General features: G+C 41.2%; 7 protein-coding genes across 10 annotated transcripts; 2 read left to right on the top strand and 5 right to left on the bottom strand.

Moving 5' to 3' along the window:
• Positions 1-3,677: 3,677 nt before the first annotated feature.
• fam98b (family with sequence similarity 98 member B) lies at positions 3,678-7,221 on the top strand. Its single transcript, XM_058615087.1, has 8 exons — positions 3,678-3,856; positions 4,015-4,163; positions 4,954-5,082; positions 5,180-5,355; positions 5,733-5,813; positions 5,936-6,052; positions 6,237-6,404; positions 6,495-7,221. Exons 1-8 carry the CDS (start codon positions 3,819-3,821, stop codon positions 6,708-6,710), a joined length of 1,074 nt encoding a protein of 357 aa, XP_058471070.1. The 5' UTR covers positions 3,678-3,818; the 3' UTR covers positions 6,711-7,221.
• A 97-nt stretch (positions 7,222-7,318) lies between these two features.
• ptpn21 (protein tyrosine phosphatase non-receptor type 21) lies at positions 7,319-21,913 on the bottom strand. Of its 2 annotated transcripts, XM_058615085.1 has the most exons (20): positions 21,552-21,913; positions 20,603-20,896; positions 19,265-19,434; positions 18,754-18,851; positions 17,535-17,611; positions 17,350-17,420; positions 16,972-17,059; positions 16,707-16,795; positions 16,074-16,161; positions 15,616-15,695; positions 15,388-15,495; positions 14,799-14,859; positions 14,576-14,657; positions 12,922-14,447; positions 11,656-11,796; positions 10,667-10,882; positions 10,301-10,429; positions 9,984-10,218; positions 9,074-9,234; positions 7,319-8,972 (listed from the first exon to the last, which is right to left on the bottom strand). In XM_058615085.1, the coding sequence occupies exons 2-20, from the start codon at positions 20,780-20,782 to the stop codon at positions 8,844-8,846; spliced, it is 3,729 nt and encodes a 1,242-aa protein (XP_058471068.1). In that variant the 5' UTR covers positions 20,783-20,896; positions 21,552-21,913; the 3' UTR covers positions 7,319-8,843. The 2 variants fall into 2 exon arrangements, with proteins under 2 accessions (XP_058471068.1, XP_058471069.1); XM_058615086.1 differs by lacking the exon at positions 15,388-15,495 and having other exon boundaries at positions 21,552-21,912.
• Positions 21,914-22,835: 922 nt separating this feature from the next.
• On the bottom strand, positions 22,836-27,015 carry LOC131444292 (spermatogenesis-associated protein 7-like). The gene is made up of 11 exons (XM_058614470.1): positions 26,988-27,015; positions 25,742-25,847; positions 25,558-25,605; positions 24,882-24,976; positions 24,154-24,371; positions 24,017-24,062; positions 23,759-23,853; positions 23,635-23,685; positions 23,439-23,513; positions 23,286-23,343; positions 22,836-23,204 (listed from the first exon to the last, which is right to left on the bottom strand). The coding sequence occupies exons 2-11, from the start codon at positions 25,833-25,835 to the stop codon at positions 23,064-23,066; spliced, it is 921 nt and encodes a 306-aa protein (XP_058470453.1). The 5' UTR covers positions 25,836-25,847; positions 26,988-27,015; the 3' UTR covers positions 22,836-23,063.
• Positions 27,016-27,326: 311 nt separating this feature from the next.
• LOC131444290 (spermatogenesis-associated protein 7-like) lies at positions 27,327-32,383 on the bottom strand. 2 transcript variants are annotated; one of them, XM_058614468.1, is made up of 12 exons: positions 32,149-32,383; positions 31,439-31,501; positions 31,239-31,328; positions 31,031-31,078; positions 29,811-29,914; positions 29,248-29,693; positions 29,114-29,159; positions 28,755-28,885; positions 28,609-28,659; positions 28,416-28,493; positions 28,256-28,313; positions 27,327-28,143 (listed from the first exon to the last, which is right to left on the bottom strand). In XM_058614468.1, the coding sequence occupies exons 1-12, from the start codon at positions 32,189-32,191 to the stop codon at positions 27,493-27,495; spliced, it is 1,809 nt and encodes a 602-aa protein (XP_058470451.1). In that variant the 5' UTR covers positions 32,192-32,383; the 3' UTR covers positions 27,327-27,492. The 2 variants fall into 2 exon arrangements, with proteins under 2 accessions (XP_058470451.1, XP_058470452.1); XM_058614469.1 differs by having other exon boundaries at positions 28,764-28,885.
• Positions 32,384-34,633: 2,250 nt separating this feature from the next.
• On the top strand, positions 34,634-50,622 carry kcnk10b (potassium channel, subfamily K, member 10b). 2 transcript variants are annotated; one of them, XM_058615467.1, is made up of 7 exons: positions 34,634-34,768; positions 38,044-38,459; positions 46,910-47,027; positions 47,687-47,847; positions 47,972-48,164; positions 48,257-48,399; positions 48,806-50,622. In XM_058615467.1, coding segments are annotated over exons 1-7 (1,713 nt in total). In that variant the 5' UTR covers positions 34,634-34,767; the 3' UTR covers positions 49,487-50,622. The 2 variants fall into 2 exon arrangements, with proteins under 2 accessions (XP_058471450.1, XP_058471449.1); XM_058615466.1 differs by lacking the exon at positions 34,634-34,768 and adding an exon at positions 34,910-35,405.
• Positions 50,623-54,521: 3,899 nt separating this feature from the next.
• LOC131444853 (psychosine receptor-like) lies at positions 54,522-55,493 on the bottom strand. The gene has a single exon (XM_058615535.1). The coding sequence runs from the start codon at positions 55,470-55,472 to the stop codon at positions 54,522-54,524; it is 951 nt and encodes a 316-aa protein (XP_058471518.1). The 5' UTR covers positions 55,473-55,493.
• A 3,444-nt stretch (positions 55,494-58,937) lies between these two features.
• On the bottom strand, positions 58,938-60,441 carry bdkrb1 (bradykinin receptor B1; the record flags this gene model as incomplete). The annotated part of the gene is made up of 1 exon (XM_058615815.1): positions 58,938-60,441. A coding segment is annotated over one exon (780 nt), but the record flags the coding sequence as incomplete, so codon positions are not given.
• Positions 60,442-60,447: the final 6 nt, after the last annotated feature.

Raw genomic sequence — 60,447 nt, 5'->3', positions numbered from 1 at the left:
CGTGGTCTGATGAAGTAGATCAGCTGATTAAAGTGATTCTAATGTTTGAAAGACTCTGAGAATGTTAAAAACTCAAGAACAACAAGAAACTCACCCTCTGATCATCTGCAGAAAAAGCTCAGTCCATCAGAAGATGACTTGTGTCTCTGAGATCAACTCTTACTGTCAACTGAACTTCTGCACTGCTTTCAAACTTCAGACCAAAATAAGAAGTTAAAAATACCAGCAACGTATTGCTCTGGAGCTCAGGAAGAATAGCTTCTGCTGGAAGAACAGGACTTGTATTTTCTGAAGTTGTCAGTTCAAGTCTTATGATAACCCCCAAGTGACTCCTCTCAAAGTTCCAGTTCAGAATTCTTAAAATTCTGACCTGACATGAATGGCACACACCATCAGAAGGAGTCTTGGATCTCTGAGTTTATGAGTTCAACTCTTGCAATCAACTGAACTTCCTCCAACTTTAGAACTTCAGACCAACATAAGAATTTAAAAATACCAGCAACGTATTGTTCTGCAGGTTCTGCAGAATAGCTCGTGCTGGAAGAATAAGACTTGTATGTCAAAGGTTATGAGTTCAAGTCTTATGGTGAACTGTTTGATTGCGATGTTCAAAGTAAACAGTCAAAAGCTCTAAGAGAACCTGAATAAGAGAAGTTGCAGTTAGCTCAGTGGATAAGAATGCTGCTGTGAAGTCCAGAGCTCATAGGTTCAGTTCTTGTGAGGACCAGCATATTTTAAAGGTCAACATCCAAAGTGAAGATTGAAAGGAGACCGAAAGTCCTAATTATAGTAGGAATTGGTGGTGCAGTGGTTTTGTTCACAACCATAGGAATGTATGAGTTACAAGGTGACTGGTTCAGTTCCCCAGCCTTGCAGGTTCCATTCTAGGTTGCAAGAGGTGAGGTTGGAGCAGGGGCAGGGCAGGTAGTGAGAGGTGAGGTGAGGGGAGGGTAGGGGCAGGGCAGGTAGTGAGAGTTGAGGTGAGGAGAGGAGGGGCATGGCAGGGAGCAAGAGGAGAGGAGTGGCAGGGTGGGTACCAAGAGGTGAGGAGGGGCAGGGCAGGGAGCAAGAGGAGAGGAGGGGCAGGGCAGGTAGTGAGAGGAGGAGGGGCAGCGAAGGGTCAAAGGTCAAATACTTTATATTACACTGGGCAGCAAAAGGTAACCACATTAAGACACTTGGGTGGTGGGGGCCGTTGGCCCCCACCACCCAACTGTCTTAATGTGGATTTAAGACAGTTGGATGGGGGTGGGGGCCTTCGGCCCCCACCACCTTCTGCTTGCTGGACTCTCCAGGTGTGGCTGTTAGTACAGGAAACTTGACACTCTGCCACTGGGGGGTGCGACTCACTCGCGCCCTGCTGGCCACTGGGGGGTGCGACTCACTCGCGCCCTGCTGGCCACTGGGGGGTGCGACTCACTCGCGCCCTGCTGGCCACTGGGGGGTGCGACTCACTCGCGCCCTGCTGGCCACTGGGGGGTGCGACTCACTCGCGCCCTGCTGGCCACTGGGGGGTGCGACTCACTCGCGCCCTGCTGGTTGTGTCAGTCAGCAATAGGTTAGGTTTGGTTTTGTTCCAGTGAACAACTGCAGTGTTGAGAATTGGAACTGAACCTGCCACCTCCCAGTTGAGCCACAACCTTATGGCTTGTAACAAAGCCACCACGCCACAAAGGCCGCCTTCGTCTAGGATTGATGTCTGCTTTTAATCTTGAGTTCGGATGTGGAGCTTTAAAAGCACCTGCTCCTCACAAGAACCGAACCTATGACTTCTGGACTTCAGCGCAGCATTCTTGTCCATTCAGCTACCTGCTCTTCACAGTTCTTCACAGTTCTTCAGGTTCTCTTATAGCTTTTGACTGTTTACTTTGAACACTGAACTCAAACACTTGAGTTCTTCATAAGACATGAACTGACAACCTCAGACATAGAGGATCTTTCTGTTCTCAGTCCTGTTCTTCCAGCAGGAGCTATTCTTACTGAGCTGCAGAACAATATGTTGCTGGTATTTTTAACTTCTTATTTTGGTCTAAAGTTGTGCAGAAGTTCAGTTGACACTAAGAGTTGAACTCACAACCTCTGAGACACAAGTTATCTTCTGATGGACTGAGCTATTGGTGCTGATGATCTTAAGGTGAATTTCTTGGTGTTTCTTAAGTTTCTCATCCATTATTATTTAAAATATGGCAGTTGTTAGAACCTGCAAGATGGCAAGGTAGGTCGCACAAGGATAAAGTCATGGCTTGGTTTTTTTTTTCTCTTATTGCCCTAAATTCTGATGATAATGACCTCGTTCAACCATGCTTGAAAACACACAAACTGTGCCTTTAACTGCAGCTGTTTGCAGATGTTCAGTCAGAGAACATGATGAGAAAAAGCAGTGTCCATTTGAAAGTGTTCAAATGTGCTCACTGCAGTAAATGAGTGAAGAAACGTGATGAAAATACATGAAAACCTTTTCATGGTTTTGATGACATACTATAGTAGGAAAGTTCATATTTGATCGTGTGTTTGCTGTGGAGCAGTGACGTCACGTTAGCATTAGGAGGTGTTATCTGAACACCTGTGGTCGGGTGACAACAGAGAATCTAAGAAATGTGTGGGTCATTTTTAAGCAGTAGTTACCACATGTTTCTTCTCCAGACAAAACAAGGTAATATATACAAGGCAGTATTAACATGACATATGCACAGTAAACTGAAGCTTATCCAGAAAGAAAGGAAAAGAAAACCCCAACAATAACCCCCATACCCTCCCAATGCCCACCCTCCAACTTCCCAATTATTTTTTTTAATGAATTGCTCTTGGGGCCCCCTGGTGGCCACGGGACCCCAATCAGCCGCTTAGTTCGCTTATGCCTTGGGCCGGCTCTGGCCTCATCTCTTGTCGTATTTGGCTGTGATCACTTTTTTGTATGACCTTACAGCTCTCCATTAAAACAACCTGAAATAAGTCTACTCTTCATGTAATAACTGCGCCACCCTGTGGCTAAACATCAGCGCTGAAGTCATAACTTCACAAGTTCTCATTTTCAATGATTATTAACACTATTATTGTGATTTGAAGCCGTGTCCGTCTTGACTGTGTGTGATGGGGACCTCTGCTGGGGACTTTATAGATGCTCTTTATTTAGACAGGGAATGTAATTCGGGTAAAAGTTTTCCACAATGTGCATTCACACGCTCAGCTAAAATAATAATAATAATTATGTATCACGTTCTCCCAAAACAACCAGCTGTTATAGTTTCACTATAAATAAATGTGAACCATACATGGCTGTAAAAAGAAAACGGTAGCCCATAATAGTGTATGTTAAGTTTTTATTATTATGCATGATAATAAGATAGCACGCTACTTTTATTTTGAGGTTGTTATATGCCACTTCCGCTTCCGAAAAAAAGGAAAAGGGGGCGCTGTTTCCGTATTTTGGTTTTGTCAGAAATACGGATTAAAAAGTGAGACAATAAACATGTACTTCTCCAGTGCAGAATATACTGCAGTCAAAGAAGGACTCCTGTTCAGGAAACTTGAATATGAGCATACTTCTAAATCTGAATTATTGGTTTAAAACAACAAAATTGGTGGACTATCTTCACAAAACAGGATTGTACAAATGGATTTGATGTAGGTCTTAATAACAAACAGTAGGGGCAGCAACACGCCATAGCTGCGTCTCGCCTGCCTAACTAAAGAAGAAGAAGAAGAAGACACTTCCCAATGAATGGATGGATGCGAAATGTGTGTGTGTTTTGACCCATTTTCAAACCTTTCCGTGGTGACGTTTGATGTAGACGCGTAAAAACACCGCGGACTCATCGATGGAGTGCGACATTTTGGACTCGTTAGAGCAGCTGGGGTAAGCCGCTTCGCCGTTAGCATGCTAACGTTAGCTGTTTGACGTTAGCCTCACGCTTTCTGTCGCGTGTTTGCAAATACGAGAGAGTGACTGAAGGAACGTGTGGACAGAGCTGCAGTGTGACCCCTGTCTTTCTGTTTATTCACATGACTCCTCAGGTATGACGGGCCTCTGCTGGAGGAGAAGGCGCTGCTCGGAGCCGCAGAGGAAGGCCTGTCCTCGCAGGAGTATCTGGACCTGTGTGTGTGGCTGGTGTCCAGATTGAAGCCGCTGTGTGACCTGGAGGAAAGCATCACATCCGGCCAAGGTGAGCCATACTTCTCAATCAATGTCTTTTCTATGAAGAGGAGTAGAGCAGCTAACCTTCCTCATTACATACGAAATCATCCTCCTCAGTGCCCTGCACCCTCATCCACCCATGGTGCACAGATACAGGTGACAAGCGGTTTTAACATTTAATCTGGGTAGACAGGATATTCCCTATTAGGGCTGCACTTAACCATAATGTCTGTCAATTATTAGGGCTGATCAAGTAATAGATACTTTATCTAAATCGCAATCTCAGGAGGCGCGATTTTGTTAAAACCTAAATATCACACATTTTGCATTATGTTTTGCAAATAAGAATACTGATGTCAAAAACTGCACCCTGAACCACAGGGAATCCTCTCTAGAGCTGCAGCTCACGATTATTTTCACGATTAATCGAGCAATCGTTTGGATGGAGGTGATAACCTGCTTAAATTCTTTTAAGAAAAAAACACTCAAACCAATGAATCGATTATCAAAATAGTATAATTATTTCAGTATTCACTACCGACATCTGCAACGTCATTCTTACTAATCAAAACTGTACTTCCAGATATCTGTAATTCAGCTTTTGTGCACATTTTTATTTTTCCTTTGTTTAATAAATCTGTTACACTTTTAAAAAGATTTTTTTTTACGTGGTGTAATGACAACTATACTTTGTTTTCTGTCCCTAGTTTGTTCTGTCTTTTTGTCCCCACCTCTGTAAAGCGACTGCAGTATCTTGAAAGGCATTACATTATTATTGTGGATGCTCGACTCACTTGAAACCCGTCCCTTGTTTCCAGATGACATGGACGGGCTCCAGGTTGAGATGAGCGGTCTGCTGAAGGAGTTGCACTGTCCTTATGACAAAGTAGTGTCAGGGATCCTCAAGGGTGACGTGAAGAACACTACAGAACATCTCAAGCTTGTGTGTATGTTATCTTTCCTTTCTCGCTTTGTTTTTTTTTTGTAATTCCCTGTGCTGCATATTTCACTTCCGCAATACTTAAAGATTGTGTTTTTTTAAAGTGTTTCTCAGCTCAGAGCTCCAGGCAGCTCAGGTTGTGAAGAGCAAACAACTCTCCGATCAACGTCACAAAGAGAATCCAGCGTTAGGCGAGCTTCGAACAATCTGTGAGACGCTGAACGTGCCAGACCCGGCGGGATCGGACGCAGCGGAACTCCTCCCCCAAATAAAAAACAAGGTGAGACCGTGTGATTCTGCGGCACTACAGGCTTTCAGTTCATCAACACCATCATAAACCGCCAGGGTTGAGCTTCCATTTCGTCTGCTAGGTTTGACCAGTGGAGAAAAACATCTTCACTTTTCTTACTGCTGGAGGGTTAACGTATAACTTAACTAACTTTACACTAGTAAGAATGTGTCCCTGTCACGCCACATATTTTAACTCTGTCCGCCTCCATGTTGACCTCAGTTCTTAGGTTCCTTATATGGAATCCATGGTTACTAACCAACAGATTAGCTTTGTTCTAAGAAACAAATAGCCATGGTCATATAAATTGGATAATCTGCCTTTTGTGTTTGTCCTGAAGACTATGTACATTGTGGATGTCGTCATAGGTTGATAACCTACTCAAAGATCTTCCAGGTGCCTCCATCGGAAGCCCAGTGCTGACAAAATCTCTCAGCACAGAGCAGTGGGTAAGCAGATTAACGTCTGAAACGAGCTCCTTTTAATATTCGCTCTTAAAATCTGAGGTGTGTCGTATTAGTGTCACGCTGCAGTGCTGGTTTATTGTAAGGCACTTTCTTTATCTCTGCAGGCAAGGTTGCAGGACATCAACAGTGTCCTGTCCTCGGAGTACGAGTGTCGGCGCAGGATGCTGATCAAGCGGCTGGATGTCACAGTCCAGTCATTCGGATGGTCGGACAGAGCCAAGGTGTGTTCATGTGACGCTCCCGCTGTCAAATCTGTGACCTCACTAAACCTCATTAACACAGCAAAATAGACAATGAGGTTTCAACGCCTGTATCTGTCCAACGAGAAGACTGCGTCCAGGGCTTGGCACTTGAAAAGTTTTCTTCCAAATGTTGTGCTAAAGCTGCGTTTGTGTGGTTTGTTAGGTAAAGGTGGACAGCATGGCGAGGGCGTACCAGCCTAAGAGACACTCCCTGAGGCCACAGTCCAAAGTGGACATGGCCATGCTTCTAGCTGCCAGAGAAGACCTCTGCAACGTGATGAAGACCAGCAGCGGCTCCAGCAGAGAGAAAACCACTTGTGCCGTCAACAAGGTTCAGCAAAACTTCCCCCTCTTTCTGAACGTTTGTTTGAAGCCGTCGTCAGATTGAAGCAAGCGTTTTTGTTTCCCCTCTCATGTACAGGTGCGGATGGGGAGAGTGCCAGACCGAGGAGGACGTCCCTCGGAGATACATGCCCCGCCTCCTGAAATGCCACCATGGCAGAAGAGACAAGATGGTGGAGGAGGCTGGAGAGGAGGAGGAAGAGGAGGCGGCGGCAGGGGATATGGAGGCAGAGGTGGTGGAGGTGATTGGAGAGGAAATCGATGGAACCATGGAGGGAAGAGAGGACGGTACTAGTATTATTTCCTACATTGTAGCGCGTGAAGTGATTCAATCACATGGACTCTCAGTTATCTGTGATTCTACGGAGGAAAACCGCATTTGAACAATTTTTCAATTCTCTCTTTTCTACTGTATTAGTTTACTTTTTTTTGAATACTGTTTTTGTTTGAAAATACCGGTCATAACATTTACAAGTACTTTTCTTTGTTCATAGGAAGCTAACAAACAATTTACAGATGCTTGTGTTTGGGGTGAACATTTGTAGAACAGTTGTCAGTTCTAGAAAGACCACATTTTTTTTAGACAACTGGCAACACTGCTGTCAGTGAGATAATCTGAAGTCAATGTAAAAGGATTAGAGAAAAATAACAGAAAAGTTAATCTGTCCTCTGAATCTTTTATTTTTCCTGTCAAGTTAGAAAGTATTCATTCTTGCCTTACTTTCTCACATATCATGTATGTAAAGATGATAATTTTTAAAGTCTGAATTTATTTAATTAAAACCCATAAATAAACCGTAAACTCTGTTTTTTTTTATTGTCAGCTATGGTAGACTGGGTGCAGTGGCTAATTCCTACCACACGGTGGCATCATCGACTAATAACAGTTGAGAAAATCAGAGGTTTATGGTTGTTGACAAATATTTATTCTTGGTTGTAAAGATTTTCTACACTTAAAGTTTTCCTATTTAATACAGGGTTGTTTTTTTTTCTTCAGTAGATACAGTTTTTACAGTTTTGTACAATAACCAATATTCATTAAAGCTGAATTTTACATTGTTTACATTATGAACAACAGACCTGTACATGGACAGAAGTTACACCTCATTCCTTTCAGTCTCCACACTAAGACTCAATCATTATCTTAAAACCACAAACACTAAATATATATATAAAAAAAGGCGTGTGTCAGAAAAATACTCATTTAAAATGTATAATTTTTCTCCAGTTTCAGTAAAGAAAATTCACCAGGTCAGCAAAAATATCAGGGAAAACAAAAAAAAAAAAATCACTTTGGCCACATTTTGAGTTTCCTGGTGCCTTGAACTGCATTTTACTGTTTTAAATAATTGTTCTTGCAGAGGTTCACTTTGTTGTGATCTTTAATATAATTTACAGCTGCAGCAGGACGTAAACACGCCGCGTGTCCGTGTTAATAGTGCAGAGGCGGTTTGTAACAGAGGGTTTCTCACTGGAGTGAAAATGAGCATGTTAGTGTGACAGAAGACACGGATAAACGAGAGGCGATCTTAAAACCCGATGTAGACGCGTGACCTCCTTCATGCTCTTTAAAATGGGGGCTAATTATCATTGAAGAGACAGACGAACATCTAAATATCCTTCACATGACACAAAACAAAGCATTTCCAACATGAAATGCAGATATTTAGGCACCGTCTAAAAAAAAAAAAAAAAAACCCAGACTGATTTTAAAATTGCTCAAAATGGGCACTCTGAGGTGATGTAAGATTTCACCATAAAAACAGTAACAAAAGTATAAAATTAATTTCCCAGTCCCCCCCTCCAAAAAAATCCTGACTTTTCTCTTCCATCACTTCGACGACAGATTTATTGTCAAACCTGCGTTTGTACTTCCATTAAAAACCTTGGGTCAAATTTCAGCAGGCAGTTTGTAACACAGGAACAGACGTTTGGCTCTTTTCGGCACCCAACACTTCTTTTAAACGTAATCAAACCTTCATGTCAAACCAACTCAGTGTTTCTCTTTAAATCACTACAGAAAATTCCTTCATTAAATCAACTTCAACTCAAAACATGCGCCCGTATAAATGCAGCTTAATATTGGTTCAATATATACAGCAGAGTACTACAAAAGTGCGGAGCTTTATTAAGCAGTAATGTAGGTAAAAATAATATAATACTGTCAAAAGGCAGGATTTAAGTCTTCATGCTCCTTCATGTGGCATTGCGTCTTTTTTTTTTTTTTTTATATATATTTATATATAAATCCACTCATTGTTCCTTCTGCCCTGCTTGATTTTAATACTTGGCCTGAACAGGGTCCACTGTGCACCGACTGCTACATTAAAAGAGGATCCTGCAGAAACACCATCACAGTGCAGTTTGGCTTTGACCTGGAACAAGTTCCACCCTGAAATCACCTGCGATCGAGTCGCGCCCCTGAGGCTCAGATCAGCCTGGAGTTGCGGAGGTACTGGATGAGGACTTTGTAGACAAAGTTGTACTGAGACAACGTCTGAACCATCATCATCCTCTGAGTGCGCAACTTCCACAGCACTTCTGGCACATTCAGAGGCTGAAACAGACGAGACGCCGAGTATGAGCGGGACAAAAGGGAGACGCAGCGTTTTATCTTGAAACACAGATGAGAAATGTGTGTGTGTGTGTGTGTGTTACCTCATTGTGCTCTAGACAGGCTATCATGATCTCTGATAAGACGACCACTCCAGTGCGTCCCACTCCAGCACTGCAGTGGACCAGTACAGGTGGAGTTGTGTTCTTTGGGTCGCTGATGCTGTTTGTGTGTCTCCTCACAGACTGGACCTCCTCAAGGTATGCTGGGAACAGATGAGCATTGCTCTCGTGAGATTTATTCAGGTCTGGGTGTCTCGCTTCTGGACCTGGGGAGCCACTGTCCTGCACGTTTTCGAGGTGTCCGTGCTCAAACACACCTGATTCAAATGCTCATCAGTAAGCTCTGCGGAAGCCTGATAATGTGCCATTTATTTAAATCAGGTGTGTTGGAGCAGGGAAACACCTAAAACATGGAGGACAGTGGCTCCCCAGGACCAGGAGTGAGAAACCCTGATATAGGTATATACATACACTGTATATACTGCATTTTAAACATGGTACTTATAGACAATAAGTTCCCTAAACTAAATCTGGACATAATTAATCTTGCATAAAAAGGTCATTTTCATTGTCACAATGATCATTTTTATATGGAAATGTAACCAAGTGGAAAAATGAAAAGAAAAATTGCCTTTCTTTCCACAACTAAAGTCAAATAACATAATAGGAGATGAATGCATATGGCTGTCGGTCACAGGTGTGTTTCAAACCCAGGACTCTGGTTTTAAACTCCTTACCATTTGGACAAGATACTATAGTATGACATTTTTCAGTCATATTGGACGACATACTATATAGTATGACGTTTTGGTGTGCTTTTAGACGACATACTATACTAAACCAGGGGTGTGCAAACTTTTTTATAACAAGGGCCATATTTGATAATGTGCCAAAGACCTGATTTAAAAAAAAAAAAGCACAACTATTCTAAAAGGTCACTGATTGCACTCACTGAGGAAGCCTTTAAAGTCTTCTGGACAACCGTGATCAGGCCAGTCTGTGTACTGCAGGTGCCAGACAGTCCTCTCCTGACCCGTCATGAGGTGTTTGATCTTCAGTCCCGTGGTGGCGTAGCAGCCGGACTCTGTGCGGAATCGGGTGGTGATTTTGAAGCGTCCGTACGTCACCGTGTTGTGTCGCGAGCCAAGTCGTGGCCAGTACCGGAAGCTCTTTTCTCTGCCGTTCTCCTGCAGGAGGGCAGTAGAAAGGTCAGTGATAACAGAAATTCAAAGGGCAGCGATGAAAGTGTAAATATGAAAGTTAACGCACCTCTTCAGCAGTAACCATTGCGATGATGGAAACCCCCTGCTCCCACACCATCTGCCAGAAGTCCTGACACGTGTTTGACATGGGACCTTGTGACGCGATGTAGTTCCACTCCAGTCCTGCTACTGTAATCTAACGAGGAAGACAAGTATCTGTTAAAACCTCCATCATGTCTCATTATTTAGAGTTTGTGGAGAATTCCAGCCTTCTACACTGTAATTGTGTGTAGAACAGCTGACCAGCCCAGTGAATTGACCAAACAGTAAATACTAAAAGAACAATCACAAATACAGGATGTGTACGTAATCCTGTACATGAGTGTTTTTTTCCAAAGGCATGAGCACTCTACTTCATCTCTACACAACTCACTCTGATGTGTGACGCATTGATGTATCCCGTGTTGTTCTCCTTCGTGGGAACCAGCTCCACTCGGGTGCTGTCATAAGGCAGCACGTCTTGGAAGCGGTTTTTGTCTCCGCTCTCCTGCAGCTGGGCGATGGTGTATTCCCCTCCAGGACGCTTTGGGATTGTCTCGTACTCTTTCAACAGCTCACCTCTGTCCATGTGCTGCTCCAGCGATTTACACTGTACACAAGAAAGGTGGCAGTCAGTACATCACTGTCATGCACAATGCAGCACTGATTTACTTGACTTCCATTTGACTTTAGTTCTTTGAGTTCCTCGGTTTATTTTACACAAATAATGTGTTACAAAAAAGTATGATTCCATATTGTATGAGTTAACAGCGGCACAGAAACTAAGACATCATACTTTACTTTCTATTACTGCAGTTTTACTTTCTATTACTGGAAATAATGCAGTTTACAGTACACTAGTGCAAGTTTCGGTTGAAAGGTGAAATGAAATTTGAATAAAAATTGATCTGTCCCTTTAAAAAAACAATGTGCCTGTTTCTTAGAAATCTACAATTTGTTAAAACTACTCAAGTTTGAGATTTACAGTGAGCATATTTAACAACTGAATTAGCTCAAAGGGTCATTTATATTTAAATTTAACACACAACACTGTGAAAGCAAAACACATCAGGATTCTGAACACTGAAAAGTAATGACAAAGTGTTATGTTTCATGCATCGTTCAAAACAAGTAATCATCCAGCAGCAGGTCCCTCATACCAACAAACAAAACAAGTAGCTCCTACTTGTAAGATCTGTTGAGGCTACTACACGACAAACAAGCAAAATAAGCAAACAAAAACCACTGTTCTTGCCCAAAAGATTGGTAATACAGTATATGAAATGAGTCACATTATATTATAGGCTACAAATGCCTAAACATAACATTTGTTACTGTTTTAAAAACCTGTGGTTGACAAGCAAATTAAACGCGGTGCCCTACCCTCTCGTCATTAGAGGCTTGTTCAGGATCATCCTTGAGCTCGTCGTATATTGGCTGCCTGGACACCGACAGCCCGTTGAGCTTTGCCACCTTCAGTGGGCCCATCTTCTTCACCTCTGACCTCGATCCTTTCTTCATGCCCTGGTTTGACAACCGAGTGGAGTCGAGAGAAAAAGTGAGGATGAATGTGTGAACCTGACTGAGTAGGATTAGTATGAAGAGGGGAGGGAAGGCACGGCCTCGCCGAGGTGTTTTCAACCAGAATGTCACTGATCTGGTTTACCGAGTTAGGCCAACTTCATTCTTTCAATCCGTGTCAGAATGAGCCTGTTTGCATCATTCAGTGCCTGAAATGCATTGCGTATGCAGTCTATTGTTATCATGACATGAGTCACAAACATCATGTTACTATAAAAAAATAATAACGCATGCAACAGTGTTGCATGTAAAATTAAACAACAAATCTGAGCAGTTGTTTTGTCTTCTGGGGTTCGTCGGACTATTACTACCCTGTGTTCACGGACCAAAAATAAAGATGGAGTGTGACCGTGTTGATGTTTTAATGTGTCTGCAATAAGTTACAGTAATACTTTCCAGACATGTTTAAAACAAACTGATTAGCTGCTATCTTATTAATCTCACAGATGTCTGGAAATCTTTAGTAGACAGAAACACATTTTCAAACAAGACAAGCTTGTTTAGGTTTTGCATTTTGATACTTTTGAGTGCATTCACACGACATTGGTTACTCCCTGAATCTCCCAAAATTCAGCAATGGATAAATATAGTAAATGATATTTATGATTTGGAGGGGATATAACATTTTGTAATGACCAGTTTTCCTTCTATTTTCTTCCCTTAGTATTATTTCTTTTGTTTGTTTATTTTATGGGTATTTTATTATTATTCGTATACTTTGTCTCCCAAACTAAAAATGTGACTGTTTTATATGGTTTGAAAAGAAATGTCTGTGTGTTGCAATTGATGCAGTCCGAAAATAAAGAATTAAAAAAAAAAAAAGACAACCTTCACAGATCTGTATGACTGATTAATTATCTGCAAGTCTGCAAATATTTTTATGATTTTCTACATGACGTGAAGTAAAAATAAATTAAATATCTTTATAGATCGTGGACTGGTGCATTTTTGAATGATGAATAGTGTGCGCTTAAAACTACCACTGCATCATGCTAATTACATAATTAACTTACGTTATTAACATAAATAACACTCAATTAATGGGAGGAGAATGAGAACAAGACTCACCGGAGGAGGCAAACCTTCCACGGTTTTCTTCCCAGGAGGCACATCAGACACTGGTCTCTTCTTGAAGTCTAGTTTAGGCTTCAGCCTGGCCTGACCACTCAGGTCTCCCTCTGAGACTGAGGGCATAATCCTTGGTTGTCTTAAGTCTGACAGCAGGTACAGAGGTTCAGTCTCCTGGATCAGAGGGTGAATCTTGTATGTCAGGGAGCTGGCTAGAGAGGGGCTAAGGGAGGAGCCTATAGGATATGCAGGAGGTGGCTCAATGTGAGTCTGCTGCTGAGGTGGCAGAGAGGAAAGAGAGGTCAAGCTGTGATGCTGCTGGGGTGCCTGCTCAGGAAGAGTGGCCGCAACTGCATCTTGAGAAAGTGGAGTGTGCCGTCCACTGTCATCCTCAAACTCCTCTTCTTCACCACTGCTGTGAACCAGCATGGTGGCATCTGAGAGAGACTTTTTGTGTCCGTAATGTACATCCTCTTTTATGTCAGCCCTTTCTTCTGTCTTTGTGTGTTCTAAGAACACACTGAGCTCTGAGCCTTGACCACCAAGCATCACTGGAGGAGGAGGAGGAGTTGCAATTTCAGCTGCGGAACAAGACACAGTCCGCTCTTTGACTCTCATTCCCTCCAGACTTTGAGTCAGTCCAGCAATTTCAATGGAATTACGCTTCTGAGTGTGGTATGGTTGTCTGGGTGGGGGTCCGCAGTAAAGAGGCTCTGACACTTCTTGCAAAGAGTGAGCAACAGGGAGACTGTCCTCTTGGAAAGTCTGGACAGAGTGGTGCACACGCCTCGTGATCAGGTCCGGGTTGCTACTGCTGACATACAGGTGACGGGACAGGTCAGGTGTGCTGTTTGCAGGCCGAGGATGGGCATATGGGTAGGGGGGAGGTGGTCGGTACACTTGTGTTCTCATGATATTGGGGGCGGGATACTCCTGAGCTTGTTGCAACTGGACGTTAGTGAGCTCAGGGACACTGACTGCTCCGAAAACAGGCCGCCTCTCTGTGGGGTAAGGATATGGAGAGGGGCTGTTAAAACTGGAGCCCAGATGGAAAGGATAGTGGTGGTGGTGGGCTGCTCCACCATGTTCCCCTCTTATCTCTGGTTGGCTGTAAACTAGAGGGTCTGGTCTACTGTAGGCGTATGAATTTCCAATGTTTAGGTTCCTCAATGAGTGACTCTGCCGGTGCTCTTGAGACAACATCATCCCCCCTCCTACTCCTCTGTTCTTCTGACGCATTACTGACTCATAATCAGGCGTATTACGGTAGGAAGGTGGGATGACAGCACTGTGGCGATGTGAGGGGATGTAGTCCGGCCTGGTGATGTCACTAGTGATGGAGGGATTGGACGACATGGGTGAGGGCTGAAGGTAATGTTGAGGATTGGTTAGCGAGCTGGTGCTGTGGGCACTGTAGACACTGCCGTTACGTAAACGTCCTCCACTACTGTATTCAAGAGGAGGGCAATCCAAGCTGGTCTGAGAGTGGTAGTAATAACCATTCTGACTGTTCATGTACAGGTTGTCTGTAAGAGTAGAGAAAAGAGCAGAGAATTACATAGTTGTATTTAGGTGATTATGGAGCAAGCATCGCAGTCTAAAAAACAAAATAGCACTATGTGATGATCGAAGTCTCTTTATACACAGCAGTTACCTTGTGATGATGTGTAAGGCTCTGTGTAATGGCCGTTGTAGTGCATTTGTGGAGGGGGCATCATGTAGGCTTGAGGCTTTGGCTGTAATTCAACAAGAGAAGAATTCAGTTACTGCTCATATAATCCACATACTGTTGACACATTTAACATCTATACGTCTTTTAAATATGCACCATTCACCACAGATGTTGAAAAGTGTGTAGGAACAAGTATGAACATTACCAGAGATATTCTAGTCGATGATCTCCGTCTGACCGGGTTTACAACTGTGGGCTGGGTTTGTCTGGTTGGAAAAGAAATATGGGTCAAAAAAAGGTGACATAACCAAATCGTAGTACTGTTGATTATACTTTTCCTTTTATAAGGAATATATGATAACATAAGGGGTTTCTACACAACATTTTTGGTGTCTAACTTTGGAGCACACACCAAAGTTTCAAATTTAAAACTCAACACTCATCTAGTTCACCATTTACTTACTGCACGTTACCTTAGTGCATCAGAGGAGTTCAGCAAATGCTTTTAATTTGCTTTTCTTTCAACACAACTTGTAAAAATGTTGGTGTAACACAGTTCTAACTTGGCGTTCAACAGCTCATGAGGTTTGAATAATGTGCCCTGTTAAAGGACGATACCCAATGAACTTTATTTATCGCATAAAAAGTAACTACTTGCTTCTGAGCCCGCAACCATATTAGATACAGAGAGTGTATTCGCTACAGTTTCTGTTAGCTAGAGCAATCGTATAAGGGAAAGGTGTTGGCACCTGCTTGATAGGCTACTGTAGGCGGTGGCTGATTGTGTTGCTCACCCCTTATCAGAAGGCAGAAAGGGACGAGAGAGCATTGGAAAGCGAGGAAAGGATAGAGTGAGAAGGGACTTCTGGGAGCCCTCAGAAGGCAGGGGGTCACACTCCTCTCTGAAGAGAGGAGGACAGTAGTGAGGCAACACCAGAGAGAAGACACAAGACGACAAGGAACAAAGAGACAGGAACTAGGCGAGACGTCTTAAAAAGGGGGGAAAAAACAAAAACACTTACAGACTACTCTTGTTAATCTTATAAAACTTGAGTCTGGCCAGACACATCCGGCACACATATTTGGAGGTTTCCATGTCTTCCTAAGAAAAAAAGTAAAAGAAAAAGAAAGTAATTAGATGGTGAGAAAACTTGTGCAGATGTGGTGTTTGTATGGTTGCCTATAGTGGCGTCCAAAAGTCTGAAAAGAGTTTTCCATTCAAGTGGTGTAATTGTTTATTCCCTGTAAACCTGCCAGTACATCTATACTGAATTTCTGTTCATCATTATCATTATTTATCATTCATACCTAAATGATCCAAGTTACTTAGGCACACAAATATACAGGTGCATTGTTGGAAACAGCTGATGGTAGTCTCCACCACAAAGGCCATTTCCAACGTTGCTAAATCTAATAAGAGATCACAATGTCCCTTGGGATGGGGTGAGCAGAGAAGATTGTAATGGAAGCATAGACTTACGGTCTGGAACTGAACACTCTCCTCTCTGTTGGCAAGCTCCAGGGCAAAGAAGGACCTGTTGTGACTCATGTTGTTAATTTCATTCCACCTACACAGCCAATTAAAGCACAGTGGCAAAGAGACAGAAGGGGGGGGGGGAGAAAAACCAAACACATGATGTCATTGCAGTCTCAAAACCTCACAGCATTTTAACAGAGACTGACTGCTCTTAACAATGCATAATAAAAACCCATAAACATGTGGGAGTCAACTTAATGTTATATGGCATTCATTATGGTATGTACATACAATTTAGCTTGGGTCACGACTGTTTGCTCACTCACAAGACTGACATTATGTTCCCACCATCCTTACTAGCTATTACTGTCTACCTGACTCATCTCTCAGGCCAGGTTCTGGTCTGGAATGCATTAAGAAATGCATTACACAAGACAACCTCACCCATGAATGACCATGAGCTAAACCACAAAAAGACCATACAGACGGAATCACCTGATTCAGTGCTATTACTGCTGAGAGTCACAAGTTAGCAGACAAAGCCTGTATTCAATGCTTCATATTGAGAGGTTAGCCATATTTCCTGACCGACACAGAAGTCAAACAAAGCATTCTCAAATTTGTTTCCAGGGTTACCTAAATAAAAGGAGTGGCCTTCCGTTTTTGTGCTTGACAAAGATGCCTTCGAGGCAAGATCCAATGGTGACATCTGCGCCTGTACTGTCCTGTTAAGATAAGAGGGCATTTGTTAATGTAAGAATAAACAATTTAGATTGATTTTCAACCCAATAGTTCTTCAATAAAGCTGTGCAGAAGTCACTATAACACACAGTTTTACACTTCCTTGAGGTCTGGGCTGTGGGAGATTACAGGATGGATCTGGCTCTAAATCTAGACCAACCTTGGCTTGATAACTTTCCTGACCATAGCCCTCCATTTTCTCCACCTCCTGCATGTACAACATCTCTGCCTCTGGTGCAGACAAACCCCTGAAAATGTATCAGAGGAAACAAGCAATGAAGGTACTTAACAGATCAAGACCAATAACACAGTTCTTTACAGAAGTTAGATTTAATGTGTTGAATAAAACAAACACTGTAAAATTGGGTTAAAAGGAAACAAGACTAGCCTCATCTGTGCTTTACAAGCCATTGTAAATCATTCAATTTAAATAACAGGGATTGTGTATACTGTATTACATACTGTATATCCTATCCCAACATTGACAGACAATCTACTTGGAAAGATGCAAAAGAACGATGTTTGAAATCCTGCTCACCTGAAAGACTGATATAGCAGAGCCACTTTCTGAGTGGCCTCCTCCAGTACTCGCTCATCCTGAATCCAGTCCTTCAAAAACAAAGTCAGGATTGCCTTATTGTTGGTATAAAACACAAATGAAGTCTACAATATCTAAGACTTTCCTTCATTTAACATGTTAAGCAAGCAAAAAAAACCGCTTACAATAGGGAACAGCACAAACTTCTGGAGGAACTCCTGTGAATCGTATCGATTGTCATATCGATAGTCTCCAAAAGCAGCTGTGAATTTAAAGATATAACATAGCAAGTGAATAAACACAATTGGACATGATACATGACACAGATACCCACTTAAATTAAATGACATGTCTATATCTACGTCAAGTACAGAGCAAATTAGACATTGAAGAATTACAGAAAGCTGTAGCCGGAGTGTATGATCATGATGACTAATTTTAAGAGCGATTGCTTCAGTGTCTGACAACGTAGAGGTCCAAAACTGTCACAGCTTCAGGCTGCCTGCTGGCTGCATTCACAACTATCTGGAGCATCCCAGGCATCGCCCATGTTCAAAAGCTACAACTGCCCTTCACTCCAAAATACCACACTCGGTGAACTAGACCAGTTTATTTACAGCACAACCAATTCCAAGTGCAAGACAGCTTCATCTATAATAAAAAAAAAAATTGGGAGTACTTGCAAGACATTTCATGAGGCTTTTCTATGAGACACATATAGCAGGTCGGTCAGTTATTTGAACACGGCTGTAACAGTAAGTGATCTCAGCAGCTCTGCTATGCTAACAGCCAGGTCAGTAAGCTGCAGTGCCTTTTATAACTTTGTCAGTGGGGTTTGAGATTCTTCTGCATGGGCAAAAGAGGAAGGATGTGTGTCGCTCTCTCTCACACACGCAACACACTGATAGATATAGTGCATCCCCTAGCGCCTTACCATTTCACCTAAATGCCAACCCTAAGCATTAATCTAAACCTAATCTAACATTAACCAAAAAGACAAAATATTTACACTCAAAAAAACTTTAAAAGTTGGAGATAGTGGTGGTTTTTAGCCAAATTGTATCCCTATAACCATAGAAATACACACTCACTACAATGATTAAAAGGGTAACTGCAAAGGAAACAATTGGGTTTGCCAACACCCAATACGTAACAAACCTGTGATTTAATTTAGGAGAACACTTAATAATCTGGCACCAACCACCTTATTTCTGAAAATAAGTAAATAAGCAAGTCATTCTGGATGTAGATCATTTAAACATGCGACTCCTAATTATATATCGAGATGCAATTTATTGAAGTGCTTAGCCCTAGCAATTACCTTGTCTGAGAATTAAAGTGAATTTAACACTTTTTCCCATTGAACATTTATGTTATTTGGCTCGTATTAAATATTGATATTACCTTGCACTGCCAGGCTAGCTAAACGTATAGCTTGTTCTCGTGAGCATGAGATCCTGCCCTCCAGAACATCCTTTTTCAGCTGCAGATAATACTGATATCTGTGGGGAGTAGAGGTAATAGACAAGCAGCCAACAACCAAACATGATTACTTCATTTAGGTATGCAGAAACAGCTGTAACAAATGCAGTAGTAACAAAACACCTATGAGATACAATATTTACACCATCATACTGGTTTCCACTATGTCTGCTTGGCAGTTGGCACTATAGATGGCATCACTAATGCAGACACGCTGGTAATTGGTTCTACGTAGCTTTGTCTATTTCGAGCCTTGAATGCCACCTTTGCCTGAGCAGAGCTTATTTAGACAAACAAAAACATATCTGATGTGGTTGCCTACAATTTGCTTGGCATCCAGTTCACAACTAAAATGTATGGCTTTGGATTGAGGTCAAGAGTACTGTTAGTAGCTTAGAGAAGCGAACTCATCATACCTCTAATGGAGCATTACCTTGTAATCTCCTGTTGCAGCTGGGCAACACTGGGTATATAAAACACAACTCCAAAGTACACAGTGGGCTCCAGCCCATACTTGTCCAATTGCTTTTTCAGTGGCTTCTCCAAGTCAATCCACCTCCGCTGGTTTTGCTTATTGAAGTACCACAGACTGAAGTACGTTATCTAACAAGCAAAGGACGCAAGCAGACATGTTACACTTCACCAAAAAGGACAACAATTAACATTGATAAATTGTAATTACACTAGAGACAAAGTAGACTCACTAAACGTACAGTATATATTTAAGAAGGGGTTCAATTAATCACTTAATAGCTATTAAAATATTAAATTATTAACCAACTGCTTTGATTATATTTTAACAAGTTTGAGTGAGTTTTTAAAGTATAAATAAAGTAACATATATGCTCTGATTTCCTTGCTCCTCTATGACAGTAAACTGAAAATCTCTGGTTTAAGGACAGAAACTATTTAAGGATGCTGTCATTTGATCCACATTTTTACACATATTTTGCTGATCATTTAGGAACAGAACAGCAAATAACTTTATCAAGAAAATAATCAAATTATTAACCACTGATGAAAATAACTGAGTTGCAGCACTGTATTAAAGACAAGAACAATATTATTACACTGCGTGAGATCTACATCACACATGCCATTTTTTTTATTTAGTCACATATACAATAAATATCATTATGTTGACCAAGAAATTTAACCACAGAAATAGCTTTCTAGATTTACTCAATGGCGAGTCTTGTGACTGTCGCACATCCCACTGGCAAGAGAAGTTACCCCTGTGAACTTTTTCTTACATTATTGTGAAATAATGACTTAGGTTTGAGGTTGCAAGTAAATTAAAATCTGGTCCACGTAACAAGTTAAAGGACTGAAGCTGAATTAACACGCTGCATAAGCTACTGATCAAGGAGAGGATACAGTAAGCCTTACGGCATTGTTAATCTGTGTCATAAATGGCATGTTTATTGTTTCCACATCACATTGGCTGTATTACCATTTTCTTCTATTGATTTCTACTATTGATTTTGCAAGGGATATGATGGTCAACACTTAAGGTTACAACTGTTTACACCCAACTGACATACTGTAGTTCTTTGTGATGAGTTGGTTAATGGCATAAATATATATAGTGAATGTGATTTAACATCCTATATTAAAAGATTTAATTATATGACCATAATGCTTTTCAGTATTACGTTAGCACGAGTCAAGAAGCACACCACAAAAACAACTTATCTTTTTTTGCCGAGTTGGTGACTCTAAAACAAGAGACAACAATCAGCACTTGTATTTGCAGAAAGAACACACATACCTCTCTTAACTCCAGTCTCTGGGCAACTGCCTCCAAACATTCCTGTCCAGTGCTCTCCACTGAAAGTGTAAACTCAACAAACTCTCCATTGAGCTGCTGAATCCGAGTGACAAGACAGCTCTTGCTTGAAACAGTATACCTTCTAGTCCTTTTGAGTTTAAAGCCAAATGGCAAGGGCATGTTTCACGCTTCCTCTGAGGGGGAAGGTCTTCACTTGGCCCTGAGAGATTATCCTCCTCGCTGTCCTCTTAAAGGTTTTGTGAATGTTGCAAGGTTCATCATCAGCCAACAGCTCTGGAAAGCAAGATGGAAAAGTGTATGGCATACCAAAACCAAAGCACTAAACGACAGACCGCATGCATGGAATAAAAGTCATAACTGACATTAACCTATTACTCAAGAGCGTGTATGATTGGTTTTATTGTAAACATATGAAATGAGGGATTCTTTCCAACCCGTTTAATCATTGTATACCAACGACATGCCTACGAGACTGAATGTAGTACTCACAGCTGGGCAACCAAAACAATATCTGTCGTAAAGTAATCCCAAAGTTACCAAATTGGTTGTATTAACATTTACCTTAAGATGTCATAATTAAACGTTTCTATTATTTCTAGTGGACTGCCCTGCTTGACAAATAAACGCAAGTCTGACATTTGTTTGCCTTTTTCCGAAAGGTTGTGGTTACATTAATCCCCTTCCGCTGATTAGTCAGACCCAAACACTCAAGAATTACCTGAATCAATACGCAGCAAAATACATGCAAAATCCCTGTTTTTCGACACCACATTACAAACTATCGAGGTCGCTTACCTCAGTAATGCTCAGCCTTCAAATATATGTGTACGAAATGCGTGGCACTTTACCAATTACACCAGTATTATAAGTAAAGTAATGACCAATGTGTACAAATCCTTGTAGCTTTGACGCTAGCATGCTAACTTACATCCCAGCAAATAGACGACACCCTTGGGAAGCTGACGTCGCCGGTAAATATTTGGGGCAGAAACCTTCACCGTTTCCAACAGGTGCAACCTCGTAGCCCACTCAGGATTCAGTCTTTGGAGGTTTCACTATCCTGGTCAACAGATAGGCTACTTTCGAGACACTTCTCGGAGCTATAGGTGGCTAATTTGTCTGAAGTTAGTTTCTGGATTGCACCCCATGCCTCTTGGTCCGACAGTTCACTCAAGTTCCAAGCGTGTTTCGCTTCCTGGGATTGGAAGAGCAACAAGTGTATTCCGTATACATCCGCGGCGGCTCTATAGTTTGGGCACTTCCGCTTCACGAGTTAATAAACTCCACAAATACAAACGGGCGTATTTGAAAACCCCTATATATTCGTAAGGGAAGTAGACTTAGCCGCATTTGCTTGACCTGCCGCTTTAAAGTGCACTATAGTTCCTCCGCGGCGGAGGAATACATGGAGGTTTTGCGAGCCATGACATCAGACAGCTGGAATGCCGGGTGGTGAAAATGCCACAAATGGGACGCAGCTGCCTGGAGCTGCTCTCCACCGCTGACCTGTCACTTTACCTTTAACGTCCTCTGACAGCTGTAATCTGCACACACAGAACATCATTAGAGTTTTCTCTGCAAATGTTTGCAAAATAGCCCAAGTTTAAGGTCCGGTCCCAAAATAATGGCTGTGCATATTTCCTTGCTGGATAAGCCCTGACCATTTTAAATAATGTTTTAAAAATACAAGATGCAAGCATTTAAGAATGTTCCTTTGACTGAATTTACATTTCTGCTTAGAAAACACCCGAATAATGTTCAATATACTATTAATCTATAAGTATGCATCTGCATTTTACAATACCAAGAGATACATTTCCAGTATGCTTATTAAAGGGAAGGCTTTAAAAAAAGTCACTTTTTATAATACTAAGTAAAAGTCTTAAAGTAAATGACATTTACTGTAATTAAGTATCAAAATTAATTTTCTGATATAAAATGTACTTGAGTTTTATTAGTAAAAGTATTTAAAAAAGTGATGAGTTAGAATTGAGCCATGGTGGTTATAAAAAATTAAAGTACTGATACATGAATTTTGTACTTGAGTACGGTACTTTGTCACATTACAGCATTGTTTACGAAGCTTTACTTATAGAAAAATATTTAATTTCTTTCATCTGAACCTACACTTCGAGAAGAAAACAGGGGAATGGACTTAAATCTTTTCAATTTGAGGTGGAGAACAAAAATCCAACGTGATCAAATTATGACAACTTGAATTTTTATTTCGTAAACAATGAACTCAAATGAATTGAGACAGAGAATGTTACGTTGATGGAATTACCAACCTTTGTAAATATCCCACAATCTCATGAAATCAATAGATTGAGAGTCTTTATCTTGTGACCTTGCACTTAATTAAGTAACGGTATGAAGTCCCTAGAATTACTTTGCTTCACTGAGGGAAACCACATTTGTTTTCGATGGTCTTCACTGGTCTTCACTGGTTTCCCCCAGATTCCAGACATGATATGAGTGAGTTAAGCAGATCATTTGTAAGCTCTGGTGTACTGGAGGTGGATATGTTGGTTGGCTCTTTAAGAAATCCACGCAGCTTTTCCACTAGATGGCGCATTTTACCCTAAAACAAGCAATGCAATTAGATGCATGAGAAGTTACTGGCTACGTATCCTGAATTCTGACTTAAAAATGACATACTCACCTCATCGAGTTGAAGCCGATTCATGTCAATGTGGTTCTTTATCATCCGATCTAGGACCCTTCCAGAGAACATGGACAGGGATGATTTTAGGAGACTGTAAAAGGCAACTGTCTTACTTACTCCGATAGCTGGTACCCAAACATGTCAACACACCTGTCAGACATATGCTTCCTGGATAAAATATCCTCTGTTACAGCAAAAATAAAATTGAGGTACTCAAATTCTTCCCTGTAGAGGAAAAAAAACGAGAACAACTGTATCAAGATTAACCGAAACATCACACGGTCAAATCTTTGCACGTATAGAAGTGCTTTTTATCTCAATAAAAGACCTACACAGACAAACTTACTCTGCAAAAACTGTCATCACAATGGGAGATTTTGCGCCTTCGAGTGATGCCCTGGAAAACAACATTCGTAGAGATTTACAACTTTACATTAAAGTTCAACATACTATTTTAACTACAAATTTACCTGGATGAGGAGTCACAGAAAGGATGACTCTTTTGTCTGGATGCTGATAAATATGTGCCATTCAACTCCTCCTCAGAACACTCTGTAATGATCCCCTATAAAACAAAACAATAATAAAAATACTTCAATAGTTTTGAGTCTTTCCCATGTTGAAATGTTTATTTTGGCTTGTGTGAAACATGGCTGTAAACTGAAAATCCTTTTTAGAGTCAGAAGTAGGAAACTTACTGACAATCAATACATGCAAAATGAAATTACCTGAGATGGCTCATCAGCATCCTGTGCACCTTCTGTGTTTTTTTTGCTGCACAGAAAATATAGAAGACAACATATTTCAAGACATGGGACACACGTGCTGCATATGCTGAATAAACTGGTGCTAAATGTTTAAATACCTCCTGTCACTGGTCTCCTGTTTGGAGTTGGTGCAGTCCTGAGTGGGCTTCCTTTGTGGCGCTCTGTAGCAGCGATATTTTTCCATGATTGAACTCGTGTCTGACTTCAGGATCTTTGGGGTGAACGGCCTGTCCTGGGTAAAGAGCTCAGAGTGTTTCTGGACCAGGTCTACGCCGGACGGCTTCTGGACAGTGCGCTGGGAGGTCCTGTGGCAACTCTGACAACATTTTACTCAATAAAATATTGTACATTTGACTTTGTGATTCCAGAGAATATACAATCCTTGCTCAGTTATTGTTGTCTTGAGGCTAAAAAAAAAATATCTACCGCCTGCTCATGGAGGAAGCAAGATGTTGATGGAATTTGGGTAAAAGTGGGTAAAAGCATGAAATTGAAATTAGTTTATTCACAAATTACAATGTTTTTTTTCCCCATGACTTACTGGAACATAAGAATATTCAAAATGATGGATGTGGATGTGTGTCATTTTTTATTTTCATTCATTTATTGTATGTGTTATTCCCCCTACGTATGTTTTATGTTTGATAATTGTAACAAATGTCCTCTGAAAACAAAAGACGTACATACTGAAAAAGTTTGAAGGACAATTTGCGTTGAGCTTTTGAATAAACCTCTGTTTAATCGAATGTTTCACACGTACAACACATTTTCTACTGGTGCATTAAATGATGAGCGTAAACATCAGTGACTGTGGATGATGTCTCACCTGGGCTGACGAGGCTCTGCTGCTGTATGAGACATACTGAGCTGACTGAGGACGACTCCCTTCCCTGAAGTGATCCTTCTTGTTCTGGTCATTGTCTGTAAGCAGGTATGTAAAACGACATGAATACCAAACCTAATATCTTCTGCACTTTCTAACTACAAAGCAGTATATTTCCATATTTGATGTGTTTTTTGTTTTTTGTTTTTTTTAAGGTTGCAGCATCCTTTGATCACGGGCCAAGAGAGTAACCAACAGAACAGGTCGTCGCTGACAGTAAAAGCAGCCAGAGAAAATCTTGCATACCATGATATTTGTCCTGCTTCAAAAACCTCACTGTGCTCAAAACAATAGAATCAATATAACTTAAAACAATGGCTTAAACCAAAGCACAACTGCAACCACAGATACACAAAAGCAGGCTCTTTACATCGTTTACATCTGTACGGCCACTTGCCAAGTAACCAAAAGCAGATTGTGCTTGCCAATACTTCATATTCAACATTGGCGCAAAAGAAATGATTCTAGAAAGAAAGAATGTGCTGATGTTGAAGCTTCATTGCATAGATATACAGTCGCCTAACAGTCAAGGTTGTATCTGCTTACTCGTCATGTGAACAGACAGGGGAAAATGATTTAACTTACTTAGTTTTTTAATATTTCATACTTGGGTACTTACATTTTACACTTTGTATCAGGCATTTGGGTGCTGATGTATCAATGACAGCTGTAGGAGGCAGAAATGTGAGACTATCACAACAGATGTTGATCTAGATGGTAATGGAAACAGCTACATACTCATCATATTAAGCATTCATCAATAAATGATCATGATGTATTCCATCCATGTCGGATTCTGATACCTTTGGCTGAGTAAACTCTTCTGTGGTGATACAGCATGTCTTTGATTGTGGACTGTGTCAACTTGCTGGACAGGGGAGGTTTGTTAAACTGCATGGCTGATCCAGTCTGAAAACCAAACATTGAACTGAACCACAAAATGTCGGATTTACAGCTGAAAATGTAGAATAAATGCTGACTTTGAGCTTCTTCTTCTTCCAGTTACTTCTGGGAGGCTGAACACCAAAATGTGCAATGATGCCCTCCACAGGTCAAAGTTCCCAATCACATTTTGAAGTAGTTACGTCACCACTATGGCGATAATATAACACATTTGTCTGACGCTGACAAGTGATCTGTACAGATCAAAGGCACCAAGAACAAGAGAACTATCAGCATTCACACTGGCTTCCATGATTCCATACCTTTGATCAGATGGCAGCATTTTCCCATTACTTTTAAACGAGGGGCATTCTACCAGAAACAGTTTAATAATTCAAAAAATGCTTTATGATTACAATACACTGTAATGTAACATAAATGTACTCACCGTTTCCAATCAGCCAAATTGTGCTAATGAATTTTATCTATGAGTTTATAATTCAAATGGAAACTTTAATGTCTCAGATTATCTGCTTGTGTTACATTGTTCAGGAATTACTGTGTCTGCGTATGTTACATTTCTCACACAGACAAAGTGGTATCTGGTTCTTAGGGAGCATCTTTGTCCTCTTCTAACCTAGAAGATGTTCTAGCCTTCGCGTCCCTCATGTGGAGGATTAAGCGGTAGAAGATGGACGGATGGACGGATGGACTTGGACAGGACATTGTATGGTGATGACGCAACAGGTGAGATCATCCTGCAGGTCAAACCACCTCTCTTGGTTTTGCTTGTTGAAGTAACACATGTTGAAGAAACGTATCAAATGAGCAAATAAGCCAAGCAGCGGTGGCACTTTACTAGATTTGATGACACTCAAAGTGCTTCACACTACAGTTTTGCCATTTATACAGCACAGAATATTATTATTAAAAAGTAAAGGGGGCTAGATGGTGGTGTAGTGGCTAGCAGTGTTGCCTTGCAGCAAAAAGACCCAGGTTTGTGACCTTTCTGCATGTGTGTGTGGATTTTCTCCAGGTTCTCTAGTTTCCACAGTCTAAAAACATGTAGAGGTTAATTGGACACTCATTGACCATAGGTATGAACGTTGTATGTCTCTGTATGTAGGCCCAGCAATGGATTGGCAACCTGTCCAGAGTGTACCCCACCTTTAGCCCTGCGTCAGCTGGGATTGGCTCCAGTTGCCCCCCCGTGGATAAAGCAGCAGACGTGTTGTAATAATGGCTGCATATCAGAATCAGAAGAATAGAAAATTTATTGCAATTGTAAAAGACACTTTCTGGTGACATCTGGAGTCATCTTATAGTAGCTACATGTGAGAGATATCGGTCCAAACAAATTGCTTTTCTAGAAACCGGAAAACAAAGCTAGTTCATAACTGGGGACACGGCAAACCACTCAAACTAAGGATGCCACTAATTTAACACACAGTGCTAAGTCCTAATGTTAAAAATGGAATAACACTTTTTTTTTAACAATTGTAGCTCACCTACTATTACTCATGGATTCATCTGCATGTCGATAAATCTAAAGCTTTTGGTAAAGATTTGAATAAAACGTGAACAAGGCTTTTAAAAACACAACCAGTGTTGAGTCACATTTACGTGAAAATTCAAAATATTACATTTCTTCCCTCTCACCTGGTCACAAAACTCAGAACTCATCATCACTGACAGAAGCAACTGTGTTTACATGTTGCTCATTAGTGGTCTCCACATTAACCGAGTTATTGCTGGACACATGAAGAGACTCTGACAGATGTCTTCCCAGATCTTCGAGCTCTTGAGATTGTCCATCATGACTGACCTCGGCTTGGTCTTGATTCAATATTTCATCGCTGGTTACAGACGTGTGTTCACGGTTTTCATGGCTGACTTCTTCATCTGTTGCAGTGTTACTGTTACCGATTTCATTTTGATGGACGTCCTCTTCACTGACGCCTGTATTCTCAGGGAGATGCTCACCGAGCCGAGGAGAGCTTGTTAACTTCTCCTGATTGTCGCTCTCCTGGTCCTTTCCGTTTGTTGTTATTGGTGACGCAGTCCTGTCAGGAGAACATACGGGTGTAGACACTAATAAGGCATCCGTGAAATTAGGCGAATCGCACTGTTTAATCAGTGACACGTAGGAGAAAACGTCGTTGTCTTCTTTGGTCTTTACTTGCTCTCCCCCTGATTCCAGAAAAGGCTGGAGAGAGTCAAGCAGATCACTCTCCCTTTTTTCAAGCTCTGTATTGGAGGTGGTCGTGTTGGTTGGCTCTTCAAAGTCTTTACGCAGCACTGCCAGAAGGTGGAGCATTTTACCCTAAAACAGACGATGAAATCAGATGCATGGGGAGTTCCAGGTGCCATTGATTGCTTTGTGAAATCCCAACAACCTGCTAAATGTATTGTACTCCTGTTTTAAACTTACATACCTCATCGAGTCGATGCCGATTCATGTCAATATGGTGCTTTATCACCCGACCCAGGACCCTTTCAGAGGACGTGGACAGTTAAACCACAGTCATGACTCAGGAGATACTCAGATATGTGTACACATGTGTTCACATATCGCATCCAAACGTGTCAACAAACCTGTCAGAGATGTGCCTCCTGGATAAAATATCCTCCGTTACAGCAGAAATAAATTCGAGGTACTTTAATTCTTCTTCCCTGTTGAGGAATAAACGAGAAAAACATATTTCAATTTCAAGAATGCATTATTTTAAACTGTTCATACTGTTAAATCCTTCTACGCACATGCGACACATGATAAAAGGGAACTTACTCTGCAGATGCTTTCTTCCTATTGAGAGATTTCTTATCTTCTGGTGAGGTCCTAAAAGATGAGACATCATATATTGCAGAACTTCACACTTGTAGAAATAACATATGGCACAATATGACATTGAAAAAACAAAAAATTCCATTTACAATTTTAACCTGGATGAGGAGTCAAAGAAAGAGTAGTCTCTGCTCTTGTTTATTCGACTCTTTTGTCTGGACGCTAACAAATATGTGCCATTCGACTCGTCCTCCGACCACTCGTGCTCCGTCACGAATCCCTGTGATACAACAAAGGGGAATTCAATATTAAATCGTACATTTCTCATGATCAAATGCTTATTTTAACTTGTGTGAAACGTGCCAATAAACGTTTCACTTTCACTTTATAATTTACGATAATATCAGCATTACTGAACTTGAGCCAACAGTTAGACATTGACATAGACAAACATTACATTGGGAAAAAAATTTATGAATAATTACGTATTTAAATTTCTCAAATTTACCTGAGACGGTTGATCAAATTCCTGTGTACATTCTGTGGTTTTCGTGCTGCATAGAAAACACAGAAGACAACATATTTGAAGACACTGGCACACATACACGCACATGCTGAATCTACTGCTAAATGGCTAAATACCCTCTGTCACTGGTCTCCTGTTGCATCAGTGTGTGATCGTTGCAGTCCTGAGTGGGCTTCCTTAGTGGTGCTCTGTAGTAGCGATATTTTTCCAGATATGAACTCTTATCTGTCTTTAGGGTCTTGGGGGTAAAAGGTTTGCCGTGTGTAAAGTGCTGTGAGTGTTTCTGGAGCAAGTCTCCACTATAAGTCTTCTGGACAGGGTCCTGGAAGGTCTTACAGAAACTCTGAGCTCCTGAAGCCGACAGTGAACACACTGACTGCTTTCGGCGCAAAGCTGACTCTGGGCTCCGGGACTTCGATTGTGATGCTGGGCGAGAGTGATGGGAATGCTCCACTTTAACAACGTCCTTAGCGTGGAATGAAGTTCTGAACTTTGAGCTGGAGGCCATGGAGGCCCTCGAGCAGAGATATGAGTTGTCTTCATACTGCAAGGATAATCTACTCTAAAAAAAAAAACAAAAACATTTTATTAAATTAGACATTGCACATCCTGAAAAAGTTTAACTCCATGTGATATGGATACAACAAAACACATCAGTGACTTTGCCTTGATGTCTCACCTGGGCTAAGAAGCAGGAGGCTCTGCTATTGTTCTGTGAAAGAGAATGAGCTGACTGAGGACGACCTCCTTTCCTGAAGCGATCCTGCCTGATGTGGTCATTGTCTGTAAGCAGATATGAAATACTGAATGAGTTTACTTTCATGGTGTTTTCAAAAAGTTCAGACACCTTTTAATCCACTGCATCCTGAGGGTTATTATTTAAGAAATATGCCACAGTTTACATTGTTGTCCTACTGTCTTAAAACTCCAGTTGTCTATATCTACACTCTTGAAGATTCATACCCTGAAATTACTTTGCGTTATCCCAGGAGAACAAGACTTTACTGCACGGAGGTATGCGAGGGTCAGGAAAGCAAGAACGATAGCGTGGTAATAGGAAGAGAGCCTTACTGTAACCATTAGAGAGGAGCTGCTTCCTGTACTCAAATGTGATGACTGGCTGCATTACGGTATATGATTTCTTATCAAAGCTGTTTTCAGTGCCGCAGCTGCTCTATGCCTTTCCCAGGAGTGTCTTCGTGAACTAATGAACACTTCCGCAAACTGGCAAAGTGAGGACTTTTGACTTGATAAGCATTTAAACTAAATACTGGGCAATTTCCCACGGCTGTTGTGCTAAATCCAATTTGATTTACAAAGCACGGACGCATTAAAATCCATAAGAGATAATGAACACAAAGATGTAAAAGAGACAATACAACATTTCAAAGTATGAAGCAACACATTGCGTTAAAAACCAAGAAAAAGAGGTGTGTTTTAAGAGGAGATTTAGAAACAGGCAGTGAAAAGCCCTCCCTCACTTATACCATGTATGAATGAGAATCTACACAGAAAACTTAGTTCCATAGTTTGGGAACCGCATCTGCAAAGGCCCCTGGGACAAGGAGCAGCAGATCAGCAGACCTGAGCGACCACGGAGGAACATACGGTTGAAGGGGGTCAAAGAGGTAGAGTGAGATCAGCACAGGATTTAAAACCGAATAAAATTATTTCTAAATTGACTCTGTAATTCACAGGGCATCAATGGAGGGGGGACAGAAAGGGGGAAATGTGCTCACAGTTATAGAATAAAGAGCATTGCAGTGTTCCAGAAACGAGCTGTGAACCTTTTCGAAGTGATGCCTCGACCGAACAGACTCAAACTTTACCAAGCCTCTTCATTTGAAAATAAATAAACATATATCCAAACAACTTAGTCATTTCATATTTCATACTTACATTTTACACTGTGTATCATGCTTTTAGGAACTGAAGTATCGATGGCAGCTACGGAAGAAGGCACACAATTTGTGATTATTACGACATGAATTACATTTGCTGTGCAATTGAAATACATCATTTTACCAAGTTTTCTGCCTGTAAAAGCTGAATTGACTTTCAAAATCTTATTGTAAGGGTCATAATGAATCTCAGCGACATGGCTCACCCTTAGCCGAGTAAACCTTTTTGTAATGAGACACCATGTGATCTCTAACGATGGACTGTGTCAGTTTGCTGGATGAGCGAGGACAGAAAGCTGAAAACACAGGACATGAGACAACATTTAATACACAGTGAAACAAGGGTCTTGCTTTGTATTTTTGCCCAACACTCCAGTTACTAATATTAGCACATGTGAATACTTACGGCTACTTTTCACTGTCTGTCCTCTCCTGCCAGTACTGGACCCCAGTCCTGATGACACACTCCCTACAAACAACATTGTGGATTAGGATTTGCAGATTGACGGTTAATGAATGGTTAGAGCATTAAGGATTTATCAGACGTGCCAGAATAAGAAATACCAAATGCATACACATTCTCAAAAGTGTGAATTTTCTATTTTATAGATAGATAGATAGATAAATAGATAATACTTCATGGTCAGATATTCTCTTGAGTCATGTTGATACAGATACAGTTTTTCATTAGGTTTTGATTTGCTTTACCGAGATGGATTGATGCTTAAATTATTATATTAGTGTGATTATAATAATTTCCAATTCCTTTCGTACAATATTTGGTGTTTGTACATTCCTGCTTCGTACATATTTTTTATTTTAATAGAAGTTCAATGAGGTAATGGTCAGTATTAACTTGACTTGATTCTTTTTTATTTGGTTATTGGTGTAGACCAGGATTACAGTCATAAATAATCATAATAAGGTACTGTAAAACCTAATAGTGACATTAACGAAATCCTTTATTACCTGAAACTGTTAGCAGCATATAGATTTATGAACAGCTGTTTGAGTAGAGACAGTATTTGGACACATGAGCAGCATGAGTTCATCCTCAGTTCGCGGCGATTACTAGCAACACAGCGAGCTAATAATGCTAATAGCGTAATTCCATACCCGTTCTCGATTCCATGATACAGTCACACTCAGCGTATCCCATTTTCCTCGTAAATATCCCGGGGCAGAGACTGTGGGGCTCGGAGACATCCCAAAACGACAGTGCACACGACTGTAAACATTTTTGACGCTGTAATGTGGTGAATTAACGCGATGTCAACAACCTAATGCGAGGTCATAAGCAGATGAGCCGCTCGGCAAAGCTTCCCGTCGCCATGACGGTTGCTACGGCTGCTTTCGTCATCACGCACACGCGTACGTCCAGCACGCCACGCCCCCCTAGTCACAACAAAGATGACAAGGAACCAGTGGTGTGCACAGGGGGTGCCCTAATGGACACCCTGGTGCCCTAATGGACAAAAACGCAGCTAGCTAAAGTTCCCTCTGGAGTGGTAAAAGCACGAGGAAACTTGCCCAACAGCATCAGTATCATCAGATGATTTAAAAAATGTAATTATTTGCCAAATTTCATATCGGGTTGGGAGCTTTTATTCTAAAAAAAATAAATAAATTACTTATTCAAATAGATTCTGTTGCTAGACTTGACAGTTAACCTAAACTAAATGTTTGGTTTGGAAAAATAATAATAATAAATGAAAACACTGCTGTTGTCGTAGAGACAGCCATGTTTGGGGAGTGAATGTCCATAAAATAACTACTTGGCTCAAGGAAGAAGCAGTAATTCTTAAAATTGAAATGATGCACAGTAAATATGAACTCGTCTCACACACATTTGTCTTCACAACAAGCTGGTGATTAAAGACAACATCCACATTATTGTTAATTTAAGGCAGCAAACATGACGTTTTAAGGCACTGTGTCTGATGAAAATACGATGTTTTGGCCTAAATATTCAATTGCTTACCAAAGAAAAGTGGCCCTCGACCACATTTACTTGCTGATCCTTGTCTTGGAAGATGCCCTTACAATAAAAAAGGCTGCTGTTATGAAGTTCCCTATACTGCCCCGACATGATAGTATGCTTAGAGGTAATGATATTCAGTGCTTGGTGATAGAAATGAATGCTGCCTTTGATAGTAAATATGAGTTTTCACTTTGGGAAGCATGGGGATACAGTACAAACATCCAAAAAAAGTGAACAAAGAGACTAAAAATGCTACATGAATAAACTGTGTCTAAACATTGTAAGATCTCTGGGTGTGGTTGTGGCATTTTTGTTCATTATACAAGTGGGTGGAGCCAGTGTGAAACCCATAATGTGCAGGAGAAACCAGATTATATTGTCCTGCACGGTTTTAAACTGTGCACCGGAGCTCCTGCATGTCCCTGACAATTAAGAGCAGGGTTTTATAGCATTGCTTCCACACTCTGTGCTCTGAATTATATTAAAATGTCTTTCAATATTCAAAGCATGAGGGTACATGAGTTACAATTCAATACAGCTCCTCTAGGTCCGTGCAGTAATAACTATCAGTCATGCATGACAGCAACATCTGATTTGTCTGATGAGAGATATTAGAATAACTAGGACTGTGACTTCAGTTTGTGCACTTAATACTCACAAAGGAAAAGATCCATTTCACAGTTTAAACTTGTCATTGTAGGGAATAAAAAAATCAAGTTTCATATAAGTGGGGCAGCAAAGAAATATGGGCACCGCTAATCTGCATTATGCTGCTGGTAGTCGAGGTTCAGATCTTATGACTTCATTGCCTGACCCGTTCTTTCCGTGTGTTCCATTTGTAGTTGAAAATAGTCAAACGTAGGAGCACCAACTTCCTAAATAACCATGAGATCTTATTTACTTCTGTATGAATTGACCATAGTATGTCATTTGGCACAAATCCGATTTCAAGACCTCATTTACCGTAACGCTGCAGTGTGAAAATAAACCAGAACACAGAGTGATAAAAAGAACAAAATAGAAAATCTGATTAATCTTGAGTATATGTTACTCATGAGACCATTCTGTCAGCAGCATATTGTTCATTGTAGCTGCTCTGCCATGTTTTGTTTGATAGACCTTTTAACCCCTTGCGTCATTTTTTCAACAAAAGAATGGCTTAATAGTAGTGTGAGCATGCTCCTGTAGTTTCTTTTTTTAATTTCACAAGACACTTGTCAGTTCAAGGATAAAACAGGTTTTGATAAGACACGTCTCAGTAACTGAGTCTTGGTTTGTAATTTCAGATCAGAGCTCTTTACTTTTTAACGCAGATATTAGGCTAATTTGTAATGACCTCTGTCGATTATTGCAACATGTACGCTTGATATATGTCTGTTATTATTATTGCTGCTGCTGTGTTTTGTTTACAATAATTATTACACAGTAAATCTAGTAGCCTGTTACATAACGTTTTGCACTGCACATAATTGCAAAAAAAAAAAAAAGTGTTATATTGCCTTTAACCTGCATCCAGTCTCATCCTCTAAAGGCATCCTCTTAAAGCTTTAGTAGCTGCTGGGGGTAACTATTGCATTTATTTCTCGAAATTCATAAATAATGCACGGATTCCCATATGTGAATGATGTAATGGTTGAGGTCTGCCACTGATTTGGGGAGCTACCCACGACTGAATTCCCTCCCCGCACCATGTGCTCGAGACGCCGGTCGGCAAACGACGTGAGGATCACCCTGCTGTGAAGGAGAAGAATAAGAGTGAGTATACACGAATTAGAAGGATATGCAGAAAATGGAAAGCCCTCGATGCAACATTCTATGAACGCTTATTAGAGGAAAAGCAGGTGGAGTAGAATCTCGTTGGGAGTGAAAGGGAGGAGAGCGAGAGCGAGAGCATCCGCTCCTGTTGTTCTGGCGACAGAGGCGTAAACGTGTGCGTAAAGTTGCCGGTTTGGACACACACCGCCTGTGTGACTGGACCGAACCACTGGTTATTGAGTGTGTGGCCGTGAGATGGGAGGTGGTTTGGTCCTCAGAGCCTCGCGACCGCTCAAAGGTCTCGCAAGTCCCTCAGTCTGTCAGACCATCACCGCGCGTCCAAACGAGGTGCAGAGAGGGAGAGAGGAAGAAAAAGGAGGGGGGCAGTAGAAGCAGACAATGCGGGTGTGCGGTGCCTTTTTTCCCCCTCTGTGCATTTTACAGCCACATCAACGATGATAGATGATATGATGTATGATACGATTTTCTCCTAATTTGCTGGATTCCCCAACCTTCAAAAAAAAATCCCATCGCACTGATCATCGTCATTTCTTTGCGCTTTGATTGAAACCAAATTGCAAGATGAAATTTCCAATAGAAAACCCAAGAAAACAAGTTAACTGGGAACCGGAACAAGGTTGGTAAATACTGCTTTCTTTCTGTCTGTATATTTTTAAATGAATAGCTCTTAATGCTCAACGACAGAGATGTATATTTACAGTAAATCACACCAGGCTACATCTGACACATTTGAAGCAGATTTTTTATTTTTATTTTTTTTAAATTGAACATCGCTTTGATTGAGACTTTAATTTATTTGTAATATTTCCTCCAAATGCACGAGACAAAGCAAATGGGAGTGTTTTCTTTATTCTCTGTAATTCATGGGCTCAGCTGTGGCGGGAGCGGCGCATCGGCGACTGTCAAAGCTGCACAAGTTAGACCGGAAATATAATCAAAAATATGTTCACTCCAATTAATGCTATGGAACCACGTGTAGTCTGAGGACGAGGCGCAACAAACTATCAAAAAGCTGACATTTCCATAACAATATCGGTAAAAAAACAAAAAAAAAAAAAAACATTATTGCAGAGACACCTTTATATATATATGTGATAGGAAATAGTATGTGACACCTCCTCGAGAAAACGTTAAAGAATACTTTCACTGCTTTCCAGAAAGAATATGTGGGTTTTAAAAACTGCAATCTTATGAGTGTGGTTTTGAAATATAACCTTCAGGGCATGACATTTCCTCGCGTGAGCTTTTATTTTGAAGGCTGTTTGTTTTTACCGGAAGTTCTTTGCCTCCCTGTGTTACTCAGTCGTACTTGATCATGAGGCTCTGCTGGTGAAACACCTGCAACCTGTCCAATAACTGGACTATAGAGCCATGCAGAGTTTAGCTCATCAGTAAATAAACACTTCTTTTGTGGTATAACCCACACACACCCCTGTGTTATGGAGCTGACAGGCTGGATATTTAGTGTCCCACCACCCACAAATCAGCACTACTGATGGTAGATTCATCGCTACTGCTGTTTAAAAGCTTGTCATCGTCTATAAATGTTCTCATTTATCGACCCCGACTTCAGAGTTTTTGGTTGATGTCGCGTGTGCTTTAAATTGGCCAGACATGCTGGGAGTAGTAGAGAGTTACGGAAAGAAGAAGAGCATCAGATAAAAATCACTGCTTCCCACTCAGGCCCTTATTTAATTTGCCAAAAAAATCAATATGATGCAGCTGCAGTGGTTTGAGAAAGGATTTTAGATTAATGCCACACAGACGCAGATATTCTAAATGCAAACCAAGTCATGCTCATCACCATTTTTTACCTGGGTAGTTTAAATGATATGTTTTAGACTCATATTATTTTCTTATCATTGTATTTCATCATTTGCGTAAGATCACTTATTGCCCTCTTGGCTAATTATATCAGATTTTTCAATTTGAGTGACTTGTTAGAGATGATTTAATCATCTAATTTAGTAAGACTAGTTGTGGATTAGTTAGATATTCTGCTGCTACCAAGTACCAGTTTGGGGTCTTCGCCTTTTTTGCCATTTCATCGCTTAGTCTTAATTTTCTAAGTCACATCGTGTTCTAAAAATAGCCTGGGCCACCGCCCTTAAAGGACATGATACTGTAAATTGAAAGTGGCACATTTGCACCCTCCGAAGCTTGTGACATCACTTTGCTGTTATTGATTCTCTCATCGAGATGCAGGGATTAACTAACAAGATTCATAGCTCCTGGACCCAGAGAGTGAGACACTTCCAGGACGTCCTTGACTCATTACAGGGGGGGTGTGACTGCTTCTGGACCTGTGTGTGTGTGTGTGTGTGTGTGTTCCTCTTGGAATACCTCATGAATGACACTATCCCATTAAACAAAAAAATGCCTATACTGAATAAATCTCTTTCATATTCCTGCTTTGAGTCATACAGTGTCATGGTATAGACAACAGGCTGTGAAGCACATCCTCATTTGATCTGAGAGGGGTGGGGTCGTTGGAGGTGAAGGTCCACAGCTCTGAATAGATTATAAAATGCCTTCTATACATTAAGCCGATCTAATTTTGGCTGCTGCTTGCTTCGTGGTTGACCTGCCCCAACACCCATGCATTTATTTGAGCACCCACCCAGAAGCCAATGATGTAAAGAGACGCGGATCCTCCTCTTAGGGCTTATTGGAAACATGGAATCTTGCTTCAGTTTTCACCTAATAACACTGTGAGGGTTTAGAGCAAGTGGTTTATCTCATGTGTGAGGCTTCAATAGACTGGAAAAAATTATTTTAATGCGTCAAAATCTAAAATCAAAATGTTGAGGCAACAGAGGGAGAGAGTGAGAGAGAGAGTGAGAGAGTCACACACAATATGGCCTAGCTTTGGCACAGCTGCAGGCCAGATAGCCATCATTATTGCTGATGGCTTTTAGCATCAGAGCCTTAATTAGCCCATAGTAAGACAAGAAGATTAGATTTTAATGCATCTTGCTTTTGGGCTTGTGGTTATAGGATTTTATGTTTTTTTATCGAAGTTATCCCCCTTGTTACTTGACACAATCGAGCGTTGAGACAGTGCTATCAATTCTATAGTTCCCTGTATTATTTAGAATTTTCATATAGTTATAGATCGGTGATCCCAGGTGAGAATGAAGGACTAACTTCAAACAATTTCCTCTAAATAGATTCATTTATCTAGATCATCATATCCTTCATATCTTTACACTCTATATTAAACCAGTCTTGTCTCTCCCCTCCCTGTGCCTTAGTGGTGGTCCAGACCAACTTGGTCCCCCCCAAAAAGGCCCAGCCTGGCATGGCGAAGTCGAGTATAGTCCAGGCCAGCGTTGCCACCATGCAGAACCCGATGGGCTGCGACCCAAAGGCCAACGGTCACTGCCTACTGCCGCGTCTGTCCATCTCCTCTCGCTCTGCCAGCGTGGTCGCCAGCATGGATGCCAGCTGCGAGGGCCCGGCCGGTGCCCTCCACTCGGTGATGAAGTGGAAGACGGTGATGGCTGTGTTCGTCGTGGTCATTCTCTACCTGTTTTGCGGAGCTCTGGCCTTCAGGGCGCTGGAGATGCCGTTCGAGAGACACCAGAAGACGAGCATCACCCTCGAGAAGGCTTCGTTCCTGGAGAGACACCGCTGCGTTACGCCTAATGAGCTCGAGGCGATCATCAAGGTAAGCCACACTACAGTTTTGCCGTTCGCCCATTCACTCACACGTTCATACTCATTTCCATGCCGTGTCAGGAGCAACGTGGGTTAAGTGTCTTGCCCAAGGACACGTCAACATCTAGACTCACTCTACCACTGAGCGACCCAACAACCACAAATTAGCGCGTCATCCTTGCACACGCTGATCTCCTCCGTATCGTTCCAATTTTAGCACATGTGTTACCGTAGTAACACAACTGTACGTGGTGATGAATTTGAAGGTTTTTATTTTTTTTGTATTCTTGTTTTCACCACCTGTCTGCCCAGACAGCCTTAGAATAGTCCGTTGCATAACGTTGCATCTGTTCATCACCAATGAACAGCGAAGCGACATGGAGATAAATGAAACCTGTCAGATAAATACTTTGTGTCGTTTCATTCGATCTGCAGATAAGAAAAAGAACAGCTTTACTGTCGATTGCTGTCAAGGGTAATTTAGGGATGTCAGGGTAATTAATTCTGGTTTTGTTAACTAATGATCTTGAAACGATTGGACGAGACTGTCTGTCATTTTCAGACTGCCCTTCAGTAAATGAAGCTTTTTTATCTCATCCTTTAAATTCACTGCTGTTTCCCCCCCCCCCCCCAACATTTTATGATGTGCAAATTGAACGTGTTGCTCTAACATCACACGTGGGTATTTCCACAAGTGAAAGCAGTCTATTTTGATGCTGAGGTGCACATTTTCTTGTGCAGCTGTTTTCTCATGTAACGAGAGAGTTTTGACCTTCAACAGCCCCCAGTCGTCTCCGTTTGTTAAAGAGGAGAATCAGGTGCAAGTGAAAAGCTCAGAAAATGCCCGTGAAAACTTGCTCCTCACACATTTGTGTTAATTGTCTTCCGGCACCATAGTTACAGGTTGTGTGGATGCTTTCGCTGCAGCAGATGCTGCAGAGGCACATGCACATGGGATATAGGAGATATTGAGATCAAGGACATATCCTGAAGTCCAGACACTGGGGTTTGGTGACCTGGTGAAAACCGGTAAAGGATGAAGAATGTTAGATTGTATGTAAAAAGACAGCAATGAGATAATTGGCCAATGACGCAGGCAAGTTGTCGGGACAGATACGACAAACCATCCGATGAAAAGCCGAGTGAACCCCCGAAAACGACAGTGAGGAATTCAGGATGAACATGCTTAAGAGATAAGAGAGAATGAAATGAAATTTCCAATTTCTCGGCTAAATAAAATGTGTGGTCAACATTAATTTAACTCATTTTGAAGCAAAACCATCAGTAAAGTTGGCATTTTCACACAAAACTTAACTAGTTAATCCACAAAGGACTGAGGAACGGAGAACCTAAAGAGCAACATTGTTTTTGTTCAAATTTCTTTTTATATTTTTGAACAAATAAGTTTTATGTTGATTCAATGTGATGTTAGGCAACTGGCAAACGTGCAATTAATGCAGACAGGAACAGTTATTTAAGTGGAATCTAATATAAAACCAGAATTTAACAAGTCAACTTGACTTAAAATGACGTAACTAGTGCTTGAGGTAAGATATAGAACGTTTAAACAGCATATTAACAACCTAAACTTCTGTGCTGAAACTATGTATCTTCAAGTTGCGCTAACTTACTTTTTAAAAGCTGGCAGATTAACTCAAGTTTCAACCACCTTGACATTTGTTAAAGTGATAATCCTCTTCACTGAACTTATCCTAGGGCAGTGGTCAGCAATTGGTGGCCCGTGTGCCCAAACTGGCCCGCCAGCATCAGTATCTAGTCCGGCAGATGATTTAACAAATCGGATCTTAAATTATTTGCTTATCGTCCTGGAAGAGCTCAGAGTTCAGAGCTTTTATTCTGAAAAAAATATGAACTGACTCAAATAGATTCTGTTGCTAGGATTGACAGTTAACCTAAACTAAACACTGTTGTTGTCATGGAGACAGCCAGGTTTGGGGAGTAAATGTCCATAAAATGACTACTTGGCTCAAAGAAGAAGCAGCAATTGTTAAAAATGTTCCCTTATAATTCTCATTCATATGCATTTTCAATAACACTTTTTTTTTTTTTACGAGGTTTCTTCACGCATTGTCGAGCCAACAAATGGATCACATTATGCTCTAAAGCACCGACAGAGGTTCCACCCCCTGCTCTCTGCCCCCTGGTTGGCTGATAGATGATGAATAAATGTCATCAGCAGAAAACAGAGGGCAGCTCCATCTTTCAGCAGGAAGTGCAGCTAAATCTTCAGGGGGTTACCGCAGAGATGCTCATAATTCTCAGGGACATAATGGTGGAAATGCCGGTGTGTGCAGGTTTATGTCAAATAACAGGACAGGAAAATAATGACAGAAAAAAGGCGTTGTACACAGTTGCCTTGAAAGGAAATCTGTGAATTCTTTTTTTGTTTTTTAACTTCAATGTGGGCAAATAGTTGTAAACAAGACCCATATTTTTGTTAAAAATGGAATATTGCCCTGCATGTTCAACATTAAGTGTATAAAATACCAGAGTGAGGCTTTAGCGACACCCACACACGTCGGATGAGGAATCTGGCTCGCGGCTGCAACAGCACAGTTATTTTTACTCCGGGAAACAGAATTCTCATATAGTTGAAACTGAACTGTGACTTTCAGCTCCTCAATCCTATATATCATATACATTAATGCCATGATGAATGATGACATAAGAGTTTAAGTTTGAGATAAATGAAAAATGAAAAATGGAATCACATCGCGACTCAACTGTGCATTTTACAGTGTCCTTTTTTGTTTTTATGGTGTCGACTGCTCCGCACTGCTGTATCTCTGGTATCTCGCCCTGAATTATGGATCAGGATTTAAGGTCACCGCGTTCAGCTCACATGAGCAAGTGGGAGTGAGATTGGGAAAATGATTTGAGATGTTTCAGAGTGCATGTTGGCCGAGGGGTGAGGTGGATTTGTGAAGGGGTGAAGTGGATAGAAAAACGGGGAACCAAGATCGACCAAGATAGACTGATTTGGATATAAGCTATGGCTTATATCCAAAAATGTGCATCACAAGATCCAAATAAACAAACCTAAGATCAATTTTTAACAGAGCATTTAACACTGCAAACAGTTTCTTTTATTTTACAGCATATGCCTGAGAATAAAAGTAAGATTTTTTACTCCAAACAGAGAACCAACAACATGTTGTGAGTTGGTTTGCTCCATTTTCCGCAAGAATGGCTCCAGTTGATGTTAACCACTTAAACACTCCTCCGGTGAATACAGGGCTGCCTTTCTGTCTGTGCTCACTCCTCCACACCCACCTCTGTTCATTTATTCTGATCTCAAGAAGAATCTTTTTTGTTTTTTTTCTCTTCTGTTGCTCTCTGCCGATGCAAAACCTCCGAGGCACAAAAGCACTATCATGAGTTTGTAAAAGAAAAAAAAAAAGAAAAGAAAAGAGGAGAAAATCAATGACAGCAATTCCTAAGGAGATGTGTGGAAATAAAAACCTTTAGAATTGTGGGTCCTGAGGGGATTAATTATTCATTGCACAGACCAACAGTGGCAGGACTCCTCCTGCCCAAAGCAGCAGCAGCAGCAGCACCATAGAAACACAAGTGGAATCACTGACAACGCTGTTGATTGGACAAATACTTAGATGCAGCTACATGACATCATATCTGACAGTAAAAAAATGTATTAGAATTAATTCTTAATATGTTTGGTTTCCATCTGTGAAAGGACAGATGTATTTCTATGGTGTGGCCTAGCACCGTGCTCAGAGATGCACATCCACCATCAACTCACAGACACACACTGACTGACCTTTATATGCTAGTAAAGTGCACTTACATCCATTCAATTCTTAACCTAATCCTCCACAAATGCAGTAAATTCAAACTAAAGCCATGGCCAGTAGATCATTTACAGCTGGCTCTATCTTTCTGCTTCCAGATTCTTATTGACTACACAAAGAAAGCTTCTCACCTCACCGCTAACAATAGGGTGAGTTAGTTTATTCACAAAATATCAAACAAGTTTTCTTCATCAGAAGTGATATTAACAGAGAGTTTATGACAAGTCATGTGTGAAGCTCACACTGACAATTTCTTCTGCTGGCGCCAAAGAAAGGCCTTTGGGACAGTGCTTCATCAGAGTCTGTCTGCTCCTCTAACAAGGTCAGTTATCGGTCTGTCGTGCTGTGTCATGTCTGTCACCACGGCCTGCCCAAACCTTTATGGGGCACCGGCTCCTCTGAGGTGGCTATTACTGATACAAGTATAACACTATAAATTGATTATTTATTAATTATAGTGGTATTTACACCATACAAGTGTCACAAGTGTTTTTTTAACATTACAATGAAGCACTAATGCCACTTTTTCCATTAGTGATAGTACTTGGTACCTGGTACTTTTTATACTATGTCGTCAGACTGCCGGCCACTGATTGGTCAGAGAGTGCCGTCACCGGAAGAGGCATGAGCATGACGTCCGACACAAGAATCAAACCTAACAATGCCAAACTGTAGATCAGTTAAAAAAGACTTAACAATCCTGAAAACTTGCGCCAGTCTCCGACATTTAGCACGTAAATGTCTAAAATCTCAATATTTTACAGAGGGAGTCTGGTGTATTTAGTGACAGCGGTCCCGTGCCGCTGTATTTCAGTTAAGTGACTGTATCTTTTTAATGAACTGATTCTAATGATTCAGTTACACTGAAAACAACTGTTTTACAAGTCACTAGTTTGTGTGCGTTAAACAAAGTCACGGCAGTTTCATGCAGCCGCGCAGTGATGACTCCGCCCACGTTGAGGAGGTACTAAAGTAATGGAAAGCGAGCTAAACTGTGTAGAGTCGAGCTGAGGCTAGGCGAGGCGGGACTATGTAGTGTGGTGATACTGCACTGTAATTAAACAAGTAAACCTGTTTAATGATTTCACACTTCATGTGTGCAAATGTCCAAGCAGCTGCTTCGTTTGCTTATGCTCTGGGCCGACTCTGCCTGCCACTCAGATGACCGTCCTCTGTGGGGACACGGAAGCGGTGACTCACTGCTTTCAAAGTGTTTTGAAAAAAATAAAATAAATGGTAACCTTGAAAAACATGTGTGTGTGCGTGTGCGAGAGAGAGAGAGAGTGATGAAAGGAGGTGACGACAGAAAACACAGGCGTTTGTTAAGTCGACTTGATGTGTGCGCGCGGACGTCTGTGCACGTTTCTGTCGACCTCCCCGCGTTTGCCTCGGTGTCTGCGCTGTCCACCCACAGTGCACCCACGAACACAGCGGAGCTAATTGGTGTGTCGGGGATGACTCACACTGTGACACAATGTGAAGCCTCTCTATTATTGACACCAGTCAAGCCTCATTTATTCATGAGTCACTTATCTGGGAATAAAGTTGTCTTCGCACTGAGCTACCTGCAGTAAAAACCACATCAGGCAACACGCAACCAACGTCAATAGGACTCTTTTAGCACACGTTACATCATGTTTTTTTAAAGATGTATTTATGGTTGCGCTGCTTTATTATAATTCCCAGGTGTATTATAATAATTCCCAGGTGTAAAAAAAAAAAAAAAAAAAAAAAATAAAATAAAAAAAAATAATAATAATTCCCAGGTGTATAATGCACCTACGAAAATGTCCTGCTCACTGCTGGCTGAATTTCTTTTGCACTTAATGCTTGATTTATACATTAGGATATTCTATACTTATCCCATAGACCATATATAAAAATGTGAACGTCACCTTCCAGTTCTCCTAGATGGCAACTTTTCTGGTTGCAAAAATAACTCTGTTTGAGTGGAAGTCTATGGGAAAATTGGTCCACTCCCTATTTGATTTACAACATTAATAGTAAACATTTATCTGAGGAAGTAATGGTCTTCTTCACTAGCTTCAGGTCCTCTCCAGTCACACATGTTGTCAATTATGTTCCCATGTAAAAGGAAATAGACGGCTGACAGCCAGTATCACCCAATAGCAGGTGGTGGTGTGTGTGTGTGTGTGTATTTCCAGTTGCAAAAGCTCAACTATCAACCTCAACAACGCCAGCCAACTGTGACTCTGGAGGCTTCACAACGGGAATTCAGATTCTTATGGGTGACGTCATGACCAATGACATTTCTACCGTAAAACACAAAGAATAAAAAACAAAAACACCTAAAAAAAACAATGGTAATAGGCCAATGAGAGAAGACTATAATCTGCCACTGATTGTTCAGAGAGTGCCGCCATGTTTGCTGGTACTTGGCAAGGGAGATCCTAAAATCACGACAAGGAGAGAGGCAAGTTTGTAGAGGAAAAAGTTTACTAAGTTCAACAGGCAGATTCAAAACCAGGAGCTCAGTGATATATAGGCAAACAAAGCCAACAAGGGGCAGACAATCTGGCAGCGACTGAATGAAAATAGGCTGGTATATATACACTGAGGGACTAATGAGCAAATGGACTGCAGGTGAGGAGATGGGCGGGGAAAACCAGGTGAGGGAAATGAGTTGATTGCATGGCATGGAGGAAAGGCGGGATGTGAAATGACAGGAGAATTAGTGACAAGACATGTAAACAAATTAAAAAGAAAAACAAATGTAAGAGTTAGTGGTGAAGTGCTGCTGTAGCGGGGAGCGTGCGGCACTGTAACGCAGCCGGAGTGAAGGGAAAGACTGAGGCACCACTCGGACTGGATCACCGCCGTCAACCTGCTGTGGTGTAGAAAGACATGCTGAGAGGATAAAGAGCTGCAGTTGGGCTCATACTTGCTCCCTAATGATCCTGCAGTGGAGAATATGAAAACACATTAGCTAAGAGTCCGTCATAAGTGTATGTGTGTGGGGGGATTTTTCAGCACAACTCAAGTACAAGAGAGCATAATGCACACACACACACACACACACACAAACACACACACACAAAACCCTCACACCATTTGTCAATATCCTTCTCTATCCGTCGCAGAAGTGCACGTGCCAAGATTTTCCCTCATCTCTAATTCACCGCGAACTTGGCTGTGAAAACGACAAGACCAAAATAGACCTCCCCATAAAGTATTCAGATACATTGTGAGGCTATTTATAGCACCAGAATTAGGTTATTTGTGGTTTATTGTACAATGAATGACTAGCAAGTACAATGGCTTTTATTTAGCTTTTTTAAAATGAGTTATTTTTAATTAGCTTGAGTGTTTTGTTATAGGGAGTAGAAGTATTGTGTCACAAAACTGACATTTTAAAGGTTTATTAGGTTAGCTGAAGTGCAACGTGTGTTTTCTTTAGTCTTATAAACACACAATTCAGTTTCAGTGAGTTGTGGGTTCTTTTTAAACTCTAGTTTTTAATTTTGACTTTATAATAACCTTGCACTTTCGGTACGGCAGTCAGGCTTAGTAGGAGTAATGTGTCCATGCAGCTGTGGTCATCACAACATGATATGTGTGTGTGTGAAAGTGGTGCTATACACTGTCTGCTTTGAAATGTATGTCAGGAGAGCTTATACATATTTTATTTCATGGGCGTGCACCTTGCTAAGAACATCCATGGAAGGTCTGGGGGAGGCTGAAGATGCTGTCCCAAAAGGAAAACCGATGGAAAAAGGAATGATTTTTATGATATGAGGCCAGGAGCAAAATTCAAACTCGGAAATTTCCACAGAGACATGAGAGCAAAATGCTTTCCTCATAAAGTGACTGCACAACAGGAAGCCTGATAGCAGATTAGCATTTCCAACAGCAGTACAGAGTGAGATGAATTAGAATAATTGTGACGTTGTTTTTCCCAATATGAGACAAGTTGAGGAGCTGGAAACTCACTCAAAAATCATTTTCTGGGTAGGTTTACATTTTTAGGACTCGTATGAAGCACTCAATATTACATGATGTACGTTATTTAATTGAATTATATAAGGTTTGGGATCACTGCAATGTGGCTATAGAGTTAGGTAACATCAATATGAAACGACAGTGTTTGTGTATCATCATAAATGCATTAAATGCTGTATTTCAATAAGATGATATTGACATTCCTGTACAAAGCAGTGCACATTATGTCCAAATCAATTTACAGGCTCTTTGATAATGAATCTGGACATGTGATATTATAATGAGTTTCCACTCTGTGGTACAATAGTATTGGATCGATTGATTTAATTGTAACTCCATCCACTTTGTTCTGTTTCCTGTGTTATCAGTGTTATGACATGGGTATGGGGATTATTCAGTTTGCCGGCCGTCCTTCATTCCCCTTCACCCCCCGCGCGTCTCAGGAGCTTCTCATTTTTTCATATGTCAGGTTGTGTGACCTTGTCCTGGCATAGGTCACATCTGAGATGTGTGTGTGTGTGTGTGTACGTGGAAAAATCCAAACAATGACAGGAGGAGGATTCATGTGCTCACTCTCTTCACATTCGTCATAAATCGTTTTCATATATAGGCTCAAATATCAGACTTCTATCAGCCTCATAATAATGCAATTGCTGCCGTGTTTTTCCAGCACGCCATAGATGCGGTGAGCGCCGGAGTGAGTCCTATTGGAGACACGTCCTACAACTCCAGTTACTGGGATATGGGCAGCGCCTTCTTCTTCGCTGGAACTGTCATCACAACCATAGGTAAGTGAAAAATAATGTAACAGCAGTTACCAGTTCACTGTGTGACATTTAAATCCCTCCACCGCACCTGTGTTGGAGATAGCCTTCCATTAACATCAGCTAAATGACATTTTTTTAACACACTGTACCTTTAAATCTGCTGTTGTATCTTCACACTTTAGCCTCACTACCCTCGGTTTCTTTTGTTGATCACAAAATGGTCAAATATAACCTAAAATATGAAAGACACTATGAAAAACCTAACCTAAGCTAACCTAGGTAGGTAATATTCGTTGTTGTCCTGTTGAAATGGGCGGGATTGGGTAAAACAGTATATGCGTTGCTTCCTGTCTCCTGGGCGTCTTCATTGTATCTCTGTCACTGTAAGGCCATAATTAACGCAATTATACGGGGAACCTAATTATTGCCTCTCTGGGAGCTTATTTACCTCAGTCTCATTCTCCAAGAACTTAAAGGTATAACATAAGTGCCTCAGTCGATTGTGACGCGTCTTCTTCTGCTTCTCTTTTTACTCTAAATGAACAGCACCACCTCCTTTTTTTGTGTCCTCTCAGGTTTTTTTTTTTGTTGGTTGTATTTCCTCAATGTCACAATTTCTCCATTAATTTCTCTCTTTACTTCTTTCTTTCTTTCTCCCTCTGCTTTCATTAATTCAACAGGTTATGGAAACATAGCTCCAAGCACGCAAGGCGGGAAGATCTTCTGCATTCTTTATGCCATATTTGGCATTCCTCTCTTTGGGTTCTTGTTAGCGGGGATCGGAGACCAGCTCGGGACCATCTTTGTGAAAAGTATCTTGAAAGTTGAGAAGATATTCAAGGTGAGTTTAAAGTAACTTCTTTCTACTTGATTATTGAAGTATTTGAGCTTTCATTCCAATAGTTTATGTCATTGCTATATGAAAATAGAAAAGATCTAGCGTGTTCCTGTTTTTTATTTTTCAGCAAAAGCACAAGCAGATTAGTCAGACTAAGATCAGGGTGACGTCCACCATCCTGTTCATCCTGGCCGGCTGCATTGTCTTCGTCACCATCCCAGCTGTCATCTTCAAACATATCGAGGGCTGGACCACGCTGGAGGCCATCTACTTTGTAGTGATCACTCTCACCACAGTGGGAATAGGAGACTATGTCGCAGGTAGCGGTCGTCTTACATATACATAATATACATAATATTAACTGTTATAAGAAAAGAAACTTGACATTTATGACTCATTATTTCATCTCCAGGTGGGGACCGTAGGATTGACTACATGCAGTGGTACAAGCCGTTGGTGTGGTTCTGGATCTTGGTGGGTCTGGCGTACTTCGCGGCCGTCCTCAGCATGATCGGAGACTGGCTCCGAGTGCTGTCTAAAAAGACCAAAGAGGAGGTGGGCCTCATTCAATTACACTTCCCCGCGATTACATTAGAGAGGCAGAACATAAAAGGTCACTCCGCTACTGCCTCCATAATGCTCCCTCTTGTTTTCCACATTAATTGCTGCAATTAATGGACAGCCATTGTTTCGAGGGGCTGAAGTCGTTGCAGTTTTACTTTGTCCACAGAGGTCAGACGGTGACCTATTGATCCTTTAGTGTAGAGAAGGATGTAAGGATGACCCTAATGCTGGTTATATACTGTACTCTTTTCTTTATTTCAACTATTGTGAAAGTACCAAAATATGCTCCCCCATAGATTCTTTTAAATCCCAAATCTGCCACATCCGCCAATCTGTCTCCGCCATTATCCTTTACTAATCCTGTCCTCATCCTTTCCTCGTGTCATTGTTCTCACAGGTTGGGGAGTTTAAAGCTCATGCAGCTGAATGGAAGGCAAACGTGCGAGCAGAGTTCCGCGAAACGCGGCGGCGCGTGAGCGTCGAGATCCACGACAAGCTCCAGCGGGCCGCCACCATCCGCAGCATGGAGCGCCGTCAGCTCGGCCTGGAGCAGCGAGCTCACTCCCTCGACATGCTGTCTCCAGAGAAGCGGGCCATGTTCGCCAGCCTGGACGCCGGCCGCTTCAAGACTTCATCCCAGGAGAGCATTGACACCAAGCTGAACAACCTGAGGCTGAAGGGCGCCTGCGAGCACTACGACCACCAGGGGAGCGTTCAAACCCAACAGACAGCGTCTTCCTCAGAGGAGAACCTCTTCAACCTTCGCTTCGGCTCACTCACCAAACTGGGCAGGCGCAACAAGAACCGCGAGGTTCGGAGGAACATCCCCGAAGATGTCCGACGGGCGAGTGTAGGCATAAACATTGGCAGTGCCATGCTGGGGGAGGAGAGAACAGAGGAGGAGGAAGACGATGAGGAGCCACACGAGGCCAACGGGGAAAGGAAAGAGGGAAACGTCAGCCTGACAAACCTGTCACAGTACGTCACGGAGCGCTCCAAGCTCAACGGATTCGTCCCAGACCAGGACCAGGATGGAGAGAACGATGTGGTGTTGAACGGAAAACAACATCAGCCATAGTCAGGGTCGCATGAGAGCCAGAGAAAGAGACTGAAACTCAGAATCAGGCTAAGAATGCACTGTCATTTCAGGATGTCAGGAAATGTGCCTTTTCTGTTTCCCCCGTGCTTCGATTGGAACGGCTCCCAGGAAATTCAGCCAGCGTGCCATAGCCATGTGAAGAATAAACGTGTTGCCAAAAAAACGAATCACGCTGAGTGACAGACGAGGCCGCAGTTAATATACCTCATTGCATATTTGCTGTGCAACAGGCTGATGAAGACCTTGAATATTTCTACAGGATCAGCTCACTTGTCTCTCGGCTGTCGCAGCTCTTTTACGAGACACTCAGGCAATGGCTGCTCCTGGACCTTGTTGAATCTTGTATTTTTTTTCGAAAGAGTGTGGGCAGGACACGCAGAGAGCTATGGTCACGTCAAACATCTTCAGGAACATTATCGATCTCCGCTTTTTCATCTCATACCGTGGGAGCTATTTATAGCCCGGGCAGTGTGCTTTTAAAAGGGACTCGAGTGTGGGAGGTTGTGTTTTTGCTGCTCAATCAATAGACAATATGAGCATTTAGCTATAGCTGACATGCTGTCATATACAGAAAAAGTAGCCTTTGCAAAACGACGACACACGAGAGCTCATAAAAAAAAAAAAAGACTTTGTCTCGATAGTGCATGGCATTTAATCGACAACTGTAATAATGTTGTAATAAGAAAAATCACCTTTGGCCGCAAGATTGTCAGCGACGTTATGTTGTTTTCTTTTTCAATCATGTACACGACATTTACATATTTGTTTTCTCTTTTTTCTTATATCAGCCAGAACGTTTCCTTCCTTGTGTTTTCCATCGATCAGCGCAAAGTAGGAACTCAGTATAATCTTTTTCCTTTTTTATATTCTGAAGCACATCCTGTAGTAATCCAATCACTGACTGGCAAGATATGACCCTTTTTTGTATTTCACAAACAGGTACTGACACTACACAATTACGCACACACACGCACACACACACACACACCTGATTGATCATTAACCTTTTTCATGACCATGACCTGTGACAAGCTTAGCGATCATTTGTTGTGTCCTGTGTATTTTATGACCAGATCACCTATAATGTAGTGAGTGCCTTTTTTCAGATAATAAAAAAAAATCAAACAAAATGAAACAGTAAAAATGTGTTTATTACTATACTAATGCCATTTCAAGGGAAAATTACTGATGATGATGATGATAGCACAAATTGTGCCTATGAGGATCCTAAAACTGAAGCAGAAATTCAGCTTTTTACGATCATTTAAATAGTTTTCTTTGCTATGTTGTTGTGTAGTTTAACAAAGAAGAAAACATAACAGAATTAAAGAGAGTCGTGTGCAAACTCTGACAGCACATGAGACAGACAGAATGAATCATTTGTACTGGATTCAGCCCAGACTCAGTGTTCCATTGTTTAAAGTGGAACACTGACATGGACGGCCTTACTTCTGGTAAAGAGACGAAGAGAAATGATGGCTCCTGTAAAAAAATATGACCTCCAGTTCAGTGAAATCACTTTCTGCCTCAAGTGGAAAAGCACTGAAAACATTATGTATGAAATTGAATGCGGTCGCTAACAGCGAGTCGAGCTGAACGGCATATTAAAGAAACCTTTTAAGTATATTATTCAGAAATGTGTGCAAAATAGAGGGACACAGTCTCAATTTACTGAACACATGCACCTCTGCAAGTCTCTTTTTTTCTTTGCATTCTCACTTTGACTTTGCCTGGACTCCGCTTTTGGCTAATTAAGTGACAGAATACATTATTATGTAAGTAACTCATCGCGTGCTGTAAGAAGACAGAGCCTCGGGTCTCCATCTGTGAGAGTGCAGCAGTCAGGTGTGTTTTTATGTGGCTGCAGCCACAAAAACAAAGCCGGCTGACAACAGCACCACAGCAGAAGTTCATCACGGAGACAGGCCAATAAATGGGCAAGCTATAAATTGTCCATAATTGGAAGTGTGTTTGTGGAGCTTTTCTTTCAAGGTGGAAGTGACCTCAACGTTGTTCTGCTCTCCTCCTTTTGTCTCTCCCTTTCTCGCCTCCCACTGCCTTGCTCGCATTTCATGAATCACCGCTTCTCTCTGGTTTTTTTAAAATCACCTTTTTGAATTCTATACGTGTGAGTGTGTTGCACATTTGTCTGCGCATGCATGGCAGATGGATTTATATGAAAGCAGCGGCTGTGGAGGAGGTCGTTCTGAGCAGCTCAGGGACCAAAGGTGAAAAATAATTACAATTACTTATAGTATATTATATATATATATATATATATATATATTATTTATAGGTGCAAACCTCACAGTCTACCAGTTTTCCAGAAAAATAAAAATGATCCCAATGACATCCAGTGTGTAGACGAACACAGACACAGAACACAGTGACAGACAGTGGCAGTAAATGAACTCTCTTCTTGGAGGTTTCACTAATGAAATCGATGTGCGCGCGTACACTTTGCAGGCCGCTGCCACATCTGCTTCTCTTGGCCTTGCTTGACAATCTGCACGACATGTTCCTCTTCCTGCTTCCTCCCTTTGCTTTTTATAGTTGCGTGGGTCTTCAATGTTGTGTCGTGCGTCAACAGCCAGCAGAGCAAAGGGAATCTGCTCAATGCAACTGTGAATTTGTTTTTCCGACTGCAGTTTAAAGAAATAAAATCTCATCCACCATCAAACTAACTTGATTTGTGCGTTGAATTCAATTCAAATGTGTTGTTCAGTGTTCAGTTTTTGACAACACTGATGAACTTCAGCACAAGCAGTTGTTTTCCCCGACTCTCTGCGTGTTGTCGCCAGAACGAGAAGCGGCTGAGAGGAATGAGGGAAGTGTGAGAGTGCTGACAGTGACAGGAGCGATGCTGAAGATGATGATGAAGAAGAAGAAGAAGAGGAAAGGAAGAAAGCAGGGAGTGTCAGACAGTTTGCCTGGAGGAGCTCAGCGGGCTTGACATCAGACACAACAGGACTGAGGTGTTAAATTTGCTTGACAACGTGTCAGTAGCTTAGATACTGAAGTAAAGAGAGTTTTGATATTAAATATGGAAACTTAATAATATTTAATATGGATAAACTAAACTGTAAACAAGATTTTGGACTTAAATAGTTGCAATGTGCCAACAAACCTTTGCCTCAATATTTGACATGTCATCTAAATTCAGAGTTCATGATACATTTGTTATATGCTGAAGAATGAACACTTCATGACGTCACACGGATTGAAATATACAGTATAAATATTTACGGCAGCGTGAAACTTGACAAAAACCAGATAACAGAGAGTGAGAATGAATGTTGAGCCACAATAATAACAGTTCTACCGCTGCTCTGCTCCTCCTCAGTTACTAAAGATGTGATCACAGATAGCGGGCACAGACTTATTGAGGGTTTCTTTTATAAGAACAATGAATATCTTAAAGTGGCGTGAAAAGGAGTGCAAGCGAGAAAAAGAAACATCACTTTATGTTTTTGTTATTTTTTTTAATTCAAATCCAGTTTATACTTTGAGCAAATGACTGAATCGCTATAGAAAAGTATACTGACTACATAAATACAGTATAATAACACTATAATTCTGGTCTCTTATTGGTTTAAATGACAACTGCCTTATGTCATGTTGTTGCGGCTACATTTTTTACACACACGTGTGTGTATTTGTTTCCGATTTTTCTCCGCGGCACGTGTCTGTGTACAGTACGGTGAGTCCCGGCTCGACTCTATTCCAACAGGGACCATCGTGGTCCTCCTTTACAAGTGTGTGCTCACCGGTGCAGATACTGTATATGGTCCCTGACACGTGCCAACATAAAGACAGACTCCGTGACTCTCTGACCAAATCTATTGATCCTCACTCATCCACATCTGCGTATACATCTGTACTTCACATATGAATAAAGACGACTGTCTGTGAATACACTCAAGGACAGTGGAAGGTGACTGAATGGGTGTTTTACAGCCCCATGATTCTGCCGACGCAGGTTATTCACTGTCAGGTGATGCATATTATCTGACATGGATGGAAGAGGTAGAGTCACATGGAGGAGCACATGTCCTTTGTCATGATCGCAAAATGAACCGTGTCATGCAATTTAAGAGCCGGAAGGCAAACACCGATGGTGAAGAGTACACCTTTAATGGCGCGTGCTGTCGTAGAGTCACATGTGGACTATCACCTCCGGTCACGTGGTGACATGACGCCAATCCGCCCAAGGTTAAATTTCCCTGCATTTTAAAGTGTGCGTGTCATTCTTAACAGAAGAGAGCAGCGTGTCTATTGCACACATGTAATAACTGCATACAGTATATCACTGTTAAAAAACTATAGCGTACATTTGTACCTTAAATTATTGTACGGCGTGTTCCACTTCCTCCAGAGTGCGCAAGGTTTGCCTTCAACGAAGCACTCAGTGTTTGTCTTTGTGGAGTATATGACAAGACAAAGACATATAGACACATATATACACTGTTTTTATTCAAAGGATTCAATCTATTAACTCCCTTTGATTAATAATGACGTTTCCATCACGTGTCAGTGTTATTAAAGCATCTTGATAGAGATGTACGTAAATGGTCAGTTTAAATATGAATGCGGTATAGGAACGACCATGGTGTAAACTCTGTATTAAAACTTCTAATGTAACAAAGGACAAATACTTAACTGCACTTGTTAAGTACAAAAGTCACATATCTGTACTTTACTTTATTGATATTTCTAGGAACTTTTACCTTTACTACCTCTAACTATCTTTGTTAATCGTGACTACCAAATAATCAAAAAGAAGAGTTGGTATTATGGTCTGTATTTATATATAGAGATTTACACTACAGTTTTTACCCATTCACACACTGCAACATGGTGGATAAGTGCCTTGTTCAAGGTCACATCTATTTTACTTTTTTAAAGTACTTTAACTAAGTAATATTATGAAAAATGACTAAAACTTCTACCAAAGTCATTTTCTGGTAAGATACTTGTACTTTTACTCCCTTTAAGGTACTTTATACAAGATTGTCTACACCATAGCATTGCTTGTGCTTCCTTTCTTCCCCTGGAAAAAGAGAACAACCTTATTGACGTTTGCCTGTCCTGTTCTAGTGATGAAGCAGTAAAGGAGCGGGTCTGCGAGGCAGTTGAGGCTCGAGATGGCGGTGCCGATTTTGTACGGATAAAGGAACCATGTGACATCCTTACAGTGATCCACCTGTATGCGCAGAAGCATCATGATGTGGACAGGTCCAAAGCAGAGCACAACGCAGAGCAGAACAACGGTCAGCATCTTGGAGATCCGTTTACGTTCCTTCTCCTCTGTGGCCTGGTTGGACTTCACCGCGACGCAGATCCTCCAGGTGGAAACCACCACCAGGAGAATGGGAACAATGTACCCCAGGAAGAAGCGCAGGATGTTAGCACGAGCCAGACTCTCTGACAGAGGGATAAAGGTGTCAAAGCACACAGGAAACCCGTTGTATTCCTGGTACGAGTCCTCCCATCGGATGGTGCCGGCGTTGAAAAGGAGCACCAGCAGCCACACAGCAACAGTCACCGCCACTGCAGTGTTCACTTTCCTCAGGGAGGTGAACTTCAGTGGGTGAACCACTGCCAGGTAACGGTCAACGGCAATGCAGCAGAGGAGAGCTTCGCTGGTGTAGAAGTTAGTGAAGAGGAAGTAGACAGAGAGCACGCATACGTTACCACCGTGCGTCCAAACCCCTCGCCACAGGAAGTCCAGCCACAGAGACAGACCCACAGTGAAGGTCAGGTCACTCAGGGCCAAGTTGAGCAGATACACACCGAGCTCGTTCTTCTGTCTGATGTGCTGCCAGGACACATAGAGTGAGAAGCCGTTGGCTGGGATGGAAACGATTATGATCGCCAGGTAGAAAAATAGAAACGACCTCCTCCTGGCTACGCTGTCAAAAAAGTAACAGCTTGTGTAGTTGACGACCAGGGTTAAGTTTTCCATGGCAGATGTAAAGCTCACACACTCTCACCTTGTAGACAAACAAATAAACACATAAGAAAGTGTCACTGTGATGAAAACACTGATATAATCTGTAAAAAAATATTTATTTTCTCAACATAGAAGTCAAACACTTGCTATAAAAATACATATCTAACAATTCATTGTTCAATTCTATGTTGTGATGCTGTTTTCCCAATGATCTCAGACAGAGTTTGGCAGCTCGTATCACCTGACACCGACAACTGTGCCAGAATAAGAGCAATAAACTATTATTGGGAGACATGTTGACACAGCCAATTAATTAGTTAAGCTTTTTCTCGTCAGCCTGTTTTAACAATGTGCGTCTGAAATCTGGCAACGCAACCCTGAAAAGATATATTCTTGAACATCCTGATCAGTTTGTGTTGCATTTCCATCCAGGCAATACTGAGCTGTAAATATTTCAGGACATTTCTGAAATCAACCGGCTCACATATACACATATAACACATATAACACGACTACATAATTATGCATATAGATATGTATATATAAATCGTGAAATTCTACTTACTTTTGTCAGATTTCACAAAAACGTTCACTTGTCCTGACTCCTTCTGCCTCATCAGCCACTTTAAAGAAACAGGAAGAGTTTGGGCTGCCTCCTTGTCGTCCCTGACTACTGCGTGTCATTTACTGGGTGACAGGCCGTAACTGAACAAACAGATAAAGGAGCACATGGTAGATTTAATTTGGGTACTGAATCTATATTAGGCCGCTTGTCTGTATGTATGCATGTTGTATCAATACTGTATATATAGACAAAGGTGATGCTTATTGCTTATTGTCTTATTAAAGGTTGTTGCAGGTGGTGAAGTTTGTTATGGCTCAGCTCTGCACACACACACAAACACACACACGCACACACACGTATTCGTTGTGTAAACGGAATTATTAAATCCATACACAGTCAATATGAGACCACACCACTGTTAATCCTCTTAATAACCTATTACACAAAACCTTTCCTTTATTCGTGGTTATTCCTGCTTCCTAAAATCTGCAGAATTATTGAAAGAAAATCCTGAAAAATATGCTGTAGATTTTTCCTGGCCAGACTCAAAGATGCATGTTCATGCATTAAAATGCATTCAAAGTCTCTGGTCCTATAGATAATTCAGCTGATGGGGCTCCATTGCAGTTCATTTCCTCCCCCCAGTCTTTCATAGCTTTTCTAATCTCTCTTTAACCACTAAGTGCTTAAACTATAATAAGATCCAGTGTATTGTTTATAGTTGTGACCATACATGGATGAAGATGCTTTCCTGAATTAAAAAGCATGAGCAAGAAGCCACGACGAAGACATGGGGACAGGAACAGCTGCAGGCCAACTCTTCTGTCATGAAACTACAAGAAGAAAGCCTGCAGCTCCCCCGTGTGGTCAAGTACGGTAATGACAAACCAGGGAGCCGTCAGAGAGTTCACCTTGATGACAAGCCACTGTGAAAGGCCATAAGGTTTGTGCTGTAAATACATCACAACTTAATTACCACCCACTTAATGTATCTAACTCAGGGGTGTCAAACATACGGCCCGTGGTGACAGAACTGGCCAACCAGAGGGTCCTATCCGGCCCACAGGATGAAACACGATGTGAAATCCTATATTTTTCAGCTCCTGATACCTGCACACACATGTAAATGGTAAACTTATGCATAATATTGTTGAAATTACACTTGTAGTCCTTGTTGTTTATAGGTTATTATGTTATATTATTTACTTGTTTGTAACGTGTGTAAATAGAGAAACTACAACAGTTGATGTTGTTTGATCAGTATTCGTCTGTCAGTGTGGTGTAATAAAATAAAGTTGTGTTTCATTGCATGATTCTAATGAAACAGTTCCTTAAACTAGGGATAATTAGTTGTTAGGCATCACATACTCACCATACAACATTCTGGAACACCACACGGCCTCCAAACTAGCACTATAAGTGATATAGATCTTGTTTTGATATTTTTGTTAAAATGAAAATTCATTCATCAGCAAGAATGGTGTGGTATTAATTCGGTTTTATGCTCCTTTCTCATATTGAAGGATCTCCACTAACCAAATGAAGTCTTGTTGTGCAACATATAACACATCTGCTCTCAGAGACTGAAGCATGTGGGTGCTTTTTCTATTTTAAAAAGAAATGTTTAGTTTAAACGTGGGTAAACAAGGTTGTACCCGACTAAACACAGTTGTGAAAAATTGACATCAAATAATTCCCCCCCCCCCCATCTACTCTAATTTTAGCTTTGTCCTCTGTGTCTTACGCAGAGTTTCTTACACCACATTGTCTATAAACTCCTCCAAAGATTCATTTGAACTCGAGAGTTATTGCTGTAAGTCGGTGACGTTGTTGTCTGAGCAACTGGGCTCACATTAGCAGTACCAGGCTTTAATAAGTGAGGGTTTGGTGGCGACAGGCGTTCCACTTTTATTACACACAAGAGTGATGAGACAGGGCTTCAGCACGGTTCACCTCATTAAATTGCTGACTTTTAAAGACCCTTTTCAATGCCCTTTTAGTAACAGTTAGAGTGTGATTTAACATCAGTTCCATAGCCACTCTGTGGAAAGTGTTACGGGAAAGCTGTGCGATATGATATGATAATGATGATAACAATTATTTATCTGTTTTATATATTCCAGAGACTTCATGTGGCGAGTAATAGTGACATTTGACGTTAAAAAAAATCTATTTTTACAAATATAACAGCCTGGAAAACACGTTATAACATTTTAAGACATGGATTAAGACAGATTAATGTGGGTGTCTTAATCCATGTCTTAAAATGTTATAAGACATGGATTGCACCATATTTATATGATGCCATTGTGCACCAGATATATAAATGTACATTAAACATGTTTTTTTAACTTTAAATTCCTAGCTAATATATATATTTCTATCAGTTCTGACTTGACTGAAAGTCAGGTGAACAGGTTCACAAACATCCCAGCGAGGATTATTTATCCCGCATGAGTCACGTCCTGTAATCTCGTATCATATCGTATCGTAAACATCTGCACCTGGTCTTATTTATTCAAGTATTTATATTTTCCTGTAGTTCTGAAACCAGTGACCAAAAATGGCTCCATCAGCTGTGTTTTACACAAACATGTGACCACATGTTATTTAACTGAAGAATGTAGCTTGTTTCCTGTCTAGAATAGTGCTTGTTCTGAGAGCACAGGCCCATATGCTTTGAAAAAAGCAATTAATAGGTGGAAGCAGCATATGGAACTAATGTAAACAATATCTCCCTTGTAGTCGTGGTACCCAAGAATCAGACTAACTCATTAAAACCTAGTTTGCTTTGCTGAGGAGATAAACAAATATGTCAAAACTAACAAAGACATCTATACTTTATATTCTTTTGAGACAGAGATGATTTTATTTGCGCAGCACATAATGCAACACAGTAATATGAACCTTCCGCCCCTGAAATACACTTTGAGTCTAATTCATGTATTTCCCGAGGAATGAAATGTGCCGTAAAGCTCTAAACTGTGTGTACAAGAGCACGTGGATATAAACAACGTTAAAACCAAGATGAGACAAGTTCACACAGTGGATTTATACCACCAATGGCTGGAGCATTCAACATAACACTAACAATACAGAGTTACACATGCCGTAGAGTCTTTATTAACAATTAAATGTCAGGCCGGTATATAAATACAAAAGCTACAGCTGTAAAACAACTCTAAACTTGTTTATACAGAGGCCTGGAAATCAAAGACATGTAACACGTACCATTTGATCATCATCATCATTTTTTAACATAATGTAGCAATATCTCATAGCTTATTAACTGATATGGGTGCGTCCAATGTGGAATATATTCATAACTGATCCAAGTGTATTATTTTGTAATGTAATTTGTATTTAGCACATTTACCTCACGACACCGTAATGAAACTGCTATAACACAAAAAAATTACACAAAATGAAAATAAGATAATAAAGTCTCTGCAAAATGTTACATTTGATTTGCGTAATATGAATAAAAAAAGGGTAATGTTTCAAACAGATTACATCCACAATAATTAAACATCATGAAACCCTCTGTAAGTATTTAACCAAATTATTAGGCTCCATCGACTTTGAGCAACAAGCAGCAGCAGAAGTGGAGCTAATGGCATGTCAGGAGAGCAATCACTAAAAAATAACCACAGGCTTAATTTGCTCCGTTTTGTTGAGGTAAGTGGACACAACAGAGCGTTGGTACGTGGTCATGTCTGACCCTCTGCGAGGAGGTCTGGACCTCCTGTAGATGGCAGTAACTTTCCTCCTGAAGTACTGTCCGGAGAAGACGTACAGCAGGGGGTTGAGGGCACTGTTGAGAAAGCCCAGATACACGGACACCTGACTGCCTACGTTGAGCGCGTGGAACCACGACGTCTCATCCAGCACGTGGACGTCACAGAGTATGTCAAGGAAGGTGAATATCTGAAAGGGACCCCAGCAAAGTAAGAACAGCAGCGTCACGGCGTACACCAGCGCTGTCGCCTTCCTGTCGTCGGCGTCGTGAAATCCCACAGTGTCCTTCCGCTGAGCTAAGACTTTGATTATGCTTCCGCTGCTGAACACAATGACCAGGAGAGGCATCACAAAGCCCACCACATTCATCAGAATCTGGTGGGCCAACTTCCAACGCATGTCATCGCCATAGTCCAGTACACAGGACAGCGTCTGGTAGTCCTCTATGAACTTCACCTTTCTGTGGAGCATGGTTGGCAGACTCAGTAGAAGTCCTAATATCCACAGGATCAAACAGGCGATCTTGGCGTAAAGGGTCCGTCTCAGCCACCTGGCCTTCATGGTCTTCACCAGTGCAAGGTAGCGATCCAAGCTGATCATCACCAGGGTGTAGATGCTGGTGTAGAAGTTGACGATGATGACGGAGTTGACCAGTTTGCACGAGGCGTCCCCGTACGGCCAGTT

The sequence above is a fragment of the Solea solea genome, chromosome 18, assembly GCF_958295425.1.
Source record: "Solea solea chromosome 18, fSolSol10.1, whole genome shotgun sequence".
Taxonomy (NCBI): Eukaryota; Metazoa; Chordata; class Actinopteri; order Pleuronectiformes; family Soleidae; genus Solea; species Solea solea.
This window is presented reverse-complemented; position numbering and strand designations above follow the sequence as displayed.

Coding starts and splice junctions, on each gene's coding strand:
- LOC131444853 (XM_058615535.1), bottom strand. CDS start 55,472: ATGGAAAACTTAACCCTGGTCGTCAACTACACAAGCTGTTACTTTTTT.
- kcnk10b (XM_058615466.1), top strand. CDS start 35,351: ATGAAATTTCCAATAGAAAACCCAAGAAAACAAGTTAACTGGGAACCG. Junction 35,406..38,043: donor TAACTGGGAACCGGAACAAG/GTTGGTAAATAC, acceptor CCTGTGCCTTAG/TGGTGGTCCAGACCAACTTG. Junction 47,028..47,686: donor AACTGTCATCACAACCATAG/GTAAGTGAAAAA, acceptor TTAATTCAACAG/GTTATGGAAACATAGCTCCA.
- LOC131444292 (XM_058614470.1), bottom strand. CDS start 25,835: ATGCAGTTTAACAAACCTCCCCTGTCCAGCAAGTTGACACAGTCCACA. Junction 24,372..24,881: donor GCAGAGCCTCGTCAGCCCAG/GTGAGACATCAT, acceptor AAATGTTGTCAG/AGTTGCCACAGGACCTCCCA. Junction 23,514..23,634: donor GTGATGACAGTTTTTGCAGA/GTAAGTTTGTCT, acceptor TTTCCTCTACAG/GGAAGAATTTGAGTACCTCA.
- LOC131444290 (XM_058614468.1), bottom strand. CDS start 32,191: ATGGGATACGCTGAGTGTGACTGTATCATGGAATCGAGAACGG. Junction 29,694..29,810: donor CCTCCTGCTTCTTAGCCCAG/GTGAGACATCAA, acceptor TTTTTTTTTTAG/AGTAGATTATCCTTGCAGTA. Junction 29,160..29,247: donor CAGGAGACCAGTGACAGAGG/GTATTTAGCCAT, acceptor TTTTCTATGCAG/CACGAAAACCACAGAATGTA.
- ptpn21 (XM_058615085.1), bottom strand. CDS start 20,782: ATGCCCTTGCCATTTGGCTTTAAACTCAAAAGGACTAGAAGGTATACT. Junction 18,852..19,264: donor CTGCAACAGGAGATTACAAG/GTAATGCTCCAT, acceptor TACTCCCCACAG/ATATCAGTATTATCTGCAGC. Junction 10,430..10,666: donor TCAATGCGTCACACATCAGA/GTGAGTTGTGTA, acceptor CTTCCTCGTTAG/ATTACAGTAGCAGGACTGGA.
- fam98b (XM_058615087.1), top strand. CDS start 3,819: ATGGAGTGCGACATTTTGGACTCGTTAGAGCAGCTGGG. Junction 4,164..4,953: donor AAGCATCACATCCGGCCAAG/GTGAGCCATACT, acceptor CCTTGTTTCCAG/ATGACATGGACGGGCTCCAG. Junction 6,053..6,236: donor GATGGTCGGACAGAGCCAAG/GTGTGTTCATGT, acceptor GTGGTTTGTTAG/GTAAAGGTGGACAGCATGGC.